At 46.1% G+C, this 71,641-nt stretch overlaps 2 protein-coding genes across 3 annotated transcripts; both read right to left on the minus strand.

Annotated features, from left to right (window-relative positions):
• Positions 1 to 15,939: 15,939 nt before the first annotated feature.
• On the minus strand, positions 15,940 to 37,175 carry plod2 (procollagen-lysine, 2-oxoglutarate 5-dioxygenase 2). Of its 2 annotated transcripts, XM_037456364.2 has the most exons (20): positions 36,915 to 37,175; positions 31,225 to 31,316; positions 29,916 to 30,052; positions 28,158 to 28,321; positions 26,209 to 26,321; positions 26,044 to 26,107; positions 25,713 to 25,810; positions 24,681 to 24,782; positions 22,825 to 22,950; positions 22,571 to 22,692; positions 21,940 to 22,044; positions 21,126 to 21,251; positions 20,680 to 20,821; positions 19,909 to 19,971; positions 18,894 to 19,007; positions 18,526 to 18,591; positions 18,270 to 18,374; positions 17,399 to 17,545; positions 17,077 to 17,202; positions 15,940 to 16,940 (listed from the first exon to the last, which is right to left on the minus strand). In XM_037456364.2, the coding sequence occupies exons 1-20, from the start codon at positions 37,066 to 37,068 to the stop codon at positions 16,785 to 16,787; spliced, it is 2,322 nt and encodes a 773-aa protein (XP_037312261.2). In that variant the 5' UTR covers positions 37,069 to 37,175; the 3' UTR covers positions 15,940 to 16,784. The 2 variants fall into 2 exon arrangements, with proteins under 2 accessions (XP_037312261.2, XP_037312262.2); XM_037456365.2 differs by lacking the exon at positions 19,909 to 19,971.
• Positions 37,176 to 45,229: 8,054 nt separating this feature from the next.
• si:ch73-206p6.1 (phospholipid scramblase 1) lies at positions 45,230 to 48,006 on the minus strand. Its single transcript, XM_037456423.2, has 7 exons — positions 47,868 to 48,006; positions 47,259 to 47,354; positions 46,713 to 46,755; positions 46,403 to 46,623; positions 46,140 to 46,301; positions 45,775 to 45,936; positions 45,230 to 45,363 (listed from the first exon to the last, which is right to left on the minus strand). Exons 2-7 carry the CDS (start codon positions 47,325 to 47,327, stop codon positions 45,334 to 45,336), a joined length of 687 nt encoding a protein of 228 aa, XP_037312320.1. The 5' UTR covers positions 47,328 to 47,354; positions 47,868 to 48,006; the 3' UTR covers positions 45,230 to 45,333.
• Between the last annotated feature and the right edge of the window lie 23,635 nt (positions 48,007 to 71,641).

Consider the following 71,641-nt stretch of genomic DNA (forward strand, 5'->3'; position numbering starts at 1 on the left):
GAGGGGGGCGGGGGGGCACATTCCAAACTGAGGCTAAAAAAAAGAGATCTGACCCTTGCCTGAACTACCATGACTCATTAGTGTAAGGCTGCCCTACATTTGTCCCGGCGGTGCCTCCATGAGGAAAAAACACCCTCCGCCGCTACGTTCCTCCGTCAGCTCCCGTTTCCATCGTCCATCTCGCAGCCAGGGGGGGGGGGGGGTTGATCATGTGTCAGAGGTTCAGACTGCAAAGCGGGGGAGGGGTGGGGTTCGTCTCACAGCTCTGCTATGAATAACAAAGAAATTTTTAGCGCACAATGCACCTTGTTCATTTCTTCCTTGCGATGCATTCCCGTCTGCAGGGTGTGGTGCAGGTTGAGAGCAGCATGCAGGATGGATGGTTCAGTGGTTTCCCACAAGGGGCCTGTGAGCTCGATGGTTCTCATTCCATCAAGGCTCACTGGAGGGCCATTTTTGCGTCATTATGGCTAATTGTGTTGAACCCTGCGTGTCCCTGCTAACATGCATACAACAGAAGGCAATCAACACACACACACACAACTATTCATGGCCGCGTGGCCTAAGTATACATTTAACCGTCTTCCTGTGCGAGTGAAAATGAAAGGAAATTCTGTGTGAAAGTGCACGTAGGCAAACACACTGCAACCACTGATCCACCCCAGTCTATTTTAGCCCCGCTGACCGAATCAAGTGAGTGCTCCTGTGTGCGTGTGTGTCCAGTGGAGGATTGCACATTCCTGCAGAGTATAGTGCCGGTAATCATCCGTCGTGTGGTTATGTGGTGTAATGATTTTCTTAAAAGCTACGGTGCATTAGGCGTTTGAATGTTTTAGGTCGCAAAGAAAAATCGTATGATCTGAGTTTGACATTCCAGAAGCGTTCAACCTTCAGTAGATACGTTTATTGTTTATTGTGACCGTGCGGCCCACGCAAGTGAGTAATGTGAGTGTCACTCCTAAGCATACTCATGCACAGAAATCTTCAATAGCGAGAGCTTGAATCGAGTTGGAGATAGATACAAAGCTCCCGAGAACGGTGTTACGGAACAGCACGCCATCCCTCGCGGGAAACGCCTCCAGTGCGTCTGGGACATGTGAACGTGAGGTCAGGGTGTTTGGTGAGAAGCTCAGCAAAAGGGATCAGGATCCCAACATTGGCTATTGCAGCTGTTCTGATTCCGTCTTCATAAGCAAGACAAGCGAGGCCTTGTGAGGCTGTCTAAAGGGAGGGCGGGGGTGGGGGGTGGGGGGTTGTGATGTTTCGGGTCGGGAGGAAGGGGGGGAGACCTGCACTCCCCTACTCTTCCCAATCTCAATCGCCTGATATGTAGCCGAGCGCGGCCAAAAACACAAAACTAAATGCTGGCTCCAGATTCAGGACCTCGGGCCTTTGAATAAAGCCGCTGATTGTCATCGAGTCACCGAGGGAGGGGCCGGTCCGTGGCAGCGAGCTTACGCCGTCAGAGGTGTGGAGCCCTGGGCGTTAGTGAGGCTGGATGTACAGAAGTGGAAACACATGTATGCTTGCGCTGTGGATGCTTCCTGCTATAAATCACACGTGTTACAGGATCCCGCCGCACGAATGAGCTCATCCTTTTTTCACTTCCCGAAACCACACAAATAGAAACTATTACACAGCGCGCTTCGTCCATTTCAAACATTTTGGGGGTCTTGCATGCTTTTTTTTGATGCAGACACCTGAGGAAGAGAATAGAGACGTTGACCTTGTGAACCGGTCCGAGGCTTCACATTCCTGGGAGGTGGCGCTGCCTGAGAGGACCGTGTGATTTCTAGCTTTCACAGGCCCACTTTGGTTTCTAACCTCGGTGTTTGTGCGTGCGTTGTTGGGGAGAAGGGAGGGGGAGGGCGGGGCTTCCACGTGTGCTTCGTAATCACCACCGTTGGACATTGGCGTTGTGCTTTTTTTTTTTCCGACCAAACCCTGTCCTTTAAAAGGCTAAATTTACTCTGCCGTCTTCCAGAGAAGTTGTAATTGAATCAAACCAACCCCGGTATTACACACGCCAGCACCTGACACGTAGAGTGGGTACGCAGTTCATCTCCTGCCACAGCAAGCCATGTGAAATAGTCACTTTCTGATATGGAGACACTTTCATAACAGTTTACCTGCCCTCTAGATTTGAGATCGTTGTTTGAGATCGCTTTGTCAGCCTTGCAGATGGTCATGGAAAGCTCAGGCGTGGCACTGCGTTGGTACTTCAGGTTAAAAGGTTGAACGATACATACGTTCTGTGAAAAGATTTGAGACTGAAATAGGTTAAAAGAAGTTTAACAATGAGCCTCCGCTTTGGGTTCCTTGTTAATCAGATACATTTTCTGCTGCTGAACATCATGCAAACTGAACTTGAATTGCTTTTGTCGTTGTTCCTTCTCAATATTATTAAGAAAATATATTGTCCTGGAGGTGCCCTTAATACAGTACTGTGCAGCATGTTATTACATCATGAGGCTCTTTGGTATCACCTTTCTCCGTCCCAGCGGTTTTCTTGTCTCGTGAAATGTCTTCACAGGGCTGATTGGCACGGCCTTTTGTCCCTTTTGCTCCACCATCAGGTACACATTTGTGCGTTTAATGGCTCATTAGTCGTCTTGAAACCCCTGTCTAAAAAGGGACAAAACCTATTGTTTGAATTGTCTTAACAAAACTCACACGGCATTTGTTTGCATGTTGGGTGCCTTTCTGTGGGAATCCCGCCCATGACATGTGACAGGAAAAGTATTGCATGGCTAGTGACACCTGACCCACCTCGTAAATGATCCTTCTGTGTAAACTTCACGACGCCACAACACCGAGCTGCAGAACCACGGCATCCAGTGTGCAAGAAAAAAAAAACCCGCTCCCTCCCCTTGTGGTTGGTGTTTTAAGTTGGAGCCAGGGAGCCACCTAAAAGGATTAGGGGTGGATCACCACTGTTTTTCTCCCTCGATGTGCTGCGGTGACCAGTCTGGCTCCTCGGAGGGCGAAAAGTTTCAAAACAAAAACGCCCCTCCGGAGGGGATGCTTCCTTACATTTAGGCCATTTATTCCTGAAAGGCCTCGGAAAGTACTGATCCGAAAAGAGCCGCGCAACTCGGGCTAACGTGCAATTATGTCATTCCAACGGACCGCTGGCTCCGGCGTGAGGTCAAGGGCGACGGTGGGAGCGCTCCGGTGACACGGACCCGGCACTCTTCCTCTTCCTCTTCCTCGCTACTCATCCACCATCAGCTCTGAGGCATAAATGTAGACGGGGAAATAAACAATTTGGGTGATTCTTTAGTGAGATATTGTACTAGTGTTAATGCAGAGGGATGCGGTGTTTTAGTCTACATGATGTTTCAGGTGGTGTCTTCTTTCTATGTCCATTTCTGCCTCGCAGGTACCAGTCCAAGCAGAAACTTTTTTTTTTTTGTGATATTGAACAGGTCACGCTGATAACTATTTGCTGACACTCATTTGTTTTTTTCCTGTAATTTTTTACAGGCCTATTCGGATTACAGGGAACCTGCTCTCACACCCTTTGATGACAAAATGTATCACACACACAAAACGCAGAAGGATCATTTTGGCTTGAGACAGACAGCAGGCCCACAGGCTGCACCAATTACTTAGTCCAAAGCTTTTTCATTATAGATGGTTATGGTCTTTGTTCTATCCCACTGCAGTCAAGAGTGGAAAAAAAAAAAAAAAAAACACCGCCTGAGAAAAATGTTCAGGCTCCATGAACGTGTGCACGGCGCCCCGATGAGCTGAGCTATTAGCAGACACAGCGCTGCATTAAAGGCACTAATGCTGCCGGTTTATTGCTCACATGAAGGGCACTTCCTGCTTGAGTTGCTTGAAATTTCGACGTCTCCTTGATATATATATATAACACACCACGAGACATTTATAATGCACAGAGTGCACTACGAGTTGTTTGAATCCCCACTGACGTGATGCCTAAAGCCCCGACTGTTACCTCCAGAGATAAGACGCTTTTAGAGGAGCTCACGCGTGAAACTGTTTGTACGTTTGTTTAACAATCCAGACGTTACAGAGAACACAACGTGGTTGTTCTTTGCAACACTCGGATGCAGTTCTTAACTTGTAGGCACCTTATTAATGGGAGCTAACTGAAAACCTGTGATGTCACATAAAAATGGCGAGCGGTCCGGTCGGAGCATCAGTTTCGCTCGCAGCTCAGCGCTTCCTCGGCGGCACGGAGCAGCATTTGCTCTTCGTTGCATCACACCTTGCACAGGATTGATTTGCAGAAGCGGCTTTCGGTGGGGGGGTAAGTGGGGGGGGGGGTCAGGGGGTGTGATATCACATCACGGTGAGAGACTCTGCCCACACGGGGGCTCCGGGGGTCTGAACACCGGCCTCCTGTTGCTCCTTTCCCCCGCATCCACATTGACCTCCGACAGGTAGCACAGACACACACACACAGACACACACACACACACGCTGACTCCAGAATACTCCACACGCCCTTGTTTCATCTGCAGTACTAATTGAAGGAGCGAAAGCAGACTAAACTCTCTAAAGGGACCTTTCAGACGACCCCACAAAAGGCACTTTGTGCGACTCGTGCGTCTCTCTGCTTCCTATAAACAGAGCCTCTGTGGCTTTTTGACGACCGCCCCCCCCTTAAACCCCCCTTTTTGTCTCTTCCATGAATCAATATCTGTCCAGGAGTGTGGGGCCGCTGATTGTTTCTGCTCCGCGTTGCCGTGTAATTTGGACTAAACGGTGTGCTCTGCGATGGTAAACAGTCTGGCTGGTGACAAGGGGAGTGTGCGGATCGCCTCCCAGCGCACAATCACACGTAATTGGCGTTGCGGGCTGTGGACGTGGCCTGATTACGCACCTGGGAGATAGACACGGCGGCACGCCGGTGATGATATGTGCGATACCCGCCCAAATGATAACGACGGGGATGACAGTCGCCTCATCGCTTGATGAACCCATCAATGTGTCCGAGACATTTCCAGCACGAGAAAAGTGAACAGAGAACCCCGCTACATTCCCGTGGACGTTTTAAACAGCCCATTAAAAACTTTTTATAATGTGTTAGGGCTGGTTCGGTTGCCACAGGCGGTGGTTTTACCTTGTTAAAGACCTAAAGGGGCTTTTTCTTCAGCCGGTGAATGGCTTGAAGTCGCCATATGGTGTTGGGACTATAACCAGAAAGAAAATCTATACAGAATCCGGTGAAATTGAGGTTATTGTATTAAATCCGCAATCAGAACTATTACGACAATTGCAGGGCTTCATTTGCCAGCGAGGCCTTTTTATTGGCCTGTAATTGAGGATATTTTGGATATATATTTCTTTTTCTATTCCTTTGGTTTGGTATCTTAGTATCAAAACAACAGCGAGCCTCAAACTTCATATAGGCCCACTTTTCTGCGAGTGTTTTTTAACTGCCAAGTGAATTACACAGGGAGGGTCTTGTTTCAATCTTTAAAACATTCCTGCATGAAATGTATCCTCGAGGAGCACACAGCTTTGTTCCCCGAAGCCTCATTTGTATGAAATGTAAAGTCTAATAAAGTCGACATCCTTTGAACTGCGGACGCAAGTCAAATGAACGGAGAGAAAATCCCTCAAACCCATTCGCACACACACACACACACACACACACACACATTCATTTGGATGTGTGACCAGCCTTATTGCAGCCTTCCTCAGAATTTTCTCTTCCAGTACTTTTCCACTAGTGTCTCACTCACAATTGAACCCAGATACCCCTGAACCGCTCCGCCCTGGACGTATAGTTTGCTTGCTTCATGTACTTTTAGAAAAAATGTCCTGCATTCCACAGGCATGACTTACTCCCATCTTAAAGTTTTTTTCTTTTTTTTAACATGGAGCATCGGTTTCAATCAAAATGTTGAAATGTATGTGATTAGATAATATGATATCATATATATGTGAATGTGTAGCAAAGCGTATTTGTCTTTTCTATAGACCTCCATTGTGTTAAAAAATGTCAAAACCATCAGTGAAAGTACACCATCCTGCTGCCAAAATTACAACAATGAGGAAATGAAAAGGGCCAAAAGGAAATTAAAACGAAGGAATTTAGAATGAAGGTAATTGAACGTGTATATACACCTGTGAACCCGTCTTTATTTATGTGTTCAGTGTGGATTAACACTGTTATGGATTTTCCATATTCCTTGCGGCACAGAACGAGTCACACGCCGGAACCCATCGATTGAATGTTTTCAGGTCCTGGCGGGTAAATTGGTGACGGAAACGACTCGTGAACGCCTTCAAACCGCGGACCCCAGATAGGGCGCCGCGGCGTGCGTTCTTTTTGCCACTTGCTTTTCTCACCTCATGGTAAAGCCTTTAAATCCTTTGTTTACTCAGGACTGTGCGCCGCAGTAATGGCTACATCACTATCCGTCACTGTGGGCGCCCTGCAGCTAGTGGCATACTTGCGTTTACTTGGGTCATGTTTCCCTTTCCTGCACCCCGTGCCCCCCGAGGCATGGCTATATAGAAACAACCCCAAAAACAACCAAATAACCGGGACCCGCTTTCTCCTCGGCCCGTCTCTAGAAAAGAACCAGGCTTTAAACCTCTCTTCCTGCCTTTTTTTTTTTTTTTTACTAAAGCCATTGTTTTTAGCAGGTATGCGGGTTTTCCTGCATGCCAGGCTGCGATCAATGTCACCTTTGAGAAAGTCTCAACACGGGGGGCAGATCGGGGGAGAGACGTTGGCCACAAAGGGCTCTTTCAGCGGGAGGTAGAGCCCCCCCCACCCCCCCTCACTGACCTAAATCTCTTCCTTTCCCTCCCCCTTCGGCTCTGGACCTCGAAGCTGCCACTCAGACATTCAGCCTTCGTCCAGCCTTCACAGGGGAGTCCACTGTGGAAGGTAAACACGTGGTCCTGCAGGACAAGTCTCCGGAGACTCTGGGTGTTAAAAACTAACTAGAAAATGCATTTCCTGCTGAAAATGCGTTGGAATGCAGGCTGAAAATAATTTGAAAAAGTTGCTTAAAGTACAGAATTGAAACAAGCTGAAATACATTTAAAAATGGCTGAAAATACAGAAATTTTCTAAACATTGCTGAAATAGAAAAGGCTGAAATACATTTAAAATTGCTGAAATTACAGAAATGAGAAAAGCTGAAATGAACTTGAAAGAATTGCAAAAAAAGAAATTGGAGAAGCTTCTATGAATTTGAAAACACAAATAATAAAAGCTGAAATAATAGAAATAGGAAAAGCTGAGAATTAAAAAATACATTTTTTGTAATTGTGGTACTAGTGGTACTAGCAGCAGTAGAAGAAGTAAGTACTAGTTTCACTAGTATTTGAAAGCAATTGTGGTGTACCCATTGTTGAGGTACAGATAATCATTGAGGCTTTTATTTTGAAATAATGGTATTGGGTGGGGGGGTTTGAGAGACAGACTGTTTGTTATTCAAACCAAATGGACTTGGTAAAATAGATTTGTACAGCGCTCTTCTAGTCTTCTGACCACTCAAAGCACCTTAACACTACATAACATCATTCACCCATTCACACACCAATGACAGGACCTACCATACACAGTGGCACCTGCCCAACCAGTAACTAACATTCACACAGTGTAGTCACAGCTAGAGGAACAATGCTGGGATCAAGTGTCTTGCCCAAGGACACAGTGACATACAGGTTAGCCGGGCCTGGGATCAGACCGCCAACCCTCTGATTGGAGGACGGCCGCCCTCCCCACTCACCCAAAGTCGCCCTAAGCTAAGAAAACTAAAGTTATTAATTGATGGCCCTCATCAAACATTACAGTAAGAATTCCCACCATTGGGGTTGAAATACTAGTAGTACTAGTAATATTAGTAGTAGTAAAAGTCATTTTAGTAATACTACCAGTTGAAATACTAGAAGTACTAGAAATATTAGTAGTGGTTGTAGTACTATTTGAAAGAGCAATACGTATTTAACAAAACAGCTTCATCCTAAGCTTCATGGCTAAATTAGATAATCATTGCAGCTTTTATTTTGAAATGATGGTATTGGGGGAGTGGGTGAGTAGGTGCAGGGGTTGAGAGACAGTATATATTATTTAATAGGCCTCATCAAACATTACAGTAAGAATTCCCTCCATTGGGTTGAAATACTAGTAGTAAAAGTATTTTAGTAATAATACCAGTTGAAATACTAGAAGTACTACTAGAAGTACTAGACATTCTAGTAGTGGTTGTAGTACTATTTGAAAGAGCAATACGTATTTAACAAAACAGCTTCATCCTAAGCTTCATGGCTAAATTAGATAATCATTGCAGCTTTTATTTTGAAATGATGGTATTGGGGGAGTGGGTGAGTAGGTGCAGGGGTTGAGAGACAGTATATATTATTTAATAGGCCTCATCAAACATTACAGTAAGAATTCCCTCCATTGGGTTGAAATACTAGTAGTAAAAGTATTTTAGTAATAATACCAGTTGAAATACTAGAAGTACTACTAGAAGTACTAGACATTCTAGTAGTGGTTGTAGTACTATTTGAAAGAGCAATACGTATTTAACAAAACAGCTTCATCCTAAGCTTCATGGCTAAATTAGATAATCATTGCAGCTTTTATTTTGAAATGATGGTATTGGGGGAGTGGGTGAGTAGGTGCAGGGGTTGAGAGACAGTATATATTATTTAATAGGCCTCATCAAACATTACAGTAAGAATTCCCTCCATTGGGTTGAAATACTAGTAGTAAAAGTATTTTAGTAATAATACCAGTTGAAATACTAGAAGTACTACTAGAAGTACTAGACATTCTAGTAGTGGTTGTAGTACTATTTGAAAGCGCAATAAGTATTCAACGAAACAGCTGAATCCTAAGCTTTATGTTTAAATAACATAATCACTGCAGCTTTTTATTTTGAAATGATGGTATTGGGTGAGTGGGTGGCGGGGTGGGGGGTTGAGAGACAGTATATATTATTTAATAGGCCTCATCAAACATTACAGTAAGAATTCCCTCCATTGGGTTGAAATACTAGTAGTAAAAGTATTTTAGTAATAATACCAGTTTAAATACTAGAAGTACTACTAGAAGTACTAGAAATATTAGTAGTGGTTGTAGTACTATTTGAAAGCGCAATAAGTATTCAACGAAACAGCTGTATCATAAGCTTCATGTTTAAATTACAGATAATCATTGCAGCTTTTATTTTGAAATGATGGTATTGGGTGAGTGGGTGGGGGGGTTGAGAGACAGTATATATTATTTAATAGGCCTCATCAAACATTACAGTAAGAACTCCCTCCATGGGGGTTTGAAATGATGAGAGAAGGTGGAGAGAAGGAGGTCATGTCAGGCTGCACTAATCAGCTAATTAGGATCAGCTGTGAGTCACAGAAAGAGCCCCAGCTCGTTGGCGCGGCAACGGAGCAAGGTGCACTTAGCTCACAGACAGTTACCGAGAACCCACACCTCAAACAAATGCTTCCTGGAGCAAAACTATTTGGAGTAGCCAAAAAATAATTACATTTTGAGCGACACAAGACTCTACCGAACGTTTGAGTGTAGTTTTTATGTCTTTATGTCTTTTAAAACTGCTCTACCAACAGTTTACAAAACATGGACCCTCTCTTGTCTTCCGACTTTGCCCGCACTCTAGCGCTCACTCTAAATTCGAAAAGGACCCCAAAACTAGTGAAACATAATGAGTGGTTATGAAAAAACTATAATAGATATCAACAAGCTGTTTTTTTTAGGAAATTGTTAAGACTTGTGTCAACATTTTAAAGTTTAAATGGTGTCTCTAGCTGAAAGATTGGAAAAGCTGAAAAAGTTGAAAGTTGAAGAAGTTTTGAAAGGATTTGAAAATTGAATCCATTAGGAAACCATGTTAAAAAGGTTGAAGATATTAATTTATATTAATTCAATTATAAGAGCTAAAAAGCTGAAAAGTCATAGCACCCCTCCCCTGAATGAGCTGAATATTTTAATATTTGAATGGTCTTAATAGCTGAAAGTGTGAAGGAGTTGAAAGGTGCGGCGGAAGAAATAGAAGAATAACTAGAAAATGCATTTCCTGCTGAAAATGCGTTGGAATGCAGAAAGCTGAAATTAATTTCAAAAAGTTGCTTAAAGTACAGAAATGAAACAAGCTGGAATTATTAAAAACATTGCTGAAAGAATGGAAAAAGCTGAAATACATTTAAAAATGGCTGAAAATACAGAAATGAGAAAAGCTGAAATGAACTTGAAACAATTGCAAAAAAACTGAAATGGGAGAAGCTTCTATGAATTTGAAATCACAGAAATAATAAAAGCTGGAATTAATTTCAAAAAGTTGCTTAAAATGCAACAAGCTGAAATTATTCTAAACATTGCTGAAAGAATAGAAAAAGCTGAAATACATAAATGAGAAAAGCTGAAATGAACTTGAAAGAATATCAAAAAAACAGAAATGGGAGAAGCTTCTATGAATTTGATATCACAGAAATAATAAAAGCTGAAATTATTCTAAACATTGCTGAAATAAAAAAGGCTGAAATACATTTAAAAATTGCTAAAAATACAGAAATGAGAAAAGCTGAAACGAACTTGAAAGAATTGGAAAAAACAGAAATGGGGGAAGCTTCTATGAATTTGACAAAATACAGAACTAATAAAAGCTTAAATTACTTCTAAACATTGCTGAATCTTTTTCATTCAAACTTAATGAACTTGTACACCGCTTTGCTAGTCTTCTGACAACTCAAAGCGCTTTAATACTAGATGACATCTCTCACCCATTAATACACTGATGACACAACCTACCATACACAGTGGCACCTGCCCATGTGCACAGAATAAACAAGACAGGAGAAGATCCTGGCAACAAGTCAAAATAAAATATAAAAACATTTTGCATGGTTGGTGAGTGCCTCAAAAGTTTGCAAATAGTGTAGAAATTACTGAAAGCTTCGTGGCGGTGCCATCAAAAACGCTCCTGGATACTTCCGGATAAGTTAACCGTCATGTCTTGATGATGTCATAAAGATGCGCGGTTTTGTGAAATAAACATGGACGCATACAGCGCCAATGACTAATACAAGTACTACGTGTTTCACTTGGACAATTAAATGTTAGTGGACACACACAAATACTACAGCCCCCATCTCGATTACAATTGTTCACTCCTCAGTGCGCAGTTTCGCCCACCAGCGGACAGCCTCCTCCCCCCTAACCCCGGCTGGTCCACCGTAACTTTTGACGTGCTTATTAACTGACGGACCTTCTTGCGGTCCGATGAAGGTTATTAATAGTATATTAAGTTGACGCTTTGTTGCGTAAAATAAAGACCAAACGATCTCCTGTCATTCGCGTAAGAAAACAAACTCACGTATCTGCAGTTCAATCACCGAAGGAACAACGTCACGCCACTCCCCGTAACTTTTGACGTGCTTATTAACCTACGGACCTTCTTGCGGTCCGCGAAAAGGTTATTAATAGTATCACTCGCGTAAAAAAATAAACTCACGTGCCTGCAGCTTAATGACAACACCGAAGGAACAACGTCACAACCACGGTTTAAGTCTCCAGCGGGGAGTAGCCTCGTTAGCAGTTTAGCTAGCTAGCAATCTAGTACTTATGGCTCTCACATGTCTCAAATATCTTACGGTCCAGCCTCCACATTACTTACGGTCTGCTCATCCCGGGTCTCCGTCCCAACTCACGACACGCACGTCCACACGTACCGTTATCTAACCACGGTTAAACCTGCACGTCCCTGAGCTACGTCTTTATGGCCATAGATCAACAGCTGATCGCTAATTAGCTCACGGCGAAGAGAGTGAAGAGATTTAGACAAAATCCACACCTCAAACAAATGCTTCCTGGAGCAAAACTATTTGGAGTAGCCAAAAAATAATGACATTTTGAGAGACACAAGACTCTACCGAACGTTTGAGTGTAGTTTGTATGTCTCTATGTGTTTTAAAACTGCTCAAACAGCCGTTTACAAAAAGTGTACCGGCTGTGTTTTTTTTTTTTTAAATGTTGGCAGATTTGTATGGAAGCGTATGGGGCTCGGGGCAGACTTTGTCTCACAATCAGGCTCCTCACGCAAAAAGTAAATAACTCTGACATTCCAAACTTATACGAGTCCAACCAGCACAAGCACGGCTAATGTTTTCTTTTTAAATGAAGGCTGAAAAGTGAATATTGTGGCCGTAAAGATAAAAGTGCCTCTTTTTTTTTTACTGAATCCTCACACGGCGCTCACTCTAAATCGCGGGACAATCCGGAAAACTCCACTCTAAATTCGAAAGAAACCCCAAAACTAATGAAACATAATTAGTGTTTATGAAAAAACTATAATAGATATCAACAAGCTGTTTTTTTTATAAAATTGTTAAGACTTGTGTCAACATTTTAAAGTTTAAATGGTGTCTCTAGCTGAAAGATCGGAAAAGCTGAAAAAGTTGAAAGTTGAAGAAGTTTTGAAAGGATTTGAAAATTTAATCCATTAGGAAACCATGTTAAAAAGGTTGAAGATATTAATTTATATTAATTCAATTATAAGAGCTAAAAAGCTGAAAAGTCATAGCACCCCTCCCCTGAATGAGCTGAACATTTTAATATTTGAATGGTCTTAATAGCTGAAAGTGTGAAGGAGTTGAAAGGTGCGGCGGAAGAAATAGTAGAATAAGGCGGAATAAAGATTAGAAGAACAATACTTGGAATGCTTGAAGCATTCCAACTAACTAGAAAATGCATTTCCTGCTGAAAATGCGTTGGAATGCAAAAAGCTGAAGTTAATTTCAAGAAGTTGCTTAAAGTACAGAAATGAAACAAGCTGAAATTATTCTAAATATTGCTGAAAGAATAGAAAAAGCTGAAATACATTTTAAAATGGCTGAAAATACAGAAATGAGTAAAGCTGAAATGAACTTGAAACAATTGCAAAAAAACTGAAATGGGAGAAGCTTCTATGAATTTGAAATCACAGAAATAATAAAAGCTGGAATTAATTTCAAAAAGTTGCTTAAAATGCAACAAGCTGAAATTATTCTAAACATTGCTGAAAGAATAGAAAAAGCTGAAATACATAAATGAGAAAAGCTGAAATGAACTTGAAAGAATATCAAAAAAACAGAAATGGGAGAAGCTTCTATGAATTTGATATCACAGAAATAATAAAAGCTGAAATTATTCTAAACATTGCTGAAATAAAAAAGGCTGAAATACATTTAAAAATTGCTGAAAATACAGAAATGAGAAAAGCTGAAACGAACTTGAAACAATTGCAAAAAAACTGAAATGGGAGAAGCTTCTATGAATTTGACAAAATACAGAACTAATAAAAGCTTAAATTACTTCTAAACATTGCTGAATCTTTTTCATTCAAACTTAATGAACTTGTACACCGCTTTGCTAGTCTTCTGACAACTCAAAGCGCTTTAATACTAGATGACATCTCTCACCCATTAATACACTGATGACACAACCTACCATACACAGTGGCACCTGCCCATGTGCACAGAATAAACAAGACAGGAGAAGATCCTGGCAACAAGTCAAAATAAAATATAAAAACATTTTGCATGGTTGGTGAGTGCCTCAAAAGTTTGCAAATAGTGTAGAAATTACTGAAAGCTTCGTGGCGGTGCCATCAAAAACGCTCCTGGATACTTCCGGATAAGTTAACCGTCATGTCTTGATGATGTCATAAAGATGCGCGGTTTTGTGAAATAAACATGGACGCTTACAGCGCCAATGACTAATACAAGTACTACGTGTTTCACTTGGACAATTACATGTTAGTGGACACACACAAATACTACAGCCCCCATCTCGATTACAATTGTTCACTCCTCAGTGCGCAGTTTCGCCCACCAGCGGACCCCCTCCTCCCCCCTAACCCCGGCTGGTCCACCGTAACTTTTGACGTGCTTATTAACTGACGGACCTTCTTGCGGTCCGATGAAGGTTATTAATAGTATATTAAGTTGACGCTTTGTTGCGTAAAATAAAGACCAAACGATCTCCTGTCATTCGCGTAAGAAAACAAACTCACGTATCTGCAGCTCAATCCACGAAGGAACAACGTCACGCCACTCCCCGTAACTTTTGACGTGCTTATTAACCTACGACCTTCTTGCGGTCCGCGAAAAGGTTATTAATAGTATCACTCGCGTAAGAAAATAAACTCACGTGCCTGCAGCTTAATGACAACACCGAAGGAACAACGTCACACCCACGGTTTAAGTCTCCAGCGGGGAGTAGCCTCGTTAGCAGTATAGCTAGCTAGCACTCTAGTACTTATGGCTCTCACATGTCTCAAATATCTTACGGTCCAGCCTCCACATTACTTACGGTCTGCTCATCCCGGGTCTCCGTCCCAACTCACGACACGCACGTCCATACGTACCGTTATCTAACCACGGTTAAACCTGCACGTCCCTGAGCTACGTCTTTATGGGCATCGATCAACAGCTGGTCGCTAATTAGCTCACGGCGAAGAGAGTGAAGAGATTTAGACAAAATCCACACCTCAAACAAATGCTTCTAGGAGCAAAACTATATGGGGTAGCCAAAAAATTATGACATTTTGAGAGACCCAAGACCCTACCAAACGCATGAGTGTAGTTTTTATGTCTCTATGTGTTTTAAAACGGCTCAAACAGCCGTTTACAAAAAGTGTACCGGCTGTGTTTTTTTTTTTTTAAATGTCGCCAGATTTGTATGGAAGCTTATGGGGCTCGGGGCAGACTTTGTCTCACAATCAGGCTCCTCACGCAAAAAGTAAATAACTCTGAGATTCCAAACTTATACGAGTCCAACCAGCACAAGCACGGCTAATGTTTTCTTTTTAAATGAAGGCTGAAAAGTGAATATTGTGGCCGTAAAGATAAAAGTGCCTCTTTTTTTTTTACTGAATCCTGACACGGCGCTCACTCTAAATCGCGGGACAATCCGGAAAACTCCACTCTAAATTCTAAAGAAACCCCAAAACTACTGAAACATAATTAGTGATTATGAAAAAACTATAATAGATATCAACAAGCTGTTTTTTTAATGAAATTGTTAAGACTTGTGGCAACATTTTAAAGTTTAAATGGTGTCTCTAGCTGAAAGATTGGAAAAGCTGAAAAAGTTGAAAGTTGAAGAAGTTTTGAAAGGATTTGAAAATTTAATCCATTAGGAAACCATGTTAAAAAGGTTGAAGATATTAATTTATATTAATTCAATTATAAGAGCTAAAAAGCTGAAAAGTCATAGCACCCCTCCCCTGAATGAGCTGAACATTTTAATATTTGAATGGTCTTAATAGCTGAAAGTGTGAAGGAGTTGAAAGGTGCGGCGGAAGAAATAGAAGAATAATAATATGAAGAAGATGAATAAGGCGGAATAAAGATTAGAAGAACAATACTTGGAATGCTTGAAGCATTCCAACTAATAATATGAAGAAGATGAATAAGGCGGAATAAAGATTAGAAGAACAATACTTGGAATGCTTGAAGCATTCCAACTAATGAGATTTGAGGGGAAGGTGAGACCTGGGATGACGTTTCGTGCTGATCTACGGTTGAGATTGCGTTCTGTGTGCGGGTGGTACGGATTTAGAGGCTCGTACCTGCTCACGGTTCATCTGTTTCCAGGACTCAACAGATGATTCGGGTTTCCTCACTTTGACCCTGTTGCATCATCCTCCTGGGTGATAAAGAGCAGTGACAGGCCTCTAAAAGGTGACAAATCTCCGCCCCCCACATCTTCATCAGCCCCCAGCTGTGTACCCTCACAAGGAGGCATGCACATGTTTACACAGGGCCCCTAAAAGTAAGCTGAACTTCATTTGAACAGATGTGCATCATCACCCCAAACACTCAGTGCTAGTTGGGTGTTTCAGAGTGTGCAGATCAAACTGTTGTTTGCTTTAAATGTGTTTTAATAGTGGCGATAATTATCTAGAATAGCAAATTAGACTCTTTTTTTTTCATAAAGTCTTTTTTTATTAAATTTTCACAATAAGTTAAACAACTTGCAGAGTTTCAAAATCCATTCATAAACATCTCAGAAATATTTCGCAGACTCTTCAGAGAAGATTAATGAATGTTTCAATTTCCATTAAAGAAGGCAAAGAAATCTTTCAAGTAAAACAGATCATTGAACTTCATTCAAACATAAATGAGTTCTGTTGTTTTTTTCTGGTGTGCAACGTACGATGTATTCATCACAAGGCACTTATATAACTTTAATTTCATTAAAATCCCAAGTGGAATCTTAACTGCATCAGAGTAGAAAACAAACAAACACACACACTTACACTCCACCAAATACTTACTTAAATCTGGAATTGCAGAAACTTGGAGTGTTGATAAGCACCAGTAGTCATTGAACGCAGTGACATGTTTTTATAGGATAAATGTCTTCAGTCACATTCTACCCAATTCAACACAATTAGATACACAACGTCCGTGCATGCTAACACAGTACAGCTAAATGCTAAATGCAATGTCATTATGACGATGTTAAATCAGTAACGTTAAAATCCTGGGCTACAGAGCCAATAAATCCAGCTAGGTGGTTGGTTTCGAATAAAGAGAATATTTGAAATGAGAGTGTGGCACGCTTGCGCGTAGTCGCATATTCTTGTGTATCTAAAGTGTGCGTTCCTTTTTGGTTACTTTCCTTTTCTCATCCACACTCTGTTTGACAGAGATTCGCTCCATGTGATCATTTACTCCTTTTTTTTGTTTTTTGTTTTTGTAAAGAGAATCATCTAGGGCACAGAACCAAAACCAAGAGAAAAGAAAGCAAAGACTGGACTAGAGATCAAGCGGAGAGGTCAGGGGTCGATGAAGGACACCGCGATGTAGCGGGTGCCGTTGGTGGTGGGCAGGCCTTCGTGGAGGTGAGTCAGCCGCCCAGGGTGCATGAAGCTCCAGCCTTTCCGCGGGGAATTTAGGGAGCAGTTGTACCTGTGGAAACGGCAGCCCCCACCCTGAAAGGAAAAAAAGATGATAAAAAAAGAAAAGATTATAATTTAGATTATTAGATATACGGGGTCACCAAGGATGCGAGGAAGATGATGGCGGAGGGAAAGGCTCACACTATCTCCCCCAGGGACAAGTCCTTACCTGAAAGTCTGTGTCTTTGTTATTGAGGGCGATGTTGATGGTGAAGGTGGAGGTGTCATGATGGGGTCTCAGGTATGCTTGCCTCTCGGGCGTGTATTTAACCACAAAGTTCATCACTGCGTAAGCCTGCAACGTAGCGCATGAATACATCAAGTCAGCTGACAGTGAGTGCATCATAGATCACAACCCATGAAGATAGTGTCGGGCAGGGTTCATCCACGCACACACACACACGCACACACACACGGGAAAACAGGTAGCTTTCTTTTAAGAGCTTTAGAATCTGTGTTTTAATCTTTCCCCTCTCCCTTCACAACCTGACCTTAGTGAAGTAGCCGGAGAAAACCTTCAACGTGATGGGCGATATGAACTCTCGGATGAATTGGAGCCACTCTTTGTCGTAGCCGATTTGCCTCATGTGAATGTCGTCGGTGGGCACCGTCTCGTAGCCGCCGGCGATCCTCTTGTCCTCAAGGAAAAAAAGACAGAGAGAGAGAATGAAGCGAGACTGACGACGGAACAAATGACCCGCCGTCCCCGACGTGTGCGATCACACTGTGTGTGTTTTTAACACCGCGGGCTGCACTTTTGTCTGTCTGCATGAGGCTTAATGAGCCATCTAGCTCAGCCTTTTACCCAGAGTTAGTGAAAGTATCTCACACACATTTAGCCTCCCTGGAAAACTTTTCAGAGACACATTAATTACCAAATTCAAACTGCATGAAAGTGAACACCATTATCATGAAACAAGACATTGCGAGCATTTATTTTTTGTGGACCTGCAGAGGACGGCCATGAAGCGAAGCACCCTGAACACCGCTCAAGTGTCCCTGTCCTATTGTGCGTGTCCTCACAAAAAAAAGGAAGTCAAAATGTGAAAAAGGTAGCTACTACCCCCCCCACCCCCCTTTAAAAATGGAACCTTCCCTTCATTCAATAACAAACATCTTTAGCCATGCTAACATTAGCACATTCTTGCACCCTGTGGTGCACGTGGGTTAACGTGGTTATACCTGCATGTTTGAATCGCCACTGTGTAGTGTAGCCCAAAGTGTAAGAGCCATGATGTGGTCCCAGACACATTCCTGTCCTCACATAGATGTGTTTACTCCCCCACAGGAAAGAAAAACACCCGTGCCGCCTGCACTGTGTTGACCTAAAGCGTTCAGTGAAAAGGAGCTAACAGTACTGACCTCATGTGTGCCTCCAGACCAGGAACCGTAATTCTCCATCTCCCCGACTATTTCGTCACAGGCCTTCTCTGAGAAGACTGGGAACCAGAACACATCTGTACAAGGCTGCAACACACATGCACAAGGAGACCTCTGAGAATAGAGCCGAGTCACACGTTCCCCTACAGCCTGTCATGTACTGCAAGGGGTGTTAAAAAACAGCCTCTGTTTCCGTATCCGACCCTCGCACAAACAAACACACATGCTGAAGACAAACCTCCTCCAAGTAGTTCTCTGTGAAGATTTTAGAGTAGTTTTCGTGGATGTACTTCTCCTTCCAGTCCTGTACGGAGGAATCATTTTGGGGATTAATCGCCATGTTTTAGAGGTTGCCGACATGCATAGCTCACAGTAAATCCCCCTCTTCCATGGGGGGGCAGGTCCAAGCGTGCCAAATACAGGAGTAAATCAACGCCTTATCAGTCGCGAGGTATTCCGCTGAGGTCACCACGACAGAATCGTCTGGCATCTGTAGTTCCATTATATCTAACAACTATGTACAGGTGGCTGCTGTCAATCCCAGCGAATCAGAAAAAGACATCTCTCTTTGTCCATGAAGGATAGTGAGAGATCATCACGACTTACCACGGGATTTTCAAATATCTGCCACAAGTCATTGTTGTAGTGGGAGATGTTATAATTGGCGGTGGAAACGAGCCTCCCGAAGTCCTGGCGGTTTGTGACGTACATGAAGACTCCCTGCAGCAGCCGGGAAAAGTTCAGTCAGTTCCACAGGAGATGGAAACCTTTTTAATTCAATCTCTGGCAGGATTTCTAACAGATTCATACCCGCAGAAGTAGATGCACATAAACACCTGGCAGGGTTTGTGATTTGAAAACCTTCATCATTGGTAAGCGCTGGCTTAAAAAAGTGACAAAACTTCAAGAGCTTCACTTTTAAAAATTAAAAAAGAGAAATAAAATGTTGAAACAATTGAGTTCAACATAGAACCAAAAGAGACGAATACCATATAAATAATCTGAGATTATTTATGAAGGTGGGGGAGGGCTACAGGATGTCGGTGGTCTGGGGGTCGGGCAGGTTGGGGTGGGGGGTGGGGGGGGGGGGGGGGGGGGTAGTAGAATAGAAATAGAGGGCTGTTGGACTCTCTTTCAGACTAGGCTTTGTTGCAAAAAAAAGAATTAAATGTAACTTTGCAATATGCTGGTAAGTTATTCAAAATGGAAAAGGAACCTGTTTAGAGCCTAGTCTGAGATCAGTCGGGGGGGGGGGAGGAGGTGGTTATACATGTTTGTCGAAAAGGTTTGGCTATTTGGAGTAAAGCATCAGGACAGGGGACTTGCTCATCTTGGTATTGTTAGAAAGTCAATGGACATCTAGCTAAGACAAATATCTGACTTTGAAGCTTAACTAAAGCAAAAAAATCGATTTCCAAAGAGCTGCCAGGCACCCTGATTTCTTACATAAGGTTAAATGCAGCCTGCAAAGACAGAACATCTATATTCCATTGTTATTAATTCTATCAATATATTCATGAAGAAGCATTGAAAAATTGAGCTAAAAGCTCAGAATGGCTTTAGAGCTCGAACCCATTTAATGGATGTTTCAGAAAGCAGAATAATCAAAACAAATGGAAACCTTTGGGGGCCTGAGCATATGGAATGATTCCGGAGAAGGTGAATCTTTCTCTCTCTGACTGGTCTATAATGAAGGAGAAGCATCATGTAAATAGGGCAACAATAATTATGGTTACAGATTAACAGACACGGTGACAGGTGAGATACGTATGCCACATACAGAGCCACTCAACAAATGCCTGCGTGAACGAACAGGTAGCAAAGGTCCCTCTGGAGCTGATGTTTTTGTGGGTTAACGTGGGAGGAATAGATGCTGGGGAGGGGGAGATGGGGGAGAGAGACAGAAGGCCAAGCAATCCAAAAGCACAGCCAGTTTGGACGAGGCATGCTAGTTTTAGAGCACAGGTAACATGTTGGGGATTCACTCCCAACACATCTGGACGGACAGATTGAGGAAGGGACAGAAGAAGACGTAACGGACGAGACAAACAACGGGGTCAGGGGTCACACGCCACCAGGGGCAAGAGAGAGTGAAGGAGGACGAGAGCCCTCCAGCGCAACAATTAGCTCAACCATTAAGGTAAATGTTTCATGCCTTAATGACAGACAAAGACATTTCATACAGAGAATACTTTTCAACATTGCAATTGAGCCATTGACAAAATTCTGAATTACATTTCCTAGTATATATATATATATATATATATACACACAGATACAGGGTTACGTGTCCCAATACTGACATGTTTTTATAGACGCCACCAGGTGCAGACAAACACTTTAAATTGTGTGGACGCATGAATCCGTTACGACGGCGGTTGGGTTTTCTTACCATTTCTCGGGCATTTCTACAAAAAGCCATATCGGGGTCTAGTTTTTCCAGCACAAAGTGGTTCTTCTCTTTCAGTTCAGTTCTCAATGCACTGCCCTTGACAAGGTAGACATGTGCCATGAAAGGAATGTTCCACATACCCCTAGAAAACAAAACATGGAGAAGGGAAGTGCTCATTTTACAGTAAACTCTGCAATCTCTGACCCTCCCACAGGTTTAGTGAGAAGTTTATATCCGGGGGTTCCACTCAGCTGGATTCATGTCTTTACGCCATTTTGTCGTCAAGTCATTTCCCAAATGCAAAAAGAGTGAGAGAAGAAGAGAATATGACCGCAGCACGAATCTGACTGTTCACATGTGTGTCCTGATGTAGATAATAATGCGTGTGTTATACAACCGTGGTGCAGAACAAGTTTTATTTCGGTGTGTGTTTGTGTGTGACTTACACGCGTTTCCTCTGCACAATGTCGACGTAATCTTCGGAGCGAGCGTAATATCCGTCCAGACTCAACGCTCCCCAGAAGTTGGACCACAGCTTTCCGTGACGAGTGACAACGGGGCCGATTATTTTTCTGCAGGGGGGGAAGTAGGAGGCAGAGGGCGGAGATGTTAAACGCTGCAGCAGCAGCAGATGCAAGTCGGTTTACGTCTACCAGACAGCACTCGTGTACTGGGGGGCCGCCAAGATCGTAAACCAGTAAACCCGTCGTAGATCACGCACAATTGGGTTAAGCTGAGCACAACGGCACCCTGAATCTGGTCGGCTTCGTTGACTGTGCGTGGCATGCAGCAGCACTTTGATTTTCCCCAGTGTTGTTATTTCAGCCTGAAGAGCCCAAAATGAAAGAGGATTTCTTTCCCATGAAATGAACCAAGGCAGACTTTAAATAACGGCTTGATACGGATTCACAACAACACAATATCGCTTTCCTTTAGTCGGGATCGACTGGATTGACAGAGCTGCTGCCACGACCACACAGTTCATAAGAAGGTTTCCTAACAATCCTGAGGCCCAGGAGGGAGAAGGGATTCGCGTGTTTGTTTTTTGTGTAATGCAAAGTGGCATTTTGGGGTTTGTGCCATCCACTGGGGCCTTTTCCCACGTGGCCGAGCGAAAACAGGAAGCCAGAGCAGCTTATTTTTACATTTTTATTCACTCTGGCCGCAACGTCCCTGTGGTTTCGCCACTTTCTACGGGTTCGGCGGTCACAGCGGCCCCGGGAGGCTCGTAGGACGAGGTTCCAGCCGCCATGTGATTACCTGTTCTGCTCAATGAGGAGCTTCAGCGTCTGTCCGTTGGTGAGCATCACGTCTGAATCCAGGCTGAAGTAGTAGTCGCACGTGGCGTCCTTACGGCAGAGATCCCTGAAGTAGAGGGAGACACGGACATGCAAGTGGTAGGGGGGGGGGGGGGGGGGGGGGAGAAGCGAGCAGCCACCATCAACTCCAGGACCGATCAATGAAAGACTTTGGAGGGAATCAATGTCACATGTTGAAGTGTATTTACACCAAAGTGAACGATGCTTTCAATTTCAGAGTTGGCTTCTGACTGACTGTCTTTGGGCCTCCGGTGGACAATGTGATTTTGCTAATAAAGCTTTTGGGATCAGATCACCGTGACAACAGACTAGTACTTATTATCACACTGATAGCAGCAAATCTTTCAACTAGACTACACATATGTACATAAAACATTTAGTTTGAAATTAACACCCACAACAAGCTAAGAAACACGGTGCATTGCCGAGTGTTTGATTAAATAAAAACCCTGCAAGCACCACAGGCTTAAACCTAACTTTCCCGGTAGCTCATGCATAACACCATCGTCTGGTTTCACACATTTCGTATTTCAAGCCACAGGTTGTGAGAGGTGGCGGATTTGGACACGTACATGCCCATGTTCCTGGCCTCTCCTTGGCTCAGGTTTTCTTCCGGGCCCACCACCTTGAACGTGCTGAACACGTGTCTGTTCTCCTCCCAGAACTTCTGGATGTGCTTCTCGTGGTAGACCTCCTGATCGAGAAGGGGGGGGGGGGGGGGGGGGGGGCGACATTAAAGGGATTACACATGGCCACGTACAAGGACCCACCCAGGATACGTACCTAGAAGACAAGCAACAAAGCAGCTGCAGCTGCATGCACTCACATTGTTGTGGACAAAAACTCTGAGTTTATCTTTGGGATAATCCAGGGTCAGCAGCCGCTGGAAGAATTCGGGGAGGAATGGAGTTGGCTGCTCGATGAATACTCCAACCAACACGTTCGGGTACTCCTGTTTAGATGGAGAGGAGACAAATGAGTACAATTTCTCACAACAGCGCTTGGCGAAGGAGCCCTGTTTACCATAAATCAAGGAGGCTCTGACATTGGTCTCCTTACATAAGCAAACAGGAAACTCAGAGTTGTTGTCATGGGGACAGTTTCAGAGGGGCTGTTTATTATAATACCCAGTTGGTCCATTATCTGCTTCTCTGTGGCGGTGCAGAACAAACACACTAAGATGGAGGTTTTTCAAGCGAGTTCCACCCAGGCAGCTGATATATTTATATAAGTGAGTTAACTGATATGATTCGTTTCTATAAACTCTTACAAACTGTTACAAACGGCAGGAAGCATCTGGCTTCATATTCCTCCTCCCTGTGCTCAAAGGACAGAAGTCACATTCAGTAACTGTTGGTATTTTTTTTTTTTTGTCTGCCGTTTACTTTTTGTTTGTTTGCAGTTGCCACGTGTGTCTTTTATGGGGGGTGGGGGGGGACGGTTCAAAATGAAGGCTGCCGAAAAGTCCGGGGGTTGGAAGAAATAAAAATAAATAGAGCTACACGTTCATTAAAAGAGGAGGAAACAGCTTGACCAGTTCACGGGAAAAGTCTGTGCCAGCGATGGAAAAAAAGAGAAAAGAAAAGAGGATCTTAGCCGAACCGTCTAATTTGAGCGTTCCGCAATGAATGTGTGTGAGACAGGGAGCAGCGTGCCAATGGGAAACCCAAAACGCTATGAGCATCTCACAAACCGGCAGCGAAAGGGAAGGGGTGGCAAAGACGGAAGGGGAGAGAAGGACCAAAGTATGAATTAAAGCAGGCGAAAGCAATGACTAGACTTTTATCAGACCACCAGACGGACGAGAGAACACACCAGCCAGGGGACCGGCTTGAACCCACAAGAAAAGGCCTGGACACCGTTTGACCAGTGGTTTCCACATGAAAAGAAGTCCCCCCCCCCCCCCCCCCCCCCAAACACACAGAATGAAATTCTTCCCCTAACTCGCCGATTATAGAGAAGCTGCAATTTTCTTGATTTACGGGAGGTCGCGGAGAGCAACTTTCACAGAGATGCCTTTCATATAACTGGGTTTGCATTGACTCCGCTCCAGCGAAACTGCCTCGGCTTTTTTTTTTTTTATTCTAGCAAATTTGAAGGCATTCGTGACGTGAAGTTGTGTGATTTACATCGTGGAGCAAAGGCCGTGATTTCATCTGATCGCGGGGTCCAATTTTGTGGAACTGTTGAGCAGGTTTGATTCAAAGACTAAATCGCAGAAACAAAGTAGATAAAACCAGCGACCATTGAACAGAATAACTTCCGTCTATACGTTTCCACTACACCACTATAACATGCAAAAGCCCTTCTGAGAAACCCACTGAAGGAAAGGCTGGTGAGGAAAGTGACTCCCCTTTAAATGAGTCCTTCTGGAAACCCCAGAAGCCATTTCCTGCACCACAGCACTTCCTCTTCCCCTCAGACGTTTCCCTGTCACTTACACCCTTTCAAAAAGGCATATGACCCATTATTGCTGTGTGCCGCACAAACAGTATTGCATTTCTGTTGAAATATGACAACCTTGGCTCCACTGCCACTGTCTAGACGGTCACTAATAGATGGATATTTCACGCTGGAAGAGCAGGACGTGTTTCATCTTTTCCCGTGTCCGCGGGGAGGAGGCTTGTTCTCAACTTTCCGTTGGAGCACTTGGACAAAAGAGGACAGGAGAAAATAACTTACTTTTAGCTGGGACAGGTCCAAGACATCGTCATCGCAGTGGCTACAGCCGTGCTCGTAGTTCCATGTATTGGGGACATAGTTTGTCAAATAGTTCAAGTACATCTGTGAGGGAAAAGATTTCGGGGGCAGGTGAATGTCACGGAACAGAGAATTTTTTTTTTGGCATAACACAACATTTTCAGCAGGTCTCCATTTGAATTGAATCATGTGCTATAAATGTCCCTTTTGATGAATTGAGACTGCATAATCGGGTGCAATAATCCCATCTCCATTCCCTTCATCAATTTCAACACTGTCACTATCATTATGTCGGCTCTGTAGTTAGAACGCACGGCGGAATTACTGTTTTCAGTGCACTGCTGTTTAGGAATCCCTCATCGCAGACACGATCACGGCGACCATGCTTTCGTAACCAGATTCATGCTCGGGGCATGAAAACTGGGAAAAAACGAATGGTCAGAATCTGCGATGGCAGGAAGCACTGCTCGAAGGGAAATTCTGGGAACTCCCAATTGCAGCTCCTCTGGGAGGAATGACTCAACAGTTTGGTGGGTTTGGTGGGTTTGGTTGATTACCAAGGAAGAGGGGGGGGGGGGGGGGGCGGTGTGGAAAGAAGGCGAGGTAACAAAGAAAACAAGCTCTCCGAAACGATGACGATACTTTAAAGTCATTCTGCTCGATGAGTACATTGTCTAATTTACAGACAGCAATTGCACAAGCAAAGTGGGGGGCAGGGTGGGGGCGGGGGGGGATGAACAAAAGTATTGTAGCATAGCCTTGGCCAGACCTTTCTCCTCCATAACCAAAAATGAGCTGGATGCCAGTGAGCTGGCAAGCATGGTATGGACACCATGCATGTGTGTGCGGTTGCAGTAATATGAAACCTGATTAATACTCGTTGGATGAGACTCTACCACAAATGGAAAAGAAGTGTTCAGTAGCTTGTAACTTCACCCAAAGCTATTCAAAGTATCCACGCTTTGCCGCGGTACGCTTTGTTAGGTGTGCCTAAAGGAATAACTGCTTACTCACTTTAGTGTTTCCGTTGCCGTGGACAACCACTGGCAGAGAGTCGTATACCGTGTTCCTAACTCTCACGCTGCCTGTTCCAAACTTGAGAAGCACCTCATCTGCCAAAAAGAGCAACAAGAGATATTTCGGTTCCATGTTATGAAAATCGACTTGCCACATGGGCTGGAGCTTTAAAGACTTCTAACTCTGGAAAAAAAAAAAAGGTGAACAAAATAACACGTTTCTTTTTACCTTCAGGAACCAGCATAAAACAGATGATGTTATTAAATAACTCAACTTGACATCTTTGAAATAGGATGTAGATATCGGTTAGGTTTCTGTGATTTCTCACCAACTGCCCCGTTCAGGTTCTGGAAAATCTGGCACTTGTGATCTAGAGTCATATTGAGAGTTTGCTGCAAGACACACACACACACAAAAAAAGGATATCTTAGACATCCAAGCTGTGCTTTATTTGGATGCAGCTCCACATCGAGCATCGGCGCAAGACACTCACTCGCTGCAAAGGGTCCACGTATATTTTGGTATAGAAGAGCTGGTCGTCGTCGTTGTCGTGGAGGTTCCACTGTGAAACCATTCTGTTGATGTATGGCGCGTAGCCGATGACACCTGCAGGAAATAAACACTACGTGACCAATCCAGCGGTGCAGAATAGGTCCGGACCGACTGCTGCTGACGATACCACTAGGCTGCCGGATTTTTTGGCATTAATCCGTGGCAGTGAAACAGCTGCGGCCTTTAGGTCATAAACAACATCTCACATGCTCTCTAAATGCTCGTTCTCACGGTTAAAGTTTTCTCGTTTTCCTCCTTGTGGCCACACTGACAGATTGCAGGGTTCGGTCATGTCGCTGCCGCGCGGCGATTTGCATCCCATCATTTAGAATATAAAAAAAGCTGTAGACACTGTAAACAAGTTCACAGATAGACATGACTTAATCTAAAGGTCTGGGACAATAACAAATAAAACATTCTCATCGTCTGTAGCATTTTACCAACATGACGGCTTTGGATTGCTTTGATTGCGTGCCTTTTTGACCACAAAAAAACCCCTCTTTTGAGATGCTGTGCTGCGTTGTTATCCTACGTGTCCAACTGTTTCATTTATAGCTCCTTAAAACGTCCCTCGTTGCAACCATCATAAGTTTGCTTTGTGATTTGATTTAACGTACCGAATCAACCGCACGTTGACCCCCCCCCCCCCCCCCCCCCCCGGTGCATCTTAATTCCTCTCTGTGACAAAGTAGTGTGTCCAGATGCTAGAATACTTTCCCCAACGGTCACATGGGCGGCAGCCTTAGGAACCCAAACAAAACCTGTAATTTCATACAAACTGTGGCACATTCTGGGGGCCAAGACCAATCCAACATGTCATGTCCATGACAATGAATTCTAAAAGCAGTCTGTGATCAGCCCCGAGACAACTGGGCTCCAACACGGGAGGTTAGAGCCGACCGGTGACCACAGGGAAAGAAGCGAGTCCTGAACGACATGGCAGGTTGGAGCTGGCCAATGCCAAGCTGTGGGCATCTGGCCTGATGTTCCAATGAACGCTCTCCTGTCCCTGTCGCTACGCAGTCGGCAGTGTAGCGGAAAAAAAATATTCTTCCATTTCACTGCAGGACATAATAATACAAGTCCTGTGGTTTTATATTTCGGGACCGGCCGCCTGTGGTCCTTCCTTGAGGTCGTTCCGCCGCTCTTCTGACCTTAAACAGTGAGCCGGATGCTCAGCCCCCTGAATTCCAAACGAGGCCTGCAGATCCTCAACGTCTGACAGCCGATGGTGGAGTGTATGAACTCATGCCGACCCATAGGCGGTATGGCTCCTCCACCAGATATATCAAGCACGAGTCTCGCCCGACATTATACTGCTATGAATCTGCTTGTGAGATATTCAACAATATGTGGAATCCAAATTGTATGTTAATATATCCACCTCCACGTGGATGAATGAATTCAACATTTACTTTTTCATCACCAGTTGTGTAACTAAGGCTCACCTTTGCATTATCCAAACAACAAAGGTGTGTGTTGTGTGGGCGAATCAATACAACCAGTGGTGTAAAGAGCTGTCGAACAGACCTTGTCTAAATAAAATAAAAACACTACATGCTACGTGCTCGGCGGGCACAAAGTCACCCCCCACTCACTGAATGACGACAAGGTCCCGCAGTGTGTGTGCAATGGGAGATCAGTGAGAGGTTAGCCAAACACGCCATCCCAACCCCCCCCCTCCCACCGCCCCATAATAAAACCAGCAGCCGTGAGGTACTCGGCAGACTGTGTGCTGGTTGTTTCGTTAGCTGTTGGCCCAACACACCATCCGAAATGTTAAGAGTGTTAGCTCACTCAGTCACAGACACACACACACACACACACACACACAATGGCCCTCCCCTGACAGAGATAACCTTTGAATATTTTGAATTTTTCGGAACCCACCTCCAGAGTTGAGGAAGCGCTTGCCGCTGCGGACCGAGGGGTACTTGTCAGCGAGCTTCTTATCCGGCCAGACCAGTCCCTCTGCAGCAAAAAGCACCTTGTGATTGGCTTCCTGGAACTTCCGGAGAATCTCCTCTGGTCCCCCAGAAAAGACGAGATCGTAGCTATGAATGGAGGAGGGTAGATGGGACAACAACAGATTGTTATCGCTGATTCCCCCCTCCAGGCTGACAGTTTTCTTTAAGTGTCTTTTATCTTGATCTGAGATCAAGAACCTTGGTTTCTACTCGCTTCAGCCGGATGACACGCGAGCCGTGAACGTTCTGCGCGAGTGAGCCTTCATGTCGGCAGGCATTTCTGCATCGTGCTGTGAGGTACATCCAAACCCGCTTTGACGGTGTGCATCGTGTTGAATAACACGCTGTGCACACGAGGTTCTGTGACAGACAGAAAGGGCCTGACCCTTTATGAAGGTCGTGTGGTGACTTGTTGTAAGCCGGCTGCCTTTGGGTGATCGGGTACTAGAGAACACCTCTGTGTATTGGATTCTCTCTACACGACCCCCTCGGTCAGACATTAACCGATAAAGAGAAGTCGAGGGTATGTGCTGCTGCATCCACATCTGGCCGACACATGTTCATTCAAGTAACCTCTGTACCGTGTTACCCCATAAATCATGCTTGAGCATAACATGATTTGCAATATATGATTCCAATGTCCATGACGGTGTTTAATAAAAAGTGAACTGAACTGTTTTACAGTCTCTACGATATCACCATCAAAGATTGCTACATGTCTTTGCTCCTATAACACATTTTTTAACTCACAATTCCTTTTAGTTGTGAATTATTTGAAGTCTCAGTTTGGGGTATTTGGCTTTTGAATTGCATGCAATCATTTATTTTAAGTGAATGAATTTAAGCCCATACTGACAAGCTCCAGAACTCAGTGAATTAGTGTGTCACTCACATAAGGGAATCACTCTTAGGAGAAAATGTGAAACTGTGACTTAATCAAACATTGTGAAAACATCTCAAACAGGATTTCAGATATTCAAAACACATTCGAAAAGCTCACTGTTCTAAAAAGTGCAGATGCAATAACACAACAATTATTTACTCTAAAAAGGAAGAAACAGTCCAATTAACTGTTTTTTAAGGGTGTGACAACTTTGCACAGCAATTATAGCTTCCTTTATTGAGTATCATCCTCTGCTGCTCCAATTGAGGCCTGCAAAGCTGTTATTATTCTCACCCGCTCACATTTTCTTGGTGAAACTTTCCATCGGCTTTGAGAAGCTGCCTGCGTGTGAAAGTAATGTCTGTGTGTTTATCTTTGCTCTGTAATAATGCCTCCAGAAGAATGAGTGGGAGGCGTTTTAGAACTATAGCGTGCAGAGGCCCCTCTCACTGAGGAGCGCTTCGCAGCGTTTACATAATGTCTGGGATTGGCAAAATTATTTAAAATTGTATTTCCTACATCGACATAGCAATTAAAGATGTTTGGTTTTGCTTTCTTTTAAGGGAAATGTTTTGAAACATAATTGAAAGATAAAGTAGAGTTAAATCAATCTTTAAAAATTGGAGCTAAGATGGTATAAATTTGGTCTTTTTCTCTTTATTCTTTATTCTACTTCAACATCCCGCTGCATTGGAAGGTACTGTGTCACTGGGGAATATGACAGTAAAGGACTAGTCGCTACATGTCCGATTATCCCATCCGTAAAACAAATAAAACAAACTTTGTTCATCAACACACCTATCCACGGAGAGGACAACCAGATCCTCCTGGTCAGCCAGGTCCTTCATGGCCTCCTTCAGTAGTCGAACCTTTTGGCCCCCGCCGATAGAGCGACTCATGTCCCCTCCTTTCCATGTTTGTCCCATTCCCAGCACCTGAGAAAGAGACACAGTAACAATATTCATCCTCCTTCATTCTTCTTTTTTTTCATCTCTCAAAACCAGTTAGCAATTCTGCCAGTGGGAGAAAAAAAACAAATCCCTTTGAACACGTGACATTTCTAAAAATTGTCCTAGAATAGTTTAGAGTAAGATAATATCAATGAAAAGAAAATAGAAAATAACCAAGCTATTTTGATAAAAAAAAAGGTCAGCTATTTCGGAAATAGCACCTTTCGTGCTGCCAAAATACACTTCCTCACAATCTCCCCCCGAGGAATGAGAGGAGCACACAGCTGTGAGGGGAGTCGTGGTTTCGGAGCGTGGGCCTCGGTCTCCGTATCAGGGCCCTGTTCTTCTTCATCACTACTCTGCAGCCCTCACTGGTTACCAGTGGCTGCCCGCGTCCGTTCCTGAACATTGGCACTTCAGATCGGGGCCAGTCTACATCCAGGACACGGTCAAACCTTTGCGTCCCTTCACGCTCGCTCCGCTGTGCGTTGGCCTTTGCCTCGAGAGTTAAACACTCAACAGCAGTCCTGGCTCCTGATTGGTGGGATGAGCTCCCCAATGACATCAGGGCAGCAGAAAGCCTAAACAGCTTCTGGCACTAAAAACCTCTACCATCTGAATTCAGTGGCCCTTTATTAGCACTAGTGATGGCCCTGGCTTATAGCACTTTGTAGCTTTCAGCTTTGCTTTTGCTTTGCCTGGGTCTGTAACCTCTTGGTTGAATAGACGTATTGTAAGTCACTTGAACCTAAGTCCACACCACGCAAGGAACAACAGGGAATCATCATCATTTACTGTTATTGAGGAAGTTAGGGGCCAAAAATGTTAGCAAAGTAGCTCTCAAGGGCGTATTTGTAGGAGAGTGAATACAAACCAGTTTATTACTAGTGGTTTTACACCTCAGAGGGGAATTCTGAACCCATTTTGAGAAATATCCCTTCAAGATGGATGTATTTGCAGCCTCGTCACTTCATTTCTTGCCGTTAAAAAGCCTGACGAGTCTTGGTAAGTGTGTGGTGGAAACATTTAGCTGCTCTGTCTGTGTGTGTGTGTGTGTGTGTGTGTGTGTGTGTGTGTGTGTGTGTGTGTGTGGCATCCTTAGCTGACAAGCTGCGCATCAGTGGGCATCACTTTAGAAAATGGGAAGAGAACCGTACCTTCACATTGTACTTGAAATAGTCCGCAGACTGCATGAAGCGCAGGAAGCCGTCCGTTTCCTCCGTTGCAACAGTTAAGACGAGCAGTTTCTCTGCAAGATAAAATAATTTCGACAATCTTACATTTGTTTCCAACAGCTGGGACTTTTTTAGTCATCCCCCTTTTTTTTGTCCCCCAAATTATAGGGATGTGCACATGTTCTCTTCCAGCTAAAAGACACGGTGAGTGTTGTGGTTCCCAACTCTGTGAACCGAGCTCCTTGTAAACCTCAGACCTGTGTCAACAGACTGGTTCCTATTTGGTTTAGCAGTCTAACCCCACCTCTAAAATTAGGAACCTCCACTATAGGTTTAATTGGATTCAAAAACAGAAGCATATTCTTGAACTTGGATTCTTCCGTCTTTCGTCGGCATTTCACTCGTCTAGGGTTAAGAGGACTCCCGCAAACCTCCAAGACACTTCCAGTGGCCCTGGGTGCTGATGTCTGAGGTCTAAGGAAGGGTTAGACCAAATGCAAACCAACCCCAGGGCCTCACACGGTGCTGGAGAGAGGCAGACGACACCCACACAGATTGACTTCCAAACGCCGATAACATTTTAAGATGGTTTATACGGCCACTTGACAAGTGATCCTGCTTTTCATTTATATTTAATATACAGCACTGCTTTGCACTAAGCCCTCGTAAATGATTTATTGGACATTTGTAAGTCGTATTGGCGGTAATGAGAACATAGCAGGGCGGTGTGAAGGGCTCGTAAGTGCACTCTGTTTCCATAATGCGTTTAGGAGATGCTGTACAAAGGTCGACGTGCCTTCGCTCGGTGTTGGGAGCATTTTACAGTTAAACTATTTGCACCCTGATCTCCTAAAAGAACCTTATTATTCTAAGTCCTTTTTCTTATCATCACAATCAGAATCATCCGCCCCAGAACACATCACAGGCAGCCTCCTCCCTGCTCCCTTCCATCCACTTCCCGTCGATGGGGACCCAGCCATTCTCTCATCCCAGTCTAGACCTCTAATAGCCATTCCAGTTCTCCTTTGACGCCGGAGTCCTGTGACAGGTCGGAAACAGTCTGCGCCTCTGACCTAACGCCAATTAAGGGGCCGACGACGAAGACCTGGACAGAGTTTTTTCCAGATGAGCACCACCCAGAAGGAGTGTGCATGTCCGTGGTGTTGTCTTTGGAAGGTGGAGCATGGTGAAGCGGTCAGAGCTGATCCAGAACCATTAATGCAGCCGGCAAACCGCTGTTTGAGCACCTGCCTTTGAATGTCCTGCAATAATGGTGAAACCTCCGGGGATCGTTTCGGTCGGTTGGGTTATCGGTGTTTGAGCTTGAGTCCGTCCCCCCCCCTACAGCTGTGCGGCAAGAAACTGCACTTTCAGCACGTCCATCGAAAAACAAAACAAAGAAGCCCCGCCCCTCCGACTCGTGTTGTCGGGGAGACGTTTGCCGTCAGGGAGAAATGTGCAGACAGCCCACACCAATTAGCCCCTAGTGACTTCTCCCTGACCTTATGTAACCCCCCCCACATCCCCCCCGTAAACATGCAGGTCACATGAGAATAGCGCTCCCGTTTAAATACACCCTGGGGACGCAAACATCCGTTGATTTAAAAGCCGCGACGCCGACTTTTACTAGCGACGTTAAACTTTATATCCAAACATGTCGGCAAAGCAATTTCATGGTTTGCCCCCACACGGGAAGAAAATCCCTGAGGAGTCACAGTTGCAGCAACACAACGCACCACGAAAATTGAAAGTGAGGTCTCATTGCTTGAGTTCACTTTGCCTATGGTTTAGAAATAAAAGTCTTTTTAATGTCAATCACACCGATGCGAGGCATAGCCGAGAAAGAAATGGCGAAAGGAGAGGAAGGAGAAGTTCTTGGTCGGCTTGTGGAGGACGGATGGAGGATGGCCAGTCCGAGTAAACACAGCGACCAGTCAGCGCTGTACGAGCAGCCGTGTGTGGGAAAGGAATGTAGCCCGTACACAGCGTGGACGCCCAGCAGCCTTTCTCGCTCTGATCCCGTTCCACGGGGAGGGGGGGTGGGGCTCGACGTCTGGGTAAACTTTCCCACCTACCCGCGATGTGAGTAAGCATTTCATGCAGAAGGGAAAACGCTGTCACAAATAACACGTTTCCCCCGGCCTGCAGCACGAGTAAAGCGGGGCAAGACGGTCCTGCACAGTGAAGACCAACCTCTGTTCTTTCTATTTTGGTCCTGGAAGTAAACAGTGTTTGGAGAAGGTGTCGGGGAAAGGAAAATCTGTGTCCTTTAGTTTTAGGTCCCGACATACCGGAGGGTAATATTTTATATTTACATGTTCATTTACGGACAAACTCTCTTCTCACTGTTGTGAGATGAACAGCAGGAATTTGTCATTTTCTTAAAGTGGGTCACGGAAAAACATTTTTGGGTGTGGTTATCATTTTTATACCACTTTCCTAACAAAAGTAGGCCTAATACTTGATTCCGCGTCTTATGAGTGTGATTCAATGTGTCATCTAAAGTCAACTCAAGTCAGTGAAGTGAAAAAAAACACTGAACGGGGCGAAATCACAGCAGCAACTGAGCGTATCTTGCTCCACAGAGATGTGCATCGCATTCCTCACAGACATTCTCATCCGTCTTGCAGAAGATAAACGTGCCAGTGTCAGTTTTGATAGAAATGCACTCAAATGGTGTGTTGATGGAAACGTTGGGTAACAGTTGGAATCAGGAACAACTTTAATCTTTGCCACCAATCCAATTTCAAGATAACGCATGACTACCCCTCTGGACTTCAAATCTCCGCAGTAGTCTATAAAGTTATTGTGCCATACCACACCTCAAGTATTACATTTTTTGAGGCCACTTCAAGGCAGGGGAAATAGTGTGTGAGCCCCTGCCATTTTGTTATGGGGATTTTCTTTGCAATAAGCTGCTCATTTATACATCCAGCAGTTATCTGGATACCTGTTTCTGGCCCCTCAGCCCAATATCCCATACATCTGTGAAGTAACTATTTCTCTAACGTCACTTGGTGCTGAAGTTGTCTCCGTGGGTTTCTAAAGCTCTTTCATTGAATACAGCTGCCTGCTGCAGCTGAAAAACCGTGGGACCAGTGAGAGTGAACCAAATCTGTAAGGTTTCGGGGCGGACAGATAAGCAATGACCTTAAATCCAAGCAAGCCGCTGATTAAATCTCAAACTCTGTATACCCATCACTACGAGCCACTCCAGTCTCTCCTGGAAGACAATTAATTGTGTTGCATATACAGTAAATGCTTGTTGAAAAGAAACAGGAAAGCCAGAGGCTGAAGTTGTCATAGAGCCTTCCGCCATCTCAAGGACTTGATGAACACACCTGTGGACTTTACCTGGACTGAACCTATGCAAGACAAATAAATCCACTATGGTTACTTTACTATATATGTATTTATGTGTGCACCTAATACCGGATACACCAGAGAATAGAAACCCTGTTGATTGCAGGTTGGTTGGTCGAAAATTATTTGAGTTGTTCGGAACTAAATTGGTTCATTTTCTAGGGCCTCGAAGTCACCATAATCGATAAAACACACAAGCTACTTAGTGCATCTGCAGAAATGGCCTTTTTTTCCATTTCACATGTCAAACCACAGGTGACCGAGCCAGAATGAAGTCACCAACCAGTAAATAATTTTGTATTCCCGCGTCGATTTATTACACGAATATCTGATTTAGTTTACCCTGTATTTAAAAAAATGAATTTCAGAAAATGAGGACAGACTCATCTGGTTCATTTCATGCCCTTGTCTTGTCATGGAGAATGTTTATAGTCTGTGTTTCTGTAGAGCTTTAAACCCTTCATTTTGGACAGGAACACCCAACTATCACGATGCATTTATGAGGTTGGAAATTTGAGTCAATTTTTGTGTCAAAATTGCTGAAAACATCAAACAGAATAAATGATCACTGCCAAGCATAAATTGGAAGTGAATTGACTTAAACGCTTCAAATGGTTTGGCTTCGTCTACACGTCCTCCTCAGCTAGCTGCTTCATTTGAACCGATCCTCAGTGCCAACTGAATTTGCTAGTTGGGTCTGCCTGGTTGTTACATTCCAGTGCCTTATACTTAAGTACTGTTCTCCAAGTTGAACTATACATTGGCAATTCTCCCAAACCCCCCCCCCCCCCCCCCCCGGACGCCCTGTGAGCTGTATCGGCTCAAAATTTGGCCAACAGATGTTAATTCTCTCTTTTAAACGACCGTCATTTAAATGGCTTTCTAAGCAGGACAATGGGGTTTTTGTTCCAGTCCCGACAACTTTCCCCGAAATGTCCCTTGTTTTCAGAGTGACACAAGTGGAAGATATTGCATCATGGGAACTATCCGCTTGAGATCCTGCTCACCTTATCCATTTAAAAGTTGGCAGAATACCTCAGACGGCTTAGTCCCTTTATCTTAGTCTGTGCAACATGGGGTGGATATAAAACAGATCCCGTTCGCTGCCTCTTCATGTTAGAGCAAAACAAAAAGGGAAAGAATATGGGAAAAGTTTAAAGTAAGATCCCAAGAATACTCTTAGTGTTATTCCAGAAATGTTGTTCACACGGTGCGTCAGAAATAAGTGAAAGGCTCCTTTCAGGTGGATGAGCAGCGGGGGGGGGTCTACTCCGCCCACATTTTTGCATTTTTCCTAAAACCTTCTCATTCCATGGCGGGTCACCGTGGCGTTGGAGAATAGCTGGATACAGCCTGTACGGATGCAGCGTGTAGCCTTTTTATTGGTTACTTGCTATCCACCATTTTCCACCTAGTAGCCCGTCACTGTGTGTGAGGCAGGGCCTCGTGCAATGTGTGCAGGGTCTTGATTGAAAACTCAACAGCAACACAGCAAACTTGCAGTGTAATCTATTCAAACCGGAATTGCCCTTGTGTTCCCTTCTTATCAACTGTGGCTACTTCTGTCTATTATATGCTTTAAAAGTTGTTGTGTATGTGCATCTTGGTAAATGCTTATGCTTGGTTAAAACGTGTTAACGCCATTAAATGAAATCCTAATTCCATGACAGCCTTAGTTTCCAGTTCTTGAGCTTGAAACGCTTCATCGCTTTCAGCCCCTGACATGCACGCGCCCAGGTGCGCTTTACCACCACGTTCACAGCGACACGTTCAAACTTCTTAAAAGGTAGTTTGAGAATTAACTCACTAACACTGACGTCAGCGCCAGTATTGCAGCCACTTGTGCTGCCAACGAGTCAATAGTCTGTACGTCTCACATGTCCCGCATACACACGCGCGCAGACTCCGTCACACCTGAGCGCGCGCGCAGGTTCTCCTCAGTTCAGGTCCTCGGCTCCTCTATCGATCCGCGGGCGCTTAGCGTCTCGAGACGTTCTGTTTGTCTGGATTTGCGCTCAAACTTAAATTTCAAAGCAAGTGTGAACGAAGGTTTTACAGCCTGACACGTGCTTTATAAAAGCCGCAGTCAAATAAAAAAAAAACGCACTGTGAGAAACCGCAGACGGTTCTTTCATGTCGATGAATAAGCTCCATCAGGTCATTTTTGAAGCTCCAACATCTTTCGCTTAACGACCATACGCCACGCGCAGGGACCCGCGAGGGAACCTCTGGTACCGTGACGTCACTAATAAGTTTGTCACTAAAATGTAGGGTATTTAATATATAGAGAGAAAGAGAGACTCTGTTACCTTTGGGAATAGGCGCAGGCGCTTGAGGTAAATCAGTAGCGTGGAGACAGTTTGCAAACTTCATCCCGCATGAGATGAGGAGACAAAACGCGAGGTACTCCATTGCTGCTGAGCGGCTGACCCCCGGACCAGTAGCCCTCCCTCTGGTCAGCATCGCTACCCAGCCTTCGCTCTCGCGATGATAAATAATTACAAGAGAGGGGGGGGGGAACTCTGGATGTGAAGTTTCGCGGAAGAGCAGCTGTTGGGGACGGATTGTATTGCGGGGAAGTGCGGTATATGTACTGCAGTACTCCAGGGGGTGGGGGGGGGCGGGGTTTCCTAATTACACCCAATACCCGGTGAAGTTACAGCCCACGAAGAAAGGCGAGATAACGGTGTTCAGACCTCACGCAGGGACGTCCCGCGACCAAGTGTCACTGAGCACAGCTGTATTTACCCCCTGCCCCCCACCCCCACTCCCCCTTAACTTAACATGATCCCCTCCCCCATGTGACCCAGCACTGCCCCCCTGCTCCCTCATCCTTATGCAAGCTCATGAGAGACTTTCTGTTGTATAAACCAGGATGTGAAGATACAAGAATTCACTTTTTATTTGGAATTATGGGGAGAAATACGGGCTTATTCTGCATAATGAACGCATGAGGCAGTAGAGGAGGATGCATTTGGATCCTTTACCTCAGCTAAAGTAGAAATACCACAGTGCAGGATTAGTTTGAGTAAATATTTCTGTACTGTATATATACAAATACAGTCAGAAGCATTGTGTATACGCTATGTGTCTGTCAAGTCAATCTTATTTATGTGGGTCTTTCGTATAGATCAGTACGGCTCAAAGTGCTTCACGAATGACTGATGATCAAACACAACGGAAAGACAAAAGCAATTCAGCAACGAACAAGTTATCAACTGAGGACCGATCCACGCAGGACAATGTGAAGGAAACAGTAGTAGTACAGTTAGTTAGAAGCTACAGCAAGTTACAACACAAGTGTAACATCATTCATGCGATTGCAGGGACGACGTGCATTAAGTCATTTCTGGCATTGAACCAAAAACGTTTGTTTCCTAAGATTTTTTTTTTTTACTTGTGCACAGCTGGGAGAAACTGAAGAAACAGAAAACAGAAACAAAACATGAAATTCAGCTACTATCAACTGTAACTGCATCTGTGTCTCATTACAAAAGATCGACGTGCCCCCCCCCCCCTTCCCCGGGGTCTAAAAACATTCCTGTCTGCCAACACTTTGTGCGCTAGCACTGACGCGCTTTAACTTAATGACATCACCGGGTCCATAGGTTTTGAATGCACGGGGAGCCCAAGCCAACGTTTTTATTTTCCCTAGAAATGATCTATATATGTGGTCTCGCCAGAAAGCACAGCACAGAATACTCCACTTGGACTTCAACCACTCTTTCATATGCAATCTGGCATGCATTTCAGTGAGTGCATTCTGGCAATTACCGAGTCATGATAAGAGCGTGACTTCCAAGGACAAGCTGCACTGTTACAAACAGGAATTCGAACAGGCTACACTTTTGCCCATTTAATCAACATAACATGCGTGGTTCTTCACAGTTTTGCCAGATTCTCAGTTTAATTTAGGTCTTGGCTTTGACCGGCCTTTTTTTAGACATTCGCATGCTTTGATCTAATCCATTGAGGCCGAATGCTTGAGGATCACTGTCCTGCCTGAAGATGAACCTCCGCCCCCGTCCCAAGTTTTTTTTGGAAAGTGCATCAGATTTTCTTCATGGAATTCCCTTTATTTGCCTGCGTCAAGCTTTCCCGCAAGTCTGATCCGTTTCCCTGTACCCGCGGCACGGTCCCTACCGCCGCCATATCTCACTGTCGGCTTTCTGCTCACCACACCACCATAAAGGCCAGATTTGTGGAGTCCTTGCTGTGGATCTCTTCCAGATTTACCATGGGCCTCATCTTCTCCTTTCTAAAAGGGAACCTTTATCCGCCTGAAGCTTTTAACATTCTTATTTGTAAATCATTTTGATATCCATGTAATATATACCCTCCCCACTTCCAAATGACGGATTATTTTGTGCTGGTCCATTTCATAAAATCCCAATGAAATACATTTCAATCCGTGGTTATACCATGACAAAATGAGGGTGTTACAAACATTGTCTTAAACAATGCAAGTGTCAGATATCCTTATGGGATTTTACCACCTATGATTTTGGTGAGGGAACTCTCTTATGGAAGTAAATCTGTGCCATCGGGGGTTGAAATAAAAAGTTGATTGAATTTCTAGCACTGAATATTTATGCATTGAAATTATGTACCTGAATGTTTTTCAACATTAAAACACCGCAAAAAAATTCAACCTAAAAAAAAAAATGTTGAAATATTCGAAATGGAGGCTACAATATTCAACCACAAAAAATTCAACCTTGGCACATCAACATGCGGAGGCTACAATATTCAACCCAAATAAATTCAACCTTGGCACATCAACATCCGGGACACTAAGGAAGAGCCATCGATTCTAGATTCAAGATCAGGAGCGTGCGTCAAGCTAAAGGAGCGAGCACCCAAAACACCTTCGGCTTTGGATTGTAAACATGTCCAATAATAACGGGGCTTTAACTCTTCTTCATGTCATCAGTGTGGTTTGTTTCTGTAAGATTCCGTAATAGACAGCTGACATTTGTACATTAACAGACTGTGTTGGACATGAACTAAGCGGAAGTTAAACGAGAGCGTACAGCCGCTCACAATACGCCTCTTCTTCTAGTTTTGAATTCATTTAATAATGCTGAGATCCTTCGACAAGCTGTTAGGAGTGATTGGCGGAGTTTTGAATCCAGGAACGCGCTTGAAGAGGCACATGAGCCGCTGTATCGTAGTGGGGGGGGCAGCGGCAGCGGCTTTAGCGGAGCGTGCAGACGCATAAACCCGACAGGACATGCAGGAATAACCGCAGTAGCGTCGGTGGAAGGATCCTTTTTCTGAGCGGCACAAGTCGATCTCAGTTGGGTATTAAGCGACATTCAAAGTCCACGTAACGTTAAATGAGTCTTCATGACCATGGGTAAACTTTATTGAGGATCTGGCACAACACAGCGACCTGCAAGTAGCGCAAAGTCTTACGTAAAGGGATGTACGTCTTAATGCGAGGCTTTAGAATTTATCTCAAAGGGATCCTGTATTTGCTCGTAAAGTCTGAAACGAGAACCCATTTTTCAGTGACGGTGTTACGTGCCTACTGGTTTTTGAACTACTGGTTTGGCTACGGGTGCGTGTTTGTTTCCCCCCGGCAGGCAGGTGTTGTCTGCCTCCGTCACTTGAGTCGTCACACATTTGCAAACATATTGTTCTGAAAATGTTCAAAAATGCATCCCATATCCATTGCAGCGATTACGATTGTATAAGTGAGCACTACGTCACTGCCACGTATGAAGAAATACATAAAAGAACATTTATTAAAAGTCCGCCACAACCGGGATTCAAACCGTGTCGCGCAAAATAACGCTGTGCCACAGAGCAGCTGTGCTACACACTGGGCCAACCGAGTCTAAGGGATTTTAGTTGATTTGTATATTTTAATAGAGTTGTATATCGTCAGTGGCAAGCAAACGTTTTGGTTTAGGGTGAACATTATATGTTCTTTTATGTATTTCTTCATACGTTACCACACTGATGGCATGAAGAAGAGTTAAAGCCCCGTTATTATTGGACATGGATACAATCCGAAGCCGAAGGTGTTTTGGGTGCTCGCTCCTTTAGCTTGACGCACGCTCCTGATCTTGAATCTAGAATCGATTGCTCTTCCTTAGTGTCCCGGATGTTGATGTGCCAAGGTTGAATTTATTTGGGTTGAATATTGTAGCCTCCGCATATTGGTGTGCCAAGGTTGAATTTTTTGCGGTTGAATATTGTAGCCTCCATTTCGAATATTTCAACATTTTTTTTTTTAGGTTGAATTTTTTTGCGGTGTTTTAATGTTGAAAAACATTCAGGTACATAATTTCAATGCATAAATATTCAGTGCTAGAAATTCAATCAACTTTTTATTTCAACCCCCGATGGCAGAGATTTACTTCCATACTCTCTCCAGTCGGAAAATATATGTGATTGTGGTACAGAACCTCGTTGCCCTGTACTGATTGGAAATGAGCCATGTATTGCTTCAACTTACTGGGTCAAGTCCAAAAAGCCCACCACACAGTTCAAAAGGCCCGGGAAATGTCCTCTGGATTTCATTAAGCCCCGAGAAAACGTCCAGAAGTTACATGAGCGCTTTCATACCATATCGGAGGCCCGGACCCGGAGATGTGAAATACTGTCGTGGCCATCGTCGTTTCTTAAGAACCTCTTCGGGGCGCGTGTTAGAAGCTCCTGGTGGCAGCAGTGACACTGATGACACGTTTCAATGTGAGATGCATGTGGCGTGGGTGAGAAAATTGCGTTTAATTACACAAAAATACGCCTATGCAGAAAATAGACTCCCCCCCCGGAGGCTGCTGCGGTGGACCAGGGTCTCATCAGGACACCTGCATGTAATTACCCCCCCCCCTCTCTACCCCCTCATACCACATCATCCTGGGTATCAGCAGAAGGCAGCAGCCGTACGGATTACACATGATCTCCCAGCTAACTGCGGCAGTTCATCAAGCCGTGAAAAAGGGGGGAGCGCAGAAACCCTCTCACTGCACAGGTGGTTTGCTCTGAGGTTCAGGCAGGATTTAATCAAGCCCCGAGAGGAGAGATGATTCATCGGGGGAGGAAAGGAGCAGACCAAGAGGTTCTAATTGTGAAGAAGAAAGGAACACGTGAAGCTGCAATTATTCCATCCAGTCATTCACTTCTTTTCCCTTTCGACTACCGTCAAAGAGGGAGGGCAAACAATCTGAAGAGCGCGTCGACCCGTTCCACCCTGTCAGTGTACCACTTTAGGTGATATCGAAAACCCCAAATCCCACAACCCTCGGTGGTGTGGACACACCTTGCATTTTTTTTTTTCAACCTTCTCGTCTATTTTTGACCCGACTGGTCCAAACGGCTGGTTTTGCAATTGCACTGGTGAGTCACATATCCTAGACACTTTGTCCCCTAAACCTTGCTCGGGAACCCACAATTGCACCGTGATCGTTGAGGAATGGGGGCTTTATTTTTATCCCATATGCTTTGATCACTCAGCAGAAGCTTAATTACTAGTCCAGATCAATGGAGAGGGGGCCTCACTGCTTTCTCCTGGCCCGTCTCCCTGTGAATCTATCCTTAAGTCATCCGCGGCTCAGTGCTGTCTGCGTTGGTACCACTTACGAGGCCACGGGGATCCTAGGGTGTTGTCTCGAGGGGTTTCACCAACACTGCGTTTAATCTTAGAGCAACAACGTAAACAAGCACAGCAGGTACATTCCTGTCAGCCACAGGAGGAGGAAAGAAGGTTGGACACGGATTTATTCGCTTTGATCTCAGAGCACACGCCTGAGATATCCCAGTTGAATATTTGTTTGCGATTTTCCAAACCTGTGGCATTTTCTGTCCTTTTAGATTGGCTTTTGCACCGGCCACACTGGGCCTTGGTTAAAGTGTTCCTTCAAAATCACCCATAATTAGCCCTTCGGCTGGCTTTTCATTTAAATGTCATCATTATGCAGCCATGTGGAAACCACAAGGCTTTAAAAAACAACAACAACATACAAGTAGGTCCGGCAGAAGAGGATGCAACCTCACATTCATTTTGTCCTTCAGCCTTTATTACCCTAACAATGTCTTTAAACATTACTAGTTTGTAATGCCAAATACAGTTTGGAGTTTACATAACGGTTGCCTTGACGACGGAATTAGATTGACTTGGATTGAAATTAATTTAAATACACGATTCATGCTTTAATTGCCAAATCAACTACTTCTATTCCTCTTTTCAATCTGTTGATCAGAGACATCCAACACAAGCAGAAACGGGAGGGGGGGGGGGGGGGGGGTTCTACAAAGTCCCTAACAGCTGAGGTCTGGCGTGTCTCCAGTCTTTGATTTGTTCTCAGAAATTCTTGTGTAAAAGTAAATAACACCCCCCCCCCTCTTTTTACATTAGACGCCTGCTTTGTTCCCTCCCAACTGTATGTGCATGGTGTGGTTCTTGGCTACTTCTTGCAAACACGTCGCCTCCGTCGGTTTAAAGCACCAGGCCTACGAAATCCTTTGTGCTGTTGCAGATTTCACAGGTCAGAGATTTGAACTCACGGGAGGACAGATGAGAATTGACGGCCGTTACCAACGGGGTTTGGTTCATGCTTTGGGGATTTTACATCTTTGCCAAACTTCACAAACAATCCACCCAAGAGCTGCAGGGACAAAGCACGCACAACCACAAACGTAACACAATTGCACTCATCCCCCGGGAACCGCGTCTGTGTGCTAAATCCATCTAGCAGATGTCGAGCGGTTCCCCGGGACCAATCCTTTGCCCTCTTCTAGAGTATAAATGCATCCGGGCGCCGCTGGACAGTCGCTGAGACATCTGAGGTAGCGCAGGGCATTCACGACAACCGGTGCTAATGGGAGTGGTCTTTTTGTTGGGTCCGTGGTTTGTGATGATCCATGAAATTGTTGATTAAAATCTCCAAAAACAAAAGACACACATTACAATATATATATATGTATTTTTAATGGAAGTCTTTCCATGGACTGTTTGCACAATTTAAGCAAAGCTCGCTTGTTTGTTTGCATTCACTGCATAACTCAAAGCAATCACAGGATTAGTGCAAATGTGTATATATATATATTTTTTTTTAATAGTTGACTGGGAAGAGCTAAACTCCCTTTGTGTCACATTCCAATTTTTGGCTTTCAAAAAACAATCAAAGAGCCTTCAGAGGACGCAACACCAGCATCTTGTACGATAGAGGTCTTGTGTGGGAGTTGTACACCAGCAACTTAAGCCATGCAAAAAGTAGTATGCAAAAAACATTCACCCATTCCTCAGTACAGATGTATTTAGTCCTAAAATACAAAAAGAAATGTTCAGCGAGTCTCCCCTGGAAATATCAGAACTTTGAAATGGCAGTTTTTGACTTTTGTTTTACAAAAATAAAAGCGTTTAGTATTAAAAAAAGACTGATGGGTGTTTTTTCCCAGTTTTCTTGAACTACATTGGACACGTTTTTATATAAAGCTACAACAGAGCTCCATATCGCCTTAATGATGATGTAGCACATTTCACCGTCAGCTTTAACCGTCCCTAATCAGACTGATGCCTCCAATTACATCCTTTTTAATTTTTAAAGCTGTGAAACTATGAGCAATGCAACAGTGATGCAATGCAAATGCTCAACATGCATGCTGATGGACCAGCGTGAGACGATTTAATGAGATATATGTAGATAAATCGCCTCCTAAGATGACTTTATCTTTACATCCTGGAGTAAGCAGTAGCCATCACTATAATGAAGTAGAATGCATTTCACCCTGAGTTTGTCTGAAATGACAGCACAGTAAAAAGCTATATAGCATAAGCAGGTATTGGCTTTGTCCATAAGGGCGGTGTCTTTTAAAATGAAAGGCTGGCTCCCTCTCGTGGACAAGACTGACACATGGATGCATAAGCCGCCCGCTTTTAAGTAAACAACCTTGTATCGACTGTAAGAATCAATTCATAGTATGATATTGTAAAATTATTAATTCTATGGTAGTCTATGTTTTAGTGAAAATGCTCATCGCACACACAAGCAGTGCATGCACTCGTATGCACACACACACACATTGTATAACACACCAGTGCATGCACTCATACACACACACAAAGTAGTGCATGCCCTTATAGGCACACAAAGCAGTGCATGCACTCATATGCGCGCACACACACACACACACTGTATAACACACCAAAATATAAATCAAGAAATAAAGGCTTTGAATGTCTGAATTAAAAACTACTACATTACACACATTCTTCAGTTCCCTCTCAGTGCAGCTAATACATTACAATACAAGCATAGTGTTGTGTATGAAGTAACATCTTGACTATAAATATGACCAAATTACAAAAGTGCTATGCGGCCATAATAACACAAGTCTTTCTTTCACAAACTAGAACAGCACTGGCCTGAAACGGTGTTCCATTTTCATGAACTTGCATGTGGGCATGTGGATGTTTTCCCACTATTCAAGTTATATATGTATATATATATATATATTATTCTTCTGGCTTAATGAGCATAATGTAAACACAAATAAAACCCTTCTTGTCTAAAAACACTGCTCCGCGCACTCACAACCCGGCGAGCAGGACTAAAATAAACCTCAGCGTTTACTTCTTTTCAAACATCTGCTTGAATGGTCTTTCTACTTGGGGGGGGGGGGGCGGGCTCTTGGGACTGATCATCATGGCTTCGTGGCCTTTGTTCTTCCGGGAACGTTTGTGCGCTCACATCGATTTCCCCCCCCGTGTGGCTCCTAGTTGTTGGTCTCAAAGAACATGAAATCCTGTGGAGAGAAAACGCCAAATAGAAAGCGTCAGTGGCGAAGTCGGTGCACATCGCACAGACGCGGGCGGACCTACGCGAGGTTAAAAACAGATCCGAGGGGGTGGATTTCATCCCCCGATCCGACAGGTCGCTGCAGAATTAGCCGCCAAAACGTCTCTGGATTTTAGGCAGCGCGCTAGGGAAGCCTGTTTTGCATTTGTGGTGGAGGTGATGGCTTCACGTCACGTCTCCCACAAAATGCACTAAGTGGTGCGTTAAGTGGCGGGTACACAAAGCGCCGACCCGCATCCGGCCGAAAGACCCCGGTGGTGGGGGTGGGGGGGGGGGATTTGACATTTTGGTAACAACTACTTTTACTTTGTAACGGGAGAATCCTTTGAACAAATTAAGATTCCACAACGATACTTACGATGAGGAAGCATGCACCGATCATGACGGCCTTCATCTTCACATCCAGGTCCATGGGGAACTGGATGCCGAAGTTGTCTGCGTCTGTGAACGCCTCCCGGAGAAGCCCGGTCCACTGCTTGCTGATCTTGCCGATCTTACTCTCTTCATCCAACGTCAGGATCTGCCGGAGGGAGACAGAGAAAGAGAGAGAACAAAAGGCGAAATACCTGCTTCGGCGCCTAATTACATCTTTTTTTTCACCCTGTGCCCGATCCCAGTAAAGACTTCAAAGCCTGCAAGGGGTTCCGGTAAAAGGTCCGCGGGACCGACCCCCCCCCCCCCGGGAAAGAAAGGTCTGGGTCGACTCCGTCCGGACAAACCCACCTCGAAGTCAACGTCCGGCAGGCAGCTCCACCCGCAGAAGGGCCCGTGGATCTTCAGCACGGGCTCCAGGTGCTCGTTGGCCACGACGAACTTGGGCGAGAACGGGTGCCACTGTTGCGTGACGTACCCCACCGTGTTACCGGGCGGCGACTGCACCTCCAGCTGGCAGAGGGACGGCGACAACAAGAGAACTGCGATTAGTGGCCCCCCCCTAAATGGCAGAGTCTTGACGACGACGAGGCGCCGCGTCACGCGCCACCCACCTCCTGGAGGCAGCAGGGGAAGCAGCACGACATGCACTTCAGCGGGCGGGTGACGGTGATGACCTCCTGGCCGTAGTTGTCCAGGACGTGGATGTTGAAGGAGCGCATGGGGCCGCAGCACTGTCGGCTCAGGCAGTCGTTCTCCTCCACGGCGTAGAAGACGTTCTGGCCCACGGTGTTGCGCACCTCGTACTTGTTGTTGCTCTCGAAGCCGACGAGGGCTGCGCGGGTGGGGGGGGAGAAAAAGAAAAATGAGAAGGGCGCCAAAATTCGCCGCGGGAAGGAGATGTCTACCTACTACATACTCTACCTTCGACGAGCTCCACTTTCTGTTTAATGAGCAGCTGATCCACCTGGAAGACGAGAGGGAGGGGGGCATCTGTCACGGGGCCTCTTAACAAATTGCAGGACTTATAAAAAACGTATAATGGCTCTGATATACAACAAGTTGTAAATCGCCTTATTTGATGAAATTGCACTTTCTTTTGAGTTTGTATCCCTATGGTTGAAATGCACTCATTGCAAGTCGCTTTAGATCAAAGCGCCAGCTAAATGACACGTAACGTGATGCATTGGTGACATTAAAACACTGTGTAGGTTTCCCGCTGTGAGGCGTGAAGGTGCCTCTCCACTTCCTTTATTGAATTACTCACACCTGCGTTAAAGCTGTGGAAAAGGCCCGTCCCTTCAGCATCACCGCGTTGTAATACCCGTACGTTCAGATTCACGGTGTGAAATATGTTTTTTTGAATGAATGTGATGAAGAGGTAGGACAGGTCACGTGCTTCTACGGTTTCTATTACCGCCGCTATTTAACACGAAGGAAACGAACAAGTCAGCGAGCTTCATGGCTTACCTGAGTCAGGTATTCCAGTCCTGGGGGGCAGGCCGGTAGTTCGGGGTTGGGCACAGCGTACATGTTCATGTTGCTCTGGTCAGCCTGGTAGGAGATCTGTTGACACACGGAACGATCGGCGCAGTGAGTTTACCACAGCGCCACCTGGCGCTTCTGTACACTAAACGAGTTATGAGCGGCTCCTCAGGTTTCCTCGGACACATAATCCTCTTTGTGTGTGTGTGGGAGTGCCGGGGGGGGGGGGGGGCTTCTGAGGGGAAGACAACCCCACGGGAGTTTACGCTCCGTACGCGTAAACAACCACGGGCCCGACGGTTCCGACCTGAGTCGCGCATTGGGTTCAGAAGAGTGAGATATATTTAAAGCATGTGGAGGTTTCATTCGCTGGTAAAAAAAAAAAAGAGACAGAGATACAGAAACAGACAGGAGACAGAGATAGAGAGAGAGAGAGAGAGAGACAGAGAGCACGCGCCCGAGGTTTGAGCCGCCTCCCTTTATCATTTTCATCCAAAGGTTTAAAAGCGACGGACTCGCGACCAGAAGGCTGCTGACGTCACGGCCCGCGCGGTTCAAGCATGTTTCTGTGTCGTCGGTGCGAGGATTACTTACCGGACGATTTCAACCCGCTACTCGCGACAATAACAGGCCACTGTGGAACACAGGCACTCTGAATGAAGCGGCGATCCCATTGGTCGACGTCACGGCACTTCCGTTCTGCCACGGGCCAATGAGCGGCGGGCAGTGTGGAGGAGGACGTCACAGAAAACTACAGCGGCTTTACAGTTTTTACCGATTGCGTGGACACAAACATGTCATTAGACACAGAAATTTTAGATTATGTCACTTCATTGCTTTTTTTAGGCCTTGCAAAATGCCACACATGTGAACACATTGGTCAAACACGGGCGTCAGGTGTGCAAGCACTTAGGGGCTTAATTGTAAACATACCGATCAGGTGTAAGCGCTATAACAAGACAACAGATCAGTCTACTTGTCCTCATCATGCAGCCAAATTGATGCAGGGTCTGTGCGAGGAAGGATTCGTTATTCAAGAAGATTCTTCCCTCGCCTGCGATGTGGACTTGGTGCTGTGGCCCGATCCAACTAAGAGGTGATGCCCTGGAGTTATTTTTTCTGTATTTCATTTGCTGTATGCTTTCTTTTGTGTCCACAAATTGATTTGCTTTCTTTACGGTATTCAATTTGAAATCTGTTCTTATTTTCTGTACAAAATGCAACCTTTACGTAGTGTACGTAGACATGCATACAATGTGGAGAAATACAATATATATTTTTATTACAATTTTTTTTCAATCGCTAAAAAGCATTGTTCGGTACTGAAACCACACTTTCAAAACTCTTCACACATTCTGCATTTCCAAGATTAATTTTGCCCAAACAGTTAATCAAACCTACAAAACTCACTCAGACCAACAAAACACTTCATACATGTCTCTAAAAAAGCTCGTTCCACCAATCACTGGAAGCAGATTCTCATTCAGTAAACATGCATGTCACTCATTACACACTGACCTAAAGAACACTAGAAACAGGGAGCATTAATTATGAACTTTTATTGAAAGTTTGAATGAATTTTCCCAAACATTATTCCAGAATAATCCATTTTTGATCTATTGAATGTACTAAAGCATACGTATGTAATAAGAATGAATCCAAAATGATTTGTTTTCCTGCACATTTGAAAAGTTTCGGCCTCTCCCTCCTCTCCGAGGCAACCGTTGGATCCTACAGTAAAAGACAACAATTACTGTATTGTAACAGGTTTTCAAAATGTAGACTATTGTACTGTAACATGTATCATCTCGCCTGATGTTTTGCGAATAAAATTTGTACTATTGGCGCAACTATTGAGCGGTGAAGATTTGGCTGCAGCCTCAGACCGGCCTCTCACGGTGAGACCATGTTGACAACATTTACTGTGCTTCATCAGATATCACCGCTCTTGGTCTTCCTCTCCTTTGTCCTCCGCAAACTCACCCTCGTACCACTCCTCTTCTGTGATCCTTATTTCCAAACAAAATTAGTTCCAAGCCGTCACCTTTTACAGAAACATGATGATGAGACTAAAGCAGGACACCTGGGTCGGCTTTGAGCTGAAGTTGCAACTAGCTTGGACTGATAATTCTTTGACTATCTCCTAAGATTTTCTATATTTCAAAATAATTACAGCAGAAATGTTTGAAATTTGTCATCATTCTGATTTGAATGTGGTTTTATCAGTTTTGAAAGCAGTGTGTTAGCACATGAAAAACATCCTGCAAATACACAGTGTTTTGCTGTTTGTGGAGTACGAATGACAAAAGTATTTGTGGATTGTGAAAAATGCGGAGATTGAATGCATTTTGTCTGAAAGCAATGAAATATTATTCACAGTTACGTCCGTACACACTTGTGTGTCGCTGAATGTGTGAAGAGTTTTGAAAATGTGGTTTGAGTATCGAACAATGCTTCTTAGCAATTGAAAAAAACTGTAGTGTGCAGTACTGGTGCTGTGTTTGGTCAACGTATTCATGTACATTGACGTACTCTACTGTAACAATATCCCAAAATCAAGCAAGTTATAGCATTAGAAAAGAATAGTTAGTGCCAAAGTGTTTTGTACAGCAGTGTGTAAATGGTTCAAACAGAGTCCAGTTTTATGAACCATGTGTGTGGCATATGGTGATGGAAATGGGTTTTTATACATGATTGTATCATTTTGAACAAAGTGTTTCATTTTGCAAAAAATTTGAGGCGTTCTGCTACTTGAGGTGTGTCTACTTGTGTGTCTACTTGTGTGAATCGTGTGTTGTGTTTTGACAACTTGAGCGCTGCTTTCAAAATTGTGCTTAAGCAATTGGAAAAATCTGTAATAGAACATGCAGCGGACAGTGTGGGACAAATGGACCATCATGGAAACATCAAACATTCAGAGCATCCATTTGTTGTTGAGTTGTTTTCTGATTCGTTTAGAAGCTGAAAATACGTTTTACCGACTGTGCTTCAGAACCGAGGCTGTCGATAAACTGACAGATTTTTAGTTTACCCTCCTCTAAGTGTCACACAAACCAGCATATCGTTATCACACCCACAGCACAATGGTACGTTTTTAGCTTAAGTTTTGTACCAAAACATTGTTTAAATAAACCTCCATATCTACGTGAGGTATTTGTGACCTAGTTTGCGAATGGTTGAAGATTTCACCCCACAATAAGGCGTAATCAGACATCCAACCAGAGATCAAGGCCCGCTTTCACAAACATTATGTGAGCTTTTCCCAAAATGGGGAGAATAAGAGCAATTTGGGAAACCTCTCAGAGCGAGAGGAAGTTACTGAAGCGTTGACCTTAGTGAGGAGGTTGACCCCGTTGCTAGGAGTGACGTGTCATTTTAAAGAGAAACGGAATGGATACTGCACACTCCATCGGCCTTGTCATCAAATTTAGTCTCTTTTATTTAATGAACATCTCTGTTAAATTACAATAGTACATTTGTTTAAATATGCTAAACCTTCTCATATAGCCGTCCATGGACACTTGTCCTTTCATACCTGCACATGTGTACGTTATAATGAGACAACTTGAGCAGCGCTCCAACCCAACTCAACTGTTTTAAATTCTAATAATGTACTGTAGTGAACTGTCGGAACACGAGCCTGTGCAGATTATTAAGGATTAAGGATGCATGGGAATAAGTCATTGCCTGGCACGCTTGCGCATACGAAGAATATGAGTTTCTTGACTTGTGCATAACAATAAACAGGATGAAATTACATTTTGAAACAATAACTACAAAAACTGTAGAATAAACAATTAAATGTGAAGTGAATATTTAATGTTAACAAAAAAAAAAGCACGCATTTGTAAATAATGTCAATCAAAATATGGAAAATGCGTAAACACAACACATAAATGGGCAGGAATCTCCCAGTAATATCACTGTGCTCCTCTTAAAGGTTACCCTGTCTGATGCCGTGCGGCGGTGGTGGGACTCCTGCCGTATGGGAGCAGATCGCGTGTTATGAGAGACACCACAGCGCCGCCGTCCCCGAGCAGTGGGAGAAGAGCCGCTGACAGCCGTGACCACGAAGCTGTGCTCCACGTCACTCAGCTGCACACTGGAGCAACGCATGGCATGAAGGGAGGAGATGGCTGCAGGCTCCCCGGGTCCGACTCGATGGGAGCAGTAATGTGGAGAAAGAAAAACTCTAAACACGTCAGAAAGATGAGCTTTCTTACACCAACTCTTGATGTAGCTTTTATTGTTTGCATCAAACACACACACACATTATAACGAGCTCACACTGCATGCCATCATATCCAAAAAGTCACATGGGTCCTTTTGCTCATCACACACAACTGATGTGTGCTCTGCAACTGCACCTGTGTGTTGTTCCACCTCGTAGCCACTGGAGAGCAGTGTTGAGCTAATGATCCTCGGCCTCGTGGTCGTTATCAAGACTAATGCAGAAATTTGCCTTTTCGGCGTGAAACAAAATAGTCCTCAAAAACAGACACACACGCCCGCACACACAAATACACTCACCAGCCTGTAGCAAATGACACTGTTGTTTGGCCGAGTGTCCTTATTTGCGGAGACAAATTACCTGATGTCCTCAAGCGCCGCTGATTTCTCCAACAACGGCTAATGAGAACAAACGATGACTCGCACACAGATCTGCTGACACTTCAGGCCCAGACAACTACAACATGTTTTAATTGATTCTTGTTACTGTAATTGCTTGCAACGACCTCTTAGAGCCGAGAAAAGCACCGCATTTATAACAGTGTGGTTTTCTGCTTTACAGATATATATATATATATATATATATATTAGATTTACACAGGCTATTAATTTTCTTGCTTTTTAGTTCTTTAACTGAGCTTTAAAGCCACTGCTTTCGCACGTAAAGTGAAGCCGTACCGTAAGTGGCGTCATGGGGCCCTTTTCTTTTTTTATTTTATTTATCAGAACCCAGAAACTCCTGTTCTTCTTCCTCAGAGAGATCAAAACAAAGCGGCGCGATGACTTTGAAATGGTGGCTGCTCCGTGCTCCCATCTGAATAAACACAGCGGACAGTCAGGGGGTCTTTGAAAGCCAGTCAGATTGTCTCTCTGACTCCAACAGCCCAGTGACTCCCACCTGGGGTCTGTGTGTGTGTGTGTGTGTGAGTCTGTCTGTCTGTGTGCATTATGTAGTCTCTGCATTCCTACCTGTTTTTTTTTTTTTTCTTTCGTTTGTGTTTTCTTTCTTTTGGGTCGGGGCGTTAAGGTGGTGCTCTTTACCCGCTCGGGTAATCTTTCGTGCACCCCTAACGAGGCTGTCAAACCCGGCGCGTAACGAGGAGCCTGAAGATGAATGTAAAAATGCCTCCATTACGCCGCTTTCATCCTCTCGTTCATTGGGTTAGCATAAGGTTACAATACATTACACAAGGTCCCAATGTTCCACGCACACACCACACTATGCGTCACTGAGGGCTTGTGTGTTAGTTGGCCATGGTAGCATTTATTTATGGACACACAAGCGTGCATAGTTGTACTGTACTTGTCCAAATTGAACCCCTATCAGTCCCTCACCGAGAGCACTTTGTCTTGCTGATTTTTCTTTGAGCGTAGGGCTTGAAAAATGTCTCAATCGTGAGGTTTTTGTTTTTTCTCTAATACAATATGTCGGTAATTCACAAGCCAACGCGCCGAAAATGCAAATCGATGGGCGCATGTGTTCATCATCATCCGCGGATGTCCAAAAACTGCCACATTCACCGCTTTTGTTATTCCGCTCCTCCGTGTCTTCACCTCTGCCCGTCCCTCACCTCCCTCCCTCACCTCCCTCCCTCTTTTTTTTTTCTCTCTCCCATTTCTGCACCCCTGACAAGTGCTTTGTTTGCTGTGACTTTCCATGCGGTTATCTGAGCAGAGACAGTGTGCCTCGCCCTGGCACGGGACCTCAGTTTCCACGGCAACTTTATAATTGTTTTGGATGTGTTCCAAGCGCCACTGGATACCGAGGCATTATTGATGTCAAAAGAAACATGTATGAAATGAGGAGTTGTGGAGGCGTCCATATGGTTCCGTACACACAGCCTCTGACCGTTTTTCAATGGGAGTTTTGTGATGCCGCTGAATGGGTCCCACATGCGTCCCGTGATATTTCATAATTTTGATCTTTCTCTTTCACAAAAGGGATAATGGCACGCAGTACAGCTACTGAACTGTGCAATATTTCCCCCCCCCCCATTCATGCCATTAAGTCATTGTCACAGTGTGCACTGCTGGCTTGAGTGTGTCGACCATACTGAATACAATATGTCCATCATGATGCGTTTGAAAACAGCGACAAAAAAAAATCGATTGTGAATGGTGAAAATGAGAACGGAGTCCATCCCAACACATGAAGGGAAATAAACGTCTATCTGAAGCTTCCTCCAGTCAAACAACGACGGAAGCGGCCTCGTTCTCCTCAAGTGGCGTTGTCTTTGTTTTTTTGACAGGAGAGGCGCTCGTCACCGTAACCATATGGGGACCCTCAACACCCCCCTCCCCAACTTCTTGTGCACACACACACACACCCACCCGCACACACACACGCCATAGCAACACCCCTGAGCCTAGAGCTGTGGTCACATTAACCGCTACGCCACAACACTCATTAAAACAGCATATAGTGTCAACAACAGCGTGGCCCCCGAGTGGATAAACCCCCAAATCCTCAGTCTTAACTTAATCCACAGACTGGTCTTTGTATCCGACAGTTGGCCTCCGAGCAGCAGGTTCGCTTTCGTACTGTCGCTCCTCGGAACTTTGAGTCCTTCGACGCTGTCATGTCGCTGAACGTGTGATTAAAAAGAAGAAGAAGAAGAAGAAGAAAAAAAACCCTGAAATAAGGTCCTGACTGATCTTTTTCTCTGATCCCAAGCGTCCCCTCCCTCGGCTTAATTTATGACCTGTGAGGAGGAACCCAGGGAGTGAGAAGTGAGTGAGACTGGTGTGAAAGCCCTGAATAGAGCAGGGGCAACAGGCCCTCCAAATAACACAAAAGAGGCACCACAGCTGTTTTCGGAGGCAACACAAGCGTCTTCGCGAAAAGGCACCGACTTCTGCGCCGCGCTCCCCGGGCCCGCACTCACGCTGACTCCGTGAGCCCGAGCTGTAACACAAAACCTTTTCCGAGATACGTGGGAACAAAAGTTTCAAAAAGGAGACCAACTAACGTTGCTTGAATAAGTCGGGCCTGTTTTTTTTTTTTTTTGGTGAAGCCCCTCGGCGATGTTTTGTCATTGGCTGGATGGTTTTCGTACCGGGGGATTTCTCCCCTTTTTGATTGATTCGATCTTTCCGCGGTGCGAAGCGAAGGCGCAAGCGGTGCGGAAAGCAGAGATCCGAATCCCCCACCCTCCCCCCCCCTCCCTGCTCGGTTCTGGTGGCGAGAGCCGAGAGGGGGGAAAGAAAAAAAAGAGGAAGGGAAAGTGTCGCCGGCCCTTTGGCTCGCTGTCGAGTGCCGGTTAACCGACCGCAGGCCGCAGCCAAAATGTTCAGGATTCAAAAATCGGGGGGGTGGTGGTGGTGGGGGTGGGTTAAAAGTTCAACGTGCGGTTTTGCTCTCCCACTGCGGTGAACCCGCCGTCTCTGTGGCCTGTAATAAATTATTCTCCCCTGTACCAAACTCCTTTTTGGCTTCGCGCGCCTACGTAGCTCCGCCACATGCAGGACACGTGTGGACTTGTGGAGGCGGATAACTTGATTTCGCCGCGTTGGCGAGAGGAGGCGCTGTTTGAAGAGCTGGACGCGGCGGAGCGTCTTTTGTTTGCACTCAGCTCGCGCCGCTCAAACTTGAGACCGGGTTACTGGAAACAGAACGCTAAAATAACTGGTCTGGCATTAACTGCCGACTCGGATGAAGACTCTCTCTCCCCCCCCCCCCCCCCCCCCCCCCCACTTGTGCCCGTCCCGTCCGTAGTGATAGCCCCCGCCACCCCGCCCCCCCCCCCCCCCCCATCTGCGGACCACGAGCCATCCCCAAACAGCGGGGATCGACCGAGGTGTTATTTTTCAAAGCTGTTCCCCGGCCACCTCCTGCCGAGGGTTCGCGGCTTCGGTTCAGGGGAAGGTGGGAAACTTCTGAGGCCCCCGTTCCCCGTACCCCCCCCCCCCCCTTGGGCCCCTCCCTCCCGCCTGCCTCCTCGGGGCAGCCCTTTGAGGGTGTCATAACTGCGGCCTGTATAACACGGGTTACTGCTGACGGCGGTTGGTCACGGTGGGCCGAAGCCTTCCCTTCTTGTGGCTCCCGGGACGTGAGGGAGGCAGGGCCTGCATTTTGCCTCGCGATGGGTAGAGGGTGCTCCTAGTCCACGTTTGAGCACAGTCGTATACTCCACGTCCGTTTCCCAATAGAAAAAATGAAATCACCCCCCCCCACACCCATGTTAGTTTTCGTAGCTCTGCGTCTGCAAGTTGGCCCTCGCTAAAAATGAGTCCTCCATGTTTTGTGCTACACGGCGGTGTTCATTTCATAGAGCTAAGGAGGGGGGGTAAATCCATGAAAACTATGAAATGTGCTGCAAATGGACAAAAGCTGCAGAACATGCAGCTGTTGCGGTGCCATCCTGTCGTCTCGCGGGTTGGGGGGAGGCTGCACGTCAGGTAAAATGGGGCAGAAAGCCATGACAGTCTGGTGGTAATAACAGGAGAGGGTCCGCAGCACCTGGCACTGACCTCCTTCTCCGGAGAGTCCCTGTGGTCGGGGGGGGGGAGGGGGGTCCTGCTGGCACGCCATAAAACTTGATTGTGGAAAACACCATCACGCTGAGACCGATTAAAGGGAAAATGGGAGACGGTTATAACAGCAGAGTGGAAGGAAATTGTTTTTTTGAATATAATTTAGTTATTTTATGTTTATTCCAAAAAACACGTGTTACAAATGTTTCAAATAGAATGCAGTTACTATTTTTCTTACGAAAACAATCAACTTGCGGGCGATGGTTTAAGTTTTCAAAAATTTCTGGTTATTTTATACTTTTGCCTACATTTTAACGTTCTAGTTCTAGAGAATGGGTCAGGGTTTAATTTAAAAAATAAAAGTAATTGTATTTTTAAATTTAAAAGTGAAATACCAATGACCATAAATGCCCTAACAAATAATATTTAATGTGGGGTTTTTTTTAGGGCCGTATTGGGTTTCGAAGAATTCTTCTTATTGTTCTTATTATTTCGCCACTTCAATCGCACTTTTGGGGCCTTTTTCATTTTCAAAAACTCTTGGATTTTTGCATGCACTTCAGAAGTGAAAATGTAGATATTCTTGGGGTTTAAATTATGGGATAAAAAAAAGTGCTCGGGGTGCTGGCGATTCACGGAGGAGGTTTTTTTTTATTTATGTGGGAAACCCAATGATGGAAAAACCCACTGTGAAACGGGTGTGTGGGGGAGCCAAGTGCAGCACAAAGGCACGGCTCCTCAAGGGGCGTCTCCTGACGTCCCAAAACGATGTCGCCGAGGGAGGGAAGGGAGGGTTCTGGGGGAGTCTCCTCAATACTCCTCGGACTCGGCCAGGTCCGAATCGTGCGCCGGGTGGGAAGGGATCTGGAGGAGGGGCGCGTCGTTCTCCCCCCCGGACTCCTCCGATGATGAGAAGGAGTCCTCCGTCTCGTCAGGGCCGGCTGTGGATGCAGCAGTGCGGGTACTGGGACGGAGCCTCTTGGCTGCTGGGCGGGTCCTGGAGGGCTGGTGATGAGTCGTGGGTTGACAATAAAACTGGCGGGGACCCAGGATCTCGCCTCCGGACCATAACACTCCCAGTCGACCAGGTACTGGATGCCACTCCCACGGCGGCGGGAGCGGATGAGGCGTCGGATAGAGTAGACCGGGCCTCCATCGACGATGCGGGGAGGTGGGGGGGCAGAGGTGGTGGGGACGAGAGGGCTCTCCATCACCGGCTTAATCTTTGAGACGTGGAATGAAAGGTGGACACGCATGGACCGGGGAAGCTTCAGGCATACTGCAGCAGGGTTAATGATTTTGAGAATCTCGAATGGGCCAATGAACTTCCGAGTTTTTTGGAGTCGTCACAAAGGGGAAGGTCCTGGGTCGATAACCAAACCTTCTGCCCCACCCGGTAAGTGGGCGCGGTGGAGCGTTGACGGTTGGGCGAGGCGGAGTAGCGGGCCACCGACCGCTGGAGGTTGGCCCTGGCCTGGGCCCAGGTGCGCCGACATCGGCGGATGAAAGTCTGTACTGCTGGGCAGGAGACCTCCTTCTCCAGGGCTGGGAACAGGGGTGGTTGGTACCCGTAGGCGCACTGGAACGGGGAGAGGCCGGTGGACGAGCGTATTGTGGGCGTACTCCACCCACATCAGTAGTTTGGGCCAGGTCGACGGGTGGCTGGAGACCACCCACCGGAGGGTCGCCTCCATCTCCTGGTTCTTCCGCTCCGTCTGGCCGTTGGACTGGGAGTGGAACCCGGAGGACAGGCTGGCTGTGGCCCTGATGAGGGTGCAGAACTCTCTCCAGAAGACAGAGGTGAACTGCAGTCCCCGGTCGGAGACCACGTCCACGGGGAGGCCATGGAGGATCAACTCCGCAGTCTCTTGTTCATTGTGTGCATTGAGTCCAGTGTTCAGTGTGATCATTGTGTCCAGTGTGTGCAGTGTGATCATTGTGTCCAGTGTGTGCATTGTGTCCAGTGTGTGCATTGTGTCCAGTGTGTTCATTGTGTGCATTGTGTCCAGTGTGTTCATTGTGTCCAGTGTGTTCAGTGTGTGCATTGTGTCCAGTGTGTTCATTGTGTGCATTGTGTCCAGTGTGTTCAGTGTGTACATTGTGTCCAGTATGTTCAGTGTGTGCATTGTGTCCAGTGTGTCCAGTGTGTGCATTGTGTCCAGTGTGTTCATTGTGTGCAGTGTGCTCATTGTGTGCAGTGTGTTCATTGTGTGTTCATTGTGTGAATTGTGTCCAGTGTGTTCAGTGTGATCATTGTGTGCAGTGTGTTAATTGTGTGCATTGTGTCCAGTGTGTTCAGTGTGATCATTGTGTCCAGTGTGCTCATTGTGTGCAGTGTGTTCATTGTGTGTTCATTGTGTGAATTGTGTCCAGTGTGTTCAGTGTGATCATTGTGTGCAGTGCGTTCATTGTGTGTTCATTGTGTGCATTGTGTCCAGTGTGTTCACTGTGTGCAGTGTGTGCATTGTGTCCAGTGTGTGCAGTGTGTGCAGTGTGCTCATTGTGTGCAGTGTGCTCATTGTGTGCAGTGTGTGCAGTGTGTGCATTGTGTCCAGTGTGTTCAGTGTGATCATTGTGTCCAGTGTGTGCAGTGTGTGCAGTGTGTGCAGTGTGTGCAGTGTGCTCATTGTGTGCAGTGTGTGCAGTGTGCAGAGGCCGCTGTGATCTGTGGCTTCTCCTCGCCGACCTGAGGAGCCACCGCACAATGCTGCTCTGTTCTTTGTGCTGCACTCCAAGCTCACTCTCTCTTTGTCTTTCTCTCTTTCTGAGACGCACACAAACACACACACAAACACACATGCACGTACACCGAAGAGTTCTTTCCACACAGTAGGAAAGACAGGGGTCAGCCCCTGGATGCTCCCAGCTCAGTACTTCAGTGCGGCCCTTCTCTGAAACCCATGCGCACACCTACATGCACACACTGTGTTAAGGGCTTTGTCCATGCTGGCACTCTGCACACTCTACTCTGTTGTAGTCTGCATTTCTCTCTCTGAGAGGTTGAACATGAACTGCATGGTTTCTCATTCATTATGTAATCAGTAAGGATTGTTTCATGAATGCTGAATGTTGCTAAGAAAAACCGTCTCCATAGCAAAATGCCCTAAAGGCATCACCTCAAACAAATGAGACTCTTAGTCTGCGTCCACGGCCATCGTTGCTCTCACACAGGAGCTGCCTTCAAACCCGAGAGCAATCAACCTTGCTTTATGTTCCCCGTAAAATGAGTCATTACATTTTTTTGCTACTTTTTAATATTATGAAGTGAGACCAATGGTTTTGTAAACTTGGAAGCAGACAAACGAAAAACTAGTAGCAGGGATGTGTGGGAAAGTTTATGAAGGTACAAGAGTTTCACTTTATTACAGGGCACCTACTTGAAATCTAAATAATGTTTGGTAAAAAACAAATGAATGACATAGAGGGGTGGATTTAATGGACCACACTCTCACAGAACTTTTACTTTTGGTGAACTGGTGCGCGGTGGTCGGTCCAATCATTCAAATCGACATCCTCTCAGTCAGCGCTCCTCCAAACAAATTAACGCCCGTAGTCCCGTGGAATCCATCGATGACACCCTGCCCCTCCGCCGTTAATCATTCCCGTCAAATACCCCAAAACGCAACCAAGCCGAGCAGTTCGGGGGCTTGGGGGGGGAGGGGGGAGGGGGGCAGGAAGCGGAATGCATGAGGAACGGGGAGGCTGATCCCTCTGCAGCTTTGGCGTCAGGCATCCATCTACGAGTGTTATTCCTTAATCGGATTCACTTGGCTACTCAGCAGACCGCTGTTGCCTGTTGGAAAGAGTCTCACGTGTGTGTGTGTGTGTGTGTGTGTGTGTGCGCGTGTGTGGAAGATGGATGCTATTGTCAGAAATGCCAAGGTCGATAAGCGACGCAGCAACAAAAAGAGAAAAAGAGAGGTCTTTCTTATTTCCAAAGTGCTTCCCATGTGTCATCATCCTTGCCATCTGACCTCGCCTCGCTCAGTAATAACATTCAAAGAGAGAAGCACTGCTGGGCGCGGGCTCACGGGCCGGGCCATGATCTTTAAAACGGGTCACGGCGCCGCAGAGAGGAGGCCCGTGTCACTCATGACAAATATGCAGGCGTATTACTTACACCGAGACAAAAAATTGGAAAATGCAGTTGCACTGTTCGCTGTTAATGGGGACAATTGTGTCTCGGTTGGAGCGTTTCAGCAGAGGGGGCCGCCACTCGACCGCTCCATCCAGATGTTGTTGCATAAACAGGTGTGAAATCCAATGGGAAAAAGTCCGTTTCTACAGACAATGTCAGCTTTGTTGCTTTGGCTTCACACTGAGATCCAACCTCTGCACTTCAAGTTGTTCATACGACACGAGGCAGCAACCAACTCATTCATAGAAATATAAAATGTGAACATCTTGTCATCTGTTTATGTTAAATATGATGAAATGTGATACAAGTGGAGGCTTCTCCTTTAACATTTCCTCATCACATTTTCTTTCAAACTACAATAGTTAGATGATAAACTTCCCCCCCTTCATCGCTCTGCACAGTGAAGGTCAGACATCCGAGTCACAATCAGCACCACATATCTTTCCATGCAGTGGTCAGAACCATTAGGCGATATTTAAATGGACCTACCACTCAGTTAATAGCCTATTTTAATGGGATAGTCTGATGAGGACATCACATGGTGCGCTGTAACGAGGCGGACACGGGACACAGTCTTTTTTTTGTTTTGTTTACTTTACTACTGAGTGATGAACGGAAGGCGCCACCCCCCCCCACCCCCACTGAGCCCCCATCTCTGACTGTCCACTAATTCCCTGCTTCCACGGGGGAGGGATGGGGGGGCGGTTGGGGGAACTGACTGACCTCCACAGCCACCGAGGGACGCCCCTGCGCCCCCCCACCCCCCCCCCACACGCAGTTAAATTTGCTCACAGGACGTAACCACACAGGAGGAAATCGCGTCGGCAGGACTCTCCACCGGGCCGCTGTGGCCTGTGTCCTTTTTCCTGAGGCCAGTGAATGAGAAAAAACCCGAGGTCTTTGAAAATGACTTCAATTAACCATAATATTAATCACTAATGCTCAGAACAAAAGTCAAGCTGAGAAATCCCTTGATGGAGGTTGTTATAATTGCCCTAACAACGGGAATGAATATTTGTCCCTGCTTAATTACATGTGACTTAATATTTAAATGTACCATTTGCGGGTTTTGAGGTATCTTAATCACTGCCATTAGTTTTTAATATCAGGCATTTGGAATGGCAGGGGAGCAGACAAACACCTTGTACAGCGTGACTGGTTGCACGTGGCGGGAGACGGCAGCAGAATGTCAGGTATGTATTATGCACGAGGGGCTGCCGCGGCGCTTCGGCGGGGAAGCGAGGGATCCGTTTCCCACGGGCCGGCGTCCGACGTGTAGCTCTGACCCGTCCGGTCGCAAAAACACCGGCGCTTTGACAGCGGTGCCGAGGTGATTGGTTGAGAGCGTGGCGTGTTAGACGGGGATAATCAGCTATTGGTTGAACACGTTTAAAAAAGCAAAAGAAGCCCAACATCATCCTTTTTAAAGTGTAAAAAACGGCAGAGTATTCCGTTTTCTTTTGATTTTTAATCGACCTCCTTACTCTTTGTCCCTAACAAGAAGCTGATTCTTTTTAAGAATAAATCAAATATTTGTTGATCCCTTCCCTTTCCCTCCTCCCCCCTCGGACCTCGTGGCGCGGCTTCTCGAGGTTCAAGGGTGGCAACCTCCAGAGTGCTGGCCAGCAGCCAACAGTGGCTCTCCCAATCTGGCCACCTAAATCACCGCCGCATCTAATTGGCCAAACCCCCCCCCCACGCCCCCACCTCCCCCCTCCCGCTGTTGTCGGACCCCCCGTTGCGGCAAAGGCAAAGGCCTTTCCGAGGATTCAGACAATGTTTGCAAACGGCTAATGCCGTGTTTGGTCAGTGCGCAGAGGCATTCAAGCAGTTGGGGATGCGCCGGTTCTAAAGGCTTCGGGGGCAATAAAAAGACACAAGTCGAGAGTGGCGACATTTTGTTTTCATTTGACGTTTGAACAGCATCGGTGAGAATACTGTTTTTTCCGTCTTCAGAGCAATTACTGCAATACACACAGATCAACCAGACGCCGGGATGCAGCCTCTCCGCCACGCCGTCACTTATCGAGAGTTGACAATAAGCCGAATGTGCTGCAGGGGCTGACAAACACACACACACACACACACACACACACACACACACACACACACACACACACACACACACACACTCCAGTTAAGCAGGCCTTTGGGTCACGCAGTGAGAGTGAGAAACAGAGAGTGGGAGTGAGCGAGCAGCTGCAGGAGCCATGGGGTGAGTCGGGCCTTACGGCGAGCAGCGAGGGGCCGGGGGGAGGCCACGGGAATGGAGGAGGCTGGGGAAGGGCTGCGGGGAGACCCGGAGCCAGGGGCTGCCTGTTTAATTGGAGCTCATTTACACAGCAGTGGAGCAGGAGACACCTGAAGGGCCTTCTCTGCCTTATCAGCTAAATGGCTCCCCCCGCTCCCACGTCTGTGGGTTCCTCCCCCCGCTCACGCGCCCCTCTCGCTTCTTACGTTCCATTTCGTTCTGTGGATCTCCTGAACAGCCCATCCCCTCAAATATTAGACCTGGAAAGCGAGCACATTATGAAAGTTCTCATTAAAAATGGAGGCAGCGGCGGCGAAGGTGAAGTTGTCAATGTGCCTCGTAGGGTGAGTTATAAATGATCCGTGCCCTGCAATGTATTATGCTGTAATTAAATCAGGCAGTGGTGACAGTGATGATACCCACCGTACCATGTATCTGTAGCTGTGAAAAGAAGGTAGAGGATGGGGAGGTGGGAAACAGAGGAGGAAGGGGGACAGGGGGGGGTAATGATGATGAGGAAGAGGAGGAGGAGGAGGAGGAGGAGGAGAGGCGCCAAAAGAAGGCACAACTTACTGTAATCATAGTCATGTTCAATCAGACACCTGCTATTAAGTTGATAAATACACTTTTCCCAGTGTGAGTCCGGATACACTGAGTACCCCTAAGGCACTGTTCTGCTCTTTACCTACTCCGACTCTCCTCCCATTAGCTCCACGCCTCAACCCCGTCTCACAAGATGGCCCCAAAAATCCAGCCCTTACTGTATGATTGACTAAATGTAGTCCTCAACGGGGCGACTGAGAAGCGATTTGGTGAGTGGTTTTTCCCGGCTGTTGGGAAGTGAAAGGCCAGGGATTTGGGGACGTTTTTAGTCCATTAGTAAGTACTATTTTGTCCTCTCTTTTCCCCCCTTCATGCTTACGATAATAAGAAAAAATGGGAGCCGGTTGCGGGCTCGCCTGTGTGTGTGTGTGTGTGTGTGGGGGGGGGGGGGACGGAGAAGGTTGCAGTCTCTGAGGCGGGGAGGGCGCACAGACAAAGCTTAATCTCCTGTCTCGCCTCTTCAGCTCCGGTCGGTGCCCACATGCTGGCGACGGGGGGGGGGGGGGGGGGGGGGGGGGGGTGGGGGGGGGGGGGGGGGGGGGGGGGGGGGGGAGGGGGGCCAAGAGTAGGGCCGCCCGCCGAGACCCTCACTCAGCGCGGCGTCACCCGAAAAACAGCCCGCCATACCTGAGTATTACTGTTGTTGTTTATTTGTTTTACCGCCCCTTCCTTCCTTTATTCCCTCTGCGTTAAGCTTTAAGACGGAAAAAATGGACCCATTTCCAGATTTCACTGGCTCTGGGATTTAATTGGCCGAGTTGGCCGGATATTTTGTAATCTCGCTGTGTGTGTCAGGCACCTGCACCTGGACAAAATACCTTCCAGCATCCCCCCCCCCCCCGAATGGCTGCATCTGCCAGTTCACGGGGACGCGGTGAGGCTGCTGCAAAGAAAATCCGAGTAATGACAAGAGCAAACACTTTGCGACCCTTTGATTTTTTTGGGTAAAATAAAGTTGCTCAAACATCCTCCTCAAATATAGACTTCTGAGCGCGAAAGCGTCCCATCGGCAGATGGAACAATATTGTATTTGGGTCGTCTAAATCCGCTGCGTCAATATTATGAACGGACCAAAGAATGAACAAAACAAACTTTTGGAAGCGGGTTAAAAGCCAGACTTCCCAAAGTTATTGCAATCTAAACTTGCTTTGAAACATGAAGATCCTGTGTACGTTGCCTCGAAAATATTTTCCTTGAGTTCCTCGGAGCCCTTGAAAGAAAATTCATAACTTCGTGGTCAAAGTTCAAAAGCATCCCCGGCTCGAAACATCTGAAAAACCATTCCCCCCCCCCTCTAAAATCGCACATGTCACTGATTGAGTTGCAAACTGGCCGGGACGAGCTGCGTCTGGAGGCGTCGGAGGGGGGTCCCCTCTCCATTTTTCTCTCCTTACCCTCCCATCCCTCTCTCTTTCTCCATCCTCCATCCATTGGCCGAGTGGAATCCATCATCGGCTGCGAGGGCGCGGCTCACGGATGAGCATGCGATGCGGGCGTGAGAGACGTGCCGCTATATCACCGCGGATGAATGGGCGACCTCGCTCTGACCCCGCCGAGGGGGGGGGGGGGGGGGACACATGTTCTTGCCGGTCTCGGCTGGCCGGCTACCTGCGGGGAGGATCGGGAATTCTTACAGCGGGAGGGAAAGGCGAGATGGTGGAAGAGGTGGAGGAGGCGAGTCGGGGCTCCATGTGTCTGCGGCGCCGTGGCATCAGGGCCCCCGAGAGGACGCTGACGCGTTGACAGGCTGACACGTTGACAGGCTGACACGTTGTCCTTTTCTAGTTCAGACGGGGCTGGTGTTTCAGTGAAAGGGTTCAATTGTCATCCCGAGGAGGTGTGAAACTCTGTCGATTTCGGGTGTGGCACAGGCCGCCGCCTGCACGTAAAGTTAGGTGCATTGTTAGACCTGTTACGGGTGGGGGGGGTGGGGGGGTGAACCTCCACCAGCACTCTGACAGACGCTTACTGGCATAAAGCCGCTAAGCTCTCCTGGTCCCGGCCCACACTGCAGACCCCGGGTCTCCTGCCATAAGCTCAGCGGCTACCTACTGCTTTTTTTATTACGTGCGAAGCCTTTCACCACTCCCCAAATTGTTTTGGGAGGGGGGCGTGAGGGGGGGGGGGACGTGTGCTCTTTGTCCACCGACACTTCGGTTTAGAATTGCTTTCCATCCACTCGCGTTGCATTGAAAGGCAGCTTTGGTTTTTATTACCGCTGCCTCCGTGAAACCCGCACACTTGAGAACCTTGACTCAGGCCTTGCAGCACCCCCCCCCCCCCCCCCCCCCAATGTTTGCGCCACACGCGCCCCCAGTTGGTCGCAAAGCATGCTCATGGGCATTGCATTTGTGAATTTACTGCACGCGCCTCCACTAGGAGACTGGAATTGGGGGGGGTCACTGTTACACTGTTACAAACGGTGGAGACGTGGGGGGGGGGCTGCATGTAGAAGCATGGAGGTATGGACGGCTACGGGGAAGGGCGTGGTCAGCGGAGGAAGAGGCCGCTTTCCTGTTGCCGGGCTGTGGGATGCGGGCGGGAAAAAAAGGGGGTGGGCTTGGTGTTGGGGGGGTGTGTGGGGGGTTTGGGGGTCGCCCCTTTATTTACTTTGACCTCATGTCGGCGGGAGGCCCGGGGAGGGCACATGCCAAACTCCCCAGGCGGGCAGAGCCTGCCCGCCCCCCCCCCCCCCCTCTCCATGCCCGCCCCTCTGTCTCCAGTTAGATATGTGTGTGTGTGTGTGCTGGGGGCCCACAGGAAACTCCTCTTTTTCGCTCTGGTGTCTGTCGGACCGAGCTGACAGACATCAGGTGGGAAAAGGAGTGTTTGTTAGTGAAAGATGTTACGATTGATGTTCCAGACCGAGGAATCAGGGACTTTGTTGTGTCGTAGTACGAGTGCTGCTCGCCTAAATAAAGGTGTAAATGGTAATAGAGGTAGCGCTCTTTCAAATGTCATTTCATTCAGGCTCAGTGAATGACTTTAATAAAGAAGAGGCGGCAATATATCAACATATGGGAGGTTGGGTGTAAACCGCACTTTTCTTTTTCTCTTCCGCGTTTCAGCATAAAAACAATTATGATTGAAGCTTCCCTACAATAGCTGGGGGGGATTGTAAGACAAATTAATTTTTCAGTCACTAACAACAAGACGCATTAAACTTTAATCTTAAATAAATGTGGCACGTGTTATTTGAGGATGCAATTTTCTCAACGTGTATAAATAATTGGTAAATTATGCGCAGGCCTCATCAATCCCTTCCTTAATAAAATCCCAATTACAAGCAGAGATAGGACCTGATAGAGGAGAAAGAGCAGTGGCTCTAAAGATGCTAATTATGCTAATGAGGCAAAGTGTACCTGCCTGATGTCAATGTCATCACACTAGTAATTATTACCATGGTGGTGCTATTGCCATGGTGAGTTCAGAGTGTGATTTATTGAGTTAAATCAATTAAGAAATACAAACATAATAGCAAATTTAAACCGATCTTTCACTTTTTTTTATGGGCCGTTTTCATTTTCAGTGCACATTCCTCTTTGCAACCTTTGACCCTCCACAGCCCCCTCCCCCCCTCACCCCCTCCACCACCGCCAGGCATTCAATTAGTAGTTAGTTCGATTAACAGAAATCCCTTCCCTTCGACGGCTTTACTCAAGGAAATTAATGAAGGCAAAACGGATCGTCTCAACGTGCCGAATGCAAAAACCTCCCTTTTCACCCTTAAATGTGTCTGTCGGCGGACGTCGTCCACCGACTGCTCCTTTTCTTGTGTCGCTTGGCGACGGGGCGGTTAATTGATTGTCGAACCGCGTCTCGGCGCGTCGGGGGTAACTGAGATGACCCCCCCGGGGGGGGCAAATGCCTCCTCGGCAGCACGGTGCCGTCCCCGCCCAGCGGAGGCGCTGAGGACGTCACCCTTAAGGTCGAGTCGTGTTCCGTTACAGCCGACGCTCGATATCTTCCCGCAGGGCAAATCGTAGCGTGAGGAAAAACAAAGGATGGGAAGACAAACTGGAAGTATTATGCAAAGGACTTGATAACTCTCAAATAGTGCTTCACTTGTGGATTTGGTAGATAATCATGATTTCCCAGGTGGCATTTACACTCTCCAAAGAATAAAGGAGGGGTTTGGGGGGGGGAGGTAAAAAGTTCAATAAAAATGAAAATAGACATATTTGGTGTTGGGGCTAACATGCTGTGACATATTGAGTGACCATTACTCCGCTGTAAACTGCTTTGCTATTGAAAGCTGAAGCTTACTGACAAAAATCCATCCAAGTCCAGTGGTTGTAAGTACTCAGAATGTATTGGACTTCTACGGGGATGCGAATGGAGCCGCTGGGCATCCGGCAGATTTCAGTTCCATCTTGTTCCTCGCCGAAAGGCTCTGGCGTGGGCCCGCGGTTGCCAGGCACCTCCTGAGGTGACTCTATCAGAGCCAGTCAAGCCTGAAATCAATCACTCACACCCATCAAAGGCTGCCCTGCACCGCCATTGTGGCCGAGCCATCTGGGCTCTCGGTACACTGTCTAGCATTTATCTCTATGAGCTATGTGCGTGCAATGCCTGCGTGTGCGTGCGCGCGTGTGTGTGTGTGCGTGTGCATGTGTGTGTGTGTGTGTGCGCGCGTTAGGGCGAGACACGAGCGCGTGTGCACCTGTGTGCCTTTTCAAAATCTATAAATGAGTGAATAAAGCTTACTGTATCGCCCTCGTGTGCCGTAACCATCGGCACCTGCGACAGGAAGGAAGCCGCGTCGGGTATCCGGCCGCACAAGCGCGTTCCCCCCCCCCCGTTGCACCTGTCCACGGCCCTCCGGTACACGCACGTCCTGCGTGGTGTCACCTGCCTACACGGGCTCTCCTGCCTTTTCGGGCCCTTCTCCTTTGGCCCCCAGCTTGGGTCAGTCTCCCGGTCTCCGGCCCGTCCTCTCCGGGCCCGAAGTCCTTACTGGCCAGGCACCGGAGTCCAGAGTAGAGCGGGGGCGCTGCCTGTGTGTGTGTGTGTGTGTGTGTGTGGCAGCTGCCATTGGAGGGCAGTAGAGTACCAGCGCATCCATCTCTATCAAATTGGCCCCCGTAGGCCCAGAGGGTGCCCGAGAGTAAAGCACTACTTAGAGGGGTGTTGGGAGCACGGAGACAGGCTGGGGGGGGGGGGGGGAACGTGGACAGGTCGGGGCCGACGTTGGACTCCAGCGGCTCCGCGGACTCTGAAGTGTGTGCGATTCCGCTCAAATAGCACCTCTGCACACAGCAAAGCTGGTACCACGATAAATGAAAAGTAGATAAAATAGTATATAGATTCAGTGTTCTGAAATCACTAATTGACATCATATTTGTATTTAGACAGTGGATATTGTATTTATTTTTTTAATCGTGAAGAATTTCTCAACCGTCACAAAACATGATTCGATTTTAAAAATACATGCAAACGCTCCAATTTTAAAGCAAATCCCTTCTTATCATCAATGTGTCCTTTGAGCGAATAAGTCCCTGTCAGTTCTGCAGAAGGACATCTAAGGTCAAGACCAGTAAATGCGCTTTAATACCGCAATTTTTAAGGCTTTTAGGAATAGAAGAAGTCAGGGTTCTTCTACTATTTCTCCCTGGACATACAGCCTCTAATCCTTTATTCAACACCAGTTCAAACCTGTTAGGATTATGTGCCAATATCCATCAGCTTCACTGTCACATGTTTCACTCAAAGCATTTGGCCCTGTAATCTACCTTCATTTCAATGACCCTTGACCTAATTTAACACTGTAACGCCAGTGCGTATGCTTCCAGATTGTTCCAGACGTTCATTTTTTTAAATCTCAAAATAAAATGATTGATATAAATGAAATATACATTTCCAAATAAACGTCCAAAGCGTTTATATTTGCTAATGTTTCTGTGTTAGATTAATATTTTTAAATTGCATTATAGTAAAAGAAGATTCAAAATTATAATCTGTGTTAATAACATGAAGCATTATTTTCCATGAAGTGTATTTATTAAAAATTTGCATTTAAATTCAAATTTCATCTTTACGTCAAATATATGTATAAAACTGTATCTACGATATAGTATATCTGTTTATATATATGTACATATAATTTGTGTGAAAATTGCACACAAACTCTACTGGTGTAATTTGCATTTCAAAATTCAAAATTCCATTTGAACAGGTTTCATATTTGATAGGTATACTATTCAATAATTTACCAAATACATTAATGAAAAGCACATTTTTTAATGGAAAAATGAGACACAATTGGACACCGTTAAAGCGACCATAACTCAAGTAAGAAATCCAAACATCAGGTCGGGCACATTGAGCTACATTTAAGTACCTCTCAATTCCCTTAAAACAAACCAGCCTGCAAACTTTCATCTCAGGAAGAAAACACGTGTTCCTTGTTTTCTGCTTCCACATTAATGTCCATGTTTTCTCCATTCCATCTAGACAGAGGAGTGGGATGCCCCGGTCCCGAGTGCAATGTCCCAGACCTTGGCCGGCTCTTTTATGTAAACAGAAACTCCTCGCTGTGAAGGGGTCCCATAGTTAAGAATTCCACTTAGAGAGCGCGCTGAACTCTGCCGCGATACGGGGAGATTCATGTTCCTGCTCTGCGCTTTAAAGCCCCTCCATGTTGCTCTAAATGTAGCCTCAATACCCAGTTGGCTGAGTAGAAGTACACTAAGCAATCCAGCCAAAGTCACCGAGTGTTTAGTTTTCACCATTTTATTTACTGGTGACTTGTGTCAGAACCTGCTGGAAGCCGTGCAACTGGATCTATGTGAAAACACGGTCAATATTTAACTTTAGTTATTATTTTAACACACAAAGCTGTGTGGCATCGAGAAAATAATCTGAAAGACAAGGAGGAAAATCATTAAAGCAGCAATAAGGATCACTTTGAGTTCCTGCATTGTCAAATACGCCTCCATGGCAATTGTGTTCATGAAAAAAATGCAAATGAATAATTCCAAATGAGTAGTGTAGCACTTCTAAATAAGCACATGTCTGGGACCCTTTTTCTTTATTTGGTATTGCCAATCCAACGCCTTTACCATAAAATGTATCAAATATGACATTTTAAAACCGTCGTAATCCCAGCATCCCTTGCTCTCCCTTGCGAGGGTGCCGCAGGAAACAGAGCGTTTGCCGCCTCCTCCGAACGCCGCCACCGTGTTTACAAGCGCCGCGGGGCCAAAAGGGACCTTTTATTTCCCTCCTGCTAATTGTTTGATTTCTTGTTTGCCGCTGGAGAACTCGGCGTACCGCAGGGGGACGAGAGAGAAAGAGGGAGGGAGGGAGAGGGAGAGGGAGAGGGCCCAGGTCGGCCTCAGGAGCCTCGCACGCTCCCACTTCATCCGTCTCCACGACGCCGCCGCGGCCTCCGGGGGGGCCAGCTTCCCCTCTCCGGAGAACTTTTGCACAAATACCAAAACGCTGAGGTGTGACGCTGTCTGTCTACGGTCCCTCCCTTCTTTTCTTTTTCTTTCCTCTTTGAACCCTCTGCCAGGCTGCTACTGCACCCGCGCTGGTTGCTTAATATGGCGAAGACGTGAGATGTCTGCAGGTTCATCGCCGCGAAGCGCCAAATCGTACATCGAACGAGTGCGTCGCTCGGAGAGACGCAGTCCTCTCGTGGTGGGGTGGGGCTCTAAAAGTTCTCGTTTGTGAGCTGCCGTGAGGGGGGGGGGTGACACATTTATGACGTGCGACGCAGGCCCGAGCGAGCGCGGAAGATTCCCCCCCCCCCCTGCGCTCGTGGCGCCCGGTTGCAATGCATTGTGGGCTTCCTTCTGGCCACGCGGAGCGCCGGACTCACCTACCGGTGTTTAATCACAGAGGGCCATTCTCATGTAAATGAATGCAAATGAGGACACAGAGAGATTGTTTTAATCGGATTGTTTTTTTGGGGGGGGGGTTTCTTTTTTTTTCTTTTTTTTTTTGTTTCCCCCCCCCCCGCTGCCTTCAGAACTTGGGAGTGCATCGGCAACAAAAAGCGCCATTGTCCGGTGGCGGCAAGCCAGTAATTCCTGGTGCAGCTTTTTGACGTTAGCACAATCCCACCAACAGACAGAGTCTCCGCGGGGACCTGCGCGCTGACTGGGGCTTCTGTGCAATCTCACCCCTCAACCTGGGTGCTGTCCTTTCGAATTAACTTTACGACAGGCTGCATGGTGGCAAACTGTATCCCTCACATGTGTGGATATATATGTATAAAATCACAATACAGTAAAGAAAAGAAAAGATAATTCACATTTTTAGGTGGATTTCTATGATTACCTTCTGCTAATTGAACCTAAGTAAGTTGAAATCCAACGTCAGTGCACATTTGATCATCTCCCTTTCACTTGCACCACCGTACGCGGCGAGGAAAGCGGCTGTCGAGTGACTGACTTGTGCCGCGTCGCCTTGGGTCCCGCGTGACGGATGCCCCCCCCCGCCGCCGCCGCTGCGTTTCTCCGTGCCAGCAGGCCTTTAATCCCTCCTAATGGCGGTTGTCATCTCACCGCTAATTTAAATGCTCCAACCAAGAAGCTCCCCCACCTGGCTAAGCTAATCCCAGTGCGAAGGGCCCCCTTCCCCACAGCTAGCCGCCTCGTTTTTTCGGGGCCCGGGGGCCCGGGGGCCTCGCCACCCTCCTACACAACAACAGCATCTTTCAATCAT

Source organism: Pungitius pungitius, chromosome 19 (genome assembly GCF_949316345.1).
Source record: "Pungitius pungitius chromosome 19, fPunPun2.1, whole genome shotgun sequence".
Taxonomy (NCBI): Eukaryota; Metazoa; Chordata; class Actinopteri; order Perciformes; family Gasterosteidae; genus Pungitius; species Pungitius pungitius.

Coding starts and splice junctions, on each gene's coding strand:
- plod2 (XM_037456364.2), bottom strand. CDS start 37,068: ATGCTGACCAGAGGGAGGGCTACTGGTCCGGGGGTCAGCCGCTCAGCA. Junction 26,108..26,208: donor ACGTGGACCCTTTGCAGCGA/GTGAGTGTCTTG, acceptor TGTGTCTTGCAG/CAAACTCTCAATATGACTCT. Junction 19,972..20,679: donor GTAGAAATGCCCGAGAAATG/GTAAGAAAACCC, acceptor CCTTCATTATAG/ACCAGTCAGAGAGAGAAAGA.
- si:ch73-206p6.1 (XM_037456423.2), bottom strand. CDS start 47,327: ATGAACATGTACGCTGTGCCCAACCCCGAACTACCGGCCTGCCCCCCA. Junction 46,756..47,258: donor GACTGGAATACCTGACTCAG/GTAAGCCATGAA, acceptor CTCGTCTTCCAG/GTGGATCAGCTGCTCATTAA. Junction 46,624..46,712: donor GAAAGTGGAGCTCGTCGAAG/GTAGAGTATGTA, acceptor CCACCCGCGCAG/CCCTCGTCGGCTTCGAGAGC.